This window comes from Selaginella moellendorffii, unplaced genomic scaffold, assembly GCF_000143415.4.
Source record: "Selaginella moellendorffii unplaced genomic scaffold, v1.0 SELMOscaffold_19, whole genome shotgun sequence".
Classification (NCBI taxonomy): Eukaryota; Viridiplantae; Streptophyta; class Lycopodiopsida; order Selaginellales; family Selaginellaceae; genus Selaginella; species Selaginella moellendorffii.
This window is the reverse complement of record NW_003314280.1, coordinates 2,167,571-2,232,619: the sequence shown is the minus strand read 5'-3', so window position 1 is coordinate 2,232,619 and position 65,049 is coordinate 2,167,571. Positions and strand designations below refer to the sequence as shown.

General features: G+C 46.5%; 16 protein-coding genes, 1 long non-coding RNA gene and 1 pseudogene across 20 annotated transcripts; 6 read left to right on the top strand and 12 right to left on the bottom strand.

The window, feature by feature from the left end:
• Positions 1-1,636: 1,636 nt before the first annotated feature.
• On the bottom strand, positions 1,637-2,598 carry LOC112347078. 3 transcript variants are annotated; one of them, XR_002992660.1, is made up of 3 exons: positions 1,995-2,598; positions 1,769-1,903; positions 1,637-1,717 (listed from the first exon to the last, which is right to left on the bottom strand). It is a non-coding gene; the product is annotated as an uncharacterized LOC112347078 (long non-coding RNA). The 3 variants fall into 3 exon arrangements; XR_002992659.1 differs by having other exon boundaries at positions 1,769-2,148; positions 2,198-2,598; XR_002992658.1 differs by having other exon boundaries at positions 1,769-2,598.
• A 2,671-nt stretch (positions 2,599-5,269) lies between these two features.
• On the bottom strand, positions 5,270-6,525 carry LOC9651709 (peroxidase P7). Its single transcript, XM_002972357.3, has 3 exons — positions 6,190-6,525; positions 5,969-6,139; positions 5,270-5,919 (listed from the first exon to the last, which is right to left on the bottom strand). The coding sequence occupies exons 1-3, from the start codon at positions 6,442-6,444 to the stop codon at positions 5,377-5,379; spliced, it is 969 nt and encodes a 322-aa protein (XP_002972403.2). The 5' UTR covers positions 6,445-6,525; the 3' UTR covers positions 5,270-5,376.
• Positions 6,526-11,352: 4,827 nt separating this feature from the next.
• Positions 11,353-12,913, top strand: LOC9651014 (peroxidase 15). The gene is made up of 3 exons (XM_002972584.2): positions 11,353-12,049; positions 12,100-12,258; positions 12,319-12,913. Exons 1-3 carry the CDS (start codon positions 11,900-11,902, stop codon positions 12,859-12,861), a joined length of 852 nt encoding a protein of 283 aa, XP_002972630.1. The 5' UTR covers positions 11,353-11,899; the 3' UTR covers positions 12,862-12,913.
• Positions 12,914-14,302: 1,389 nt separating this feature from the next.
• On the bottom strand, positions 14,303-15,642 carry LOC9651013 (annotated as a pseudogene).
• Positions 15,643-17,018: 1,376 nt separating this feature from the next.
• Positions 17,019-20,856, bottom strand: LOC9651011 (pentatricopeptide repeat-containing protein At4g02750). Its single transcript, XM_002972354.2, has 2 exons — positions 20,619-20,856; positions 17,019-20,549 (listed from the first exon to the last, which is right to left on the bottom strand). The coding sequence occupies exon 2, from the start codon at positions 20,233-20,235 to the stop codon at positions 18,745-18,747; it is 1,491 nt and encodes a 496-aa protein (XP_002972400.2). The 5' UTR covers positions 20,236-20,549; positions 20,619-20,856; the 3' UTR covers positions 17,019-18,744.
• LOC112340411 (protein LHCP TRANSLOCATION DEFECT-like) lies at positions 20,289-20,846 on the bottom strand. Its single transcript, XM_024677167.1, has one exon. It carries the CDS (start codon positions 20,844-20,846, stop codon positions 20,289-20,291), a length of 558 nt encoding a protein of 185 aa, XP_024532935.1.
• A 173-nt stretch (positions 20,857-21,029) lies between the features above and the next one.
• On the bottom strand, positions 21,030-22,157 carry LOC9651708 (probable protein phosphatase 2C 60). The gene has a single exon (XM_002972353.2). The coding sequence runs from the start codon at positions 22,140-22,142 to the stop codon at positions 21,081-21,083; it is 1,062 nt and encodes a 353-aa protein (XP_002972399.2). The 5' UTR covers positions 22,143-22,157; the 3' UTR covers positions 21,030-21,080.
• A 9,797-nt stretch (positions 22,158-31,954) lies between these two features.
• LOC9651706 lies at positions 31,955-34,145 on the bottom strand. Of its 2 annotated transcripts, none has more exons than XM_024677557.1 (13): positions 33,828-34,145; positions 33,626-33,728; positions 33,469-33,556; positions 33,261-33,410; positions 33,072-33,203; positions 32,896-33,025; positions 32,803-32,841; positions 32,683-32,757; positions 32,565-32,624; positions 32,447-32,511; positions 32,302-32,392; positions 32,193-32,244; positions 31,955-32,143 (listed from the first exon to the last, which is right to left on the bottom strand). In XM_024677557.1, exons 1-13 carry the CDS (start codon positions 33,891-33,893, stop codon positions 32,136-32,138), a joined length of 1,059 nt encoding a protein of 352 aa, XP_024533325.1. In that variant the 5' UTR covers positions 33,894-34,145; the 3' UTR covers positions 31,955-32,135. The 2 variants fall into 2 exon arrangements, with proteins under 2 accessions (XP_024533325.1, XP_024533326.1); XM_024677558.1 differs by having other exon boundaries at positions 33,626-33,722.
• Positions 34,146-39,698: 5,553 nt separating this feature from the next.
• LOC9651705 ((E)-2-epi-beta-caryophyllene synthase-like) lies at positions 39,699-41,027 on the top strand. Its single transcript, XM_024677166.1, has 2 exons — positions 39,699-40,698; positions 40,942-41,027. Exons 1-2 carry the CDS (start codon positions 39,699-39,701, stop codon positions 41,025-41,027), a joined length of 1,086 nt encoding a protein of 361 aa, XP_024532934.1.
• Positions 41,028-44,470: 3,443 nt separating this feature from the next.
• LOC9651704 (riboflavin synthase) lies at positions 44,471-45,446 on the top strand. The gene has a single exon (XM_002972580.2). It carries the CDS (start codon positions 44,509-44,511, stop codon positions 45,370-45,372), a length of 864 nt encoding a protein of 287 aa, XP_002972626.2. The 5' UTR covers positions 44,471-44,508; the 3' UTR covers positions 45,373-45,446.
• Positions 45,447-45,479: 33 nt separating this feature from the next.
• On the top strand, positions 45,480-48,032 carry LOC9651009 (ubiquitin carboxyl-terminal hydrolase 25). Its single transcript, XM_002972579.2, has 8 exons — positions 45,480-45,989; positions 46,061-46,496; positions 46,554-46,629; positions 46,682-46,774; positions 46,823-46,909; positions 46,959-47,590; positions 47,642-47,740; positions 47,794-48,032. The coding sequence occupies exons 1-8, from the start codon at positions 45,815-45,817 to the stop codon at positions 47,906-47,908; spliced, it is 1,713 nt and encodes a 570-aa protein (XP_002972625.2). The 5' UTR covers positions 45,480-45,814; the 3' UTR covers positions 47,909-48,032.
• A 38-nt stretch (positions 48,033-48,070) lies between these two features.
• LOC9651008 lies at positions 48,071-48,916 on the bottom strand. Its single transcript, XM_002972351.2, has one exon. It carries the CDS (start codon positions 48,914-48,916, stop codon positions 48,071-48,073), a length of 846 nt encoding a protein of 281 aa, XP_002972397.2.
• Positions 48,917-49,096: 180 nt separating this feature from the next.
• Positions 49,097-49,633, bottom strand: LOC9651007. Its single transcript, XM_002972350.2, has one exon. It carries the CDS (start codon positions 49,605-49,607, stop codon positions 49,167-49,169), a length of 441 nt encoding a protein of 146 aa, XP_002972396.2. The 5' UTR covers positions 49,608-49,633; the 3' UTR covers positions 49,097-49,166.
• A 15-nt stretch (positions 49,634-49,648) lies between these two features.
• On the bottom strand, positions 49,649-50,484 carry LOC9651703 (40S ribosomal protein S17). Its single transcript, XM_002972349.2, has 5 exons — positions 50,389-50,484; positions 50,172-50,333; positions 49,985-50,110; positions 49,867-49,932; positions 49,649-49,793 (listed from the first exon to the last, which is right to left on the bottom strand). The coding sequence occupies exons 1-5, from the start codon at positions 50,389-50,391 to the stop codon at positions 49,710-49,712; spliced, it is 441 nt and encodes a 146-aa protein (XP_002972395.1). The 5' UTR covers positions 50,392-50,484; the 3' UTR covers positions 49,649-49,709.
• LOC9651006 (photosystem II core complex proteins psbY, chloroplastic) lies at positions 50,477-51,688 on the top strand. Its single transcript, XM_002972578.2, has 2 exons — positions 50,477-50,618; positions 50,738-51,688. The coding sequence occupies exon 2, from the start codon at positions 50,743-50,745 to the stop codon at positions 51,565-51,567; it is 825 nt and encodes a 274-aa protein (XP_002972624.2). The 5' UTR covers positions 50,477-50,618; positions 50,738-50,742; the 3' UTR covers positions 51,568-51,688.
• Positions 51,689-52,874: 1,186 nt separating this feature from the next.
• LOC9651702 lies at positions 52,875-56,451 on the bottom strand. The gene is made up of 6 exons (XM_024677406.1): positions 56,104-56,451; positions 55,942-56,011; positions 55,754-55,875; positions 54,700-55,675; positions 53,850-54,186; positions 52,875-53,164 (listed from the first exon to the last, which is right to left on the bottom strand). Exons 1-6 carry the CDS (start codon positions 56,348-56,350, stop codon positions 52,988-52,990), a joined length of 1,929 nt encoding a protein of 642 aa, XP_024533174.1. The 5' UTR covers positions 56,351-56,451; the 3' UTR covers positions 52,875-52,987.
• A 602-nt stretch (positions 56,452-57,053) lies between these two features.
• LOC9651701 (pentatricopeptide repeat-containing protein At4g02750) lies at positions 57,054-59,121 on the top strand. The gene is made up of 2 exons (XM_002972577.2): positions 57,054-57,216; positions 57,277-59,121. The coding sequence occupies exon 2, from the start codon at positions 57,474-57,476 to the stop codon at positions 59,031-59,033; it is 1,560 nt and encodes a 519-aa protein (XP_002972623.2). The 5' UTR covers positions 57,054-57,216; positions 57,277-57,473; the 3' UTR covers positions 59,034-59,121.
• LOC9651700 (pentatricopeptide repeat-containing protein At2g35030, mitochondrial) lies at positions 59,037-60,677 on the bottom strand. Its single transcript, XM_024677165.1, has one exon. It carries the CDS (start codon positions 60,675-60,677, stop codon positions 59,037-59,039), a length of 1,641 nt encoding a protein of 546 aa, XP_024532933.1.
• Positions 60,678-65,049: the final 4,372 nt, after the last annotated feature.

The window sequence follows — 65,049 nt, the reverse complement described above, 5'->3', positions numbered from 1 at the left end:
AGTCCCAGAGGATTGTGGGACTTAGTGGTCGGGCCTATGAGCCTCGATTCAGTGGTAGTGTTGGTGAACACGGCCATGGACAATAAAGGGACTTGGTGGGGACCAGAAAAAGGACATTGGGGGAAGGCTATTCCCCATGTCTGTCGACATCCTAAGGATGCTAAGGAGTGGATCTGGGATGATCACTCATGGATGGATGGCCCAGTCTTGGAGAGACGGGATTGCAATGCAGGTGGTGTGAGACCACCGATGTGACCAAGGTGAATGAGCGTGGCCTAGCGTAACAGGCTCATATATCAGTGGTACTTTAGGGTGTCGGTCATGGGATCGGACACGTGGAGCACTTGGACCAAGTGCAAAGGTTGAGTGGCATGGATGCCATTCTCGAGGCTAGCAAGTCCTAAGTCCTGAATGGGACTTATGGAGGTTGTGAATGAGACTCCTCCAAGTGGTCGGAGGTGTGGTTAAGTGACTAAAGTAGAATGGAAAAATTAGTCGCTTACACCAACCTCTGTCACCAAAAGGAAATATTAATGAGTAAACTATTGGATCACAATTATAATCAAGTGTTGAGATAGATTTAGAATTGCTTACTGTTGGATATATACAAATTTCACGACTATGTGGCGGTTCTCCATTATCACTAACAAACATGACAGCAACATCATTTGTCTGTGGAGCATTATAGCGTCGTGGATCAGTTCCTTCAGTTTTTAATAACATGTAAACACCACGTATAGGATAACATAAAAGTGTAGCAGAACGAATTTCTTCTTATTCCATTTCATACATCATTTTAAAAGCTTGAGCATATGGGTTAACATAACGAAGGAGAGCATCAAGATGTTTAAGTAAGTTTGTCTCATAGCTTGAATTAAAAGGGTTTTGCTTTCTTATATTTGTAGCTTCTAGAGTATCAAGCATATAAAGTTGTCCATAAGTTTGATATTGACCTTCAGAAGGATGTGCTGAAACAATATTATGATATATTTGACCATGGATTTTAAAGCAATAAGGACCATGACCTTTTACAATATCAATATTAGAAGACATAAATGCAAAATCAAGAGCACTATTATAGTGTCTAATATTTGTTTTAAAATTAGAGTTCTTATTTTGCTTGTAAAGTGAAAGTAAATCAAATGGTAAAAGTGAAATTGGAGGTAATAACACTTGGTTATTCTGGCAACACATTGAAGAGTTTTCATCTTTAAAATGCAATGCATTACAAAAAGTACAAACAAATGATAAACTACCAATATTAAAATTTATTATGTTAAAGTCATTATAAATGCTATGGCTTGCTAGTGTGGTATTCATGGGTGGGAGTGGTGGATTTAATATTGCTTGATATATGTAATTGTCATAATGACATGCATGTAAGGTTCTAGATGCTTCTGAGTGTCCAACTGATTGCTGTATATAATCATTATCATGATTAATATTTTGGTGTATAGAATCATTATCATGATTATTTTGAACAGCTATAGTATGTGTATCATGATCAATCATAGTTTCAGAGGCATCTAAATCTCCATTAGATTGTTTACTATGTCGTATGGTTCTCAAAAGATGGCGGAGGTGAGGCATTTTCAGTCACTTCGATTATAGGTTTGATTATATATTTTTTTTTTAATTGAGTTTGTATAGAAGTTTATGCAGAATAGAAATGCAGACTACAGTTGGATATATATAAATTTCACAACTATGTAATGATCTGAAAGAAAAATATTCAAGAACAACAAAATAACTCCAATGTTGTGTTTACCAATCTCTGCCTCATAATCCACAGCTTTGCAATTTTGAGCTGTAGCCCCAAGTGCTGCTCCTACGCCAGCATCAGGCTACCTAGCACAGCATCCCAGCACAGCATTGTTGAAACCGGCCCTCAAACTCTCGGAAACTGGAACTAAATTTTAGATTCGATGGAAGCAGTATCAGACAGAAAAAAAATCTCATCATAGAATACAAAGATATTCAAACTTACGACTTACCTCAATCTAAAAACGAAGCTAAACCAGGCGATGCTTGCGGTGGCACCTGCTGCTTCTCCTTCTCTTTCAAGGAGAAGGATTTCCAAAACTTCAGGAGCAGTGTTGGCTGGCGCAGCCACTCGACAGCCCTACGTCAACTCGAAACACCTGGTTCCTACAAATGGAGTTGATCCCAAGCATGTGCTGAAACAAAAATCCCTCACCAGGCCCAGCAGCAAGGGATTCCTCGAGAGAATCCGGGGATAAAGAGGGAGTGTCCTTGATAATTGCTTTCCTGTAGGCCAAAGAGCTCGTGAGGCAGTGGCGAACAGGGATCAAAGCTTTGCTAAGTTGGAGATGAGCCAATTTGCCTCTCACAGTCCTGAGTTGATCCCGAGAAGAGCCTGGATTGTGTGCCCAACTACCATTCTACTTGCCCCTGTTACTTACCACGCACAGGCTCTCACGGGAATGCCCACACAACCGTGTCCGACCAGAGCAGCCATGGAGCCCTAGGAGTGCATGGCATAACACCTGTCACCACGCCCTCTTCCCTTCCCGGCCACGCGTGCATCCCGCCCATTGGCCGCCACAACATTGAGCCGATATTTCCGCTAACCATGGCCACCGGCCCTGGCCCGAGCCTGGGCTGGCCTCCCCTTGCCGAGAACCATAGCTTCCGAGGCTGCCCCGGGCCTGGGATTGGACAGCTGTGGGGGTGTGGGTTCTTCGTTCTTATTATTATAGATACTTCTTTTCCCTCTCCATTGGGACATAAGGAGCCTCGGAGCGAGCAATCGTCATGTAAGGAATGAGCTCCCCAGTGAGAGGCCATCCCATGCTTCTCAGGGGGAGCCTCTCCAGCTTCCGAAACCTCCATGATCGCCAGTAACGAGCCAGATCCCTGCTACCTAAATTCTCGAATCACCATAGCACTTTGCGGCTCGATCGAGAGAAAGAAAGAGGTCCTTGGCATCTGCACGCCGAGACTATCCTAAAACATGATTCTTAATGGTGTCGTGGTTCTGGTTGCAACCAAGGTCCCCGCGGATCCCAAGGTTCTGCAATCAAGGTACGGAGTATGAGATCACCATCTCCGAGCGTTTTTGGAGCGTTCCATCTAGAGTCCAAACCTTTGTGGGGCCGCTTCCTCCTGGCCACCGTCCTGGCACCGAGTGTTCCAAAGGGACGCCGGATCGGTGAGCTCTGGCTCACCAGTGATTCATTGACCAGTTTTACGAATCTTCTTGGGGAGGTTCTAGCGGATCAAGCGCCCAAATTTGGTTGCAAGGATTTCTCGTCTCTACGCTCTCTTTTAAAAAAACAGAGAAAGGGCCCTTTGTTTATCCTATTATCCTGACTTAGTGCCTAATAATCCTCCCTTGGTCAGGGAATGATCGTTTACGATCATATTTAGGCCACCCTCATAGTTCTTCTCTTAGGGTTTACCAAGCTTTAATTTTCCTTATATGTTAAATATTTCTTTAGAATATTTTTGCCCCAATATGAGAATCGAAGTGAGCTCCAATACCAATATTACAATCCTATCCCTTACACCCTAATTCAACTGGCTAAAAGGGTGATCACTCCTTTCTTTATCCTATTATCCTGACTGGACGATGGAGTGGTTTTATGGAGCATCCAGCCCCAACGTCTTGGGACTCACCTTTTGCTGCATTCTGTCGCTGTTCATGTGCTTGAATTTGGCGGGATATTGGCGAATAACTTCCAAAGCTTTTATTTTGCGAGAAGATCTTGCGAAGATCACGTTAGTGAAAGCCTTTCTTTCTTTCTCTCTTTACGTTTCCTCTCTCTCTCTCTCTCTCTCTCTCTCTCTCTCTCCATCGAGCCGCAAAGTGCTATGGTGGATTCCAGAATTTAGGTAGCAGGGATCGCCAGAGCTCTCTGGCTCGTTACTGGCGATCGGAAGCTGGAGAGGCTCCCCCCAGGAAGCATGGGATGGCCTCTCATTGGGGAGCTCATTCCTTACGTGACGATTGCTCGCTCCGAGGCTCCTTAGGTCTTCCCAAAGGAGAGGGAAAAGAAGTATCTATACAATGATCTTGTTGCTGGATTGTGACTTTAGTATGATCAAAGGTATGGGACGGTGTTCAAGACAAGCTTGCTCACGGGTCACGGACGTGGAGGGCAAAAGTGGTCACACTGCTTGCTCACTCGCTTGCTCTAATTGAAGGATGTGAGGAGTCACAAGCTTTTGTATGAAGTCAACGTGCTCCGACTCTCCTTGTAAGTTCTCCCACTGCATCAAAACACACATTTTTCTCCACTACAACAAAGAAAAAAAATTTCACCTCAGCATAGGAAGCAGAGATAATCTTCCATCCAGAAGCCTCCAGCAACCTATGCTTCAAAACAGTGTGTTCCAGAAGATCTCCTATAACAAACACACAAAACGAATCACAAAAATGGCACTTTAATGAAATGGCACTTTAATGAAACGAGTGCTTGAAACGAAAAGATCAAGTCCGAGGTACGTGAAAGTATGGCAGATGAGATCCTATTCTTTATTCTAGGAACGAAAAGGTGATGAACGAGAGGACACACGACAAAAAAACCATGCAGTTCTTCCAAGAAAAGATGGAAAAGATTTTGTATGGAAACTCGTCGTTGTCAAACTGGGACTTCCCCTGGGCATTCCAAGGATCGTGGAATCCATCGAATGATCGCGGTGATGTAGCGGTCAACTAAAAAATCGCCCATTCTTTCTGTTTGATTAGCGAGAAAATCTTCTCGTGTTAGATGTGTTACTCAGCCCTAAGTGCTCGCCATGGAGCTCTTACATTCCTCGGCGCTGTGCGTAGCGCGCTTCCATCGCTGCTCTGGCGGCAGGGGCCGGGATTTTGGATTCTTCCAGCAGCGGCAGCGATCGCAGGTGAGGCGATTTCCCTGGTTGGGTGCGAATGCCGCGGCGCCATCGCGTCCGGCGCCAGTGAAGCCGGATTTCTTTGACGACGATGATTCGGAGGAGGAGGATGACGAAGATCAGAGGCAGCGGCGCAAGGCGGGCGAGCTGGATTGGGCGACTAGAGCTCGGGAGCTTGCGATTCAGGATATGAGTTTCCGGAACTTCACCGACGAGGATTTCCAGGTCCTACTGCCCCCGCATTTGCGAATCTCTAAGAAGAAAGAAGAAGAAGACCAGGGCCAAGCAGGAAGGTGCCGAGGCTGCATTGCAGGTGGAGGAATCCAAAATCCCGGCCCCTGCCGCCAGAGCAGCGATGGAAGCGCGCTACGCACAGCGCCGAGGAATGTAGGAGCTGTTTGTTACAGGAGATCTTCTAGGACACACTGGTTTGAAGCATAGATTGCGGATGGAACTGAGGTGAAGTTTTATTTTCTTTGTTGTAATGGAGTATAGTGAAAAAGGATAGACGTATAAGAACTAGCACGAGGCTCGAATTTCACCATGTCCTCCCGTGAGAGGCGAGAGCTTACCAATTTTGATCATGGCATTGGCGAAGGCGATAAAAAATGCCTTCTGGTTGTCCGCAAACTCCTTGACAAAGCCCGCCAGGTCACTCTGCAACAGCTGCTGGTCTGAGAAGAGGAGCGACTGATTGGCTTGGACAGCTCGAAAGTACAAGTTGTCGAACGTGGTGGGGGAGGGATCCAAATTGTTCAATCTGTTTGGGGCTGTTGGAGGGCAAGTCTTCTCGAGTCGGGACTTGAGGGCCGGATCGATGCTATCCCCTGCGGTTCCGTTGAAGAGGCGGGCGCTGAATGTGGAGCACTGGGCCTGGCCGATGGAATGGCCTCCCGAGAGCGCTACGAGATCACGCTTGGAAAGGCCCCGCTTTTGGAAGCTCTCAATCAGCTGCGTTGCGGTGAGATTTGGGCTGGGAATGGCGTCCACCGCGGCAGCGACGCTCGTGGAGCTGGGATTGTCCCGTCGACCAAATTCAACTGTCCATGACGGGCCACCAAGCTGCAAGAAGAAAGCATTTGTAACTCAAATCAATGGAGACCTCACTTACGGCTATGACGGATTCCCGGGCGCTCAGAGCAAGAATGTCGGCGCATGATACAGTTTCCGGGCATGAAGTCTCCACGGCGCGCTTGATATTGTTGATGATTTTGAGTCCCTTGGTGGAGCGTCCATCTCCTTGCTCCTTCCCGACCTGGGGGAGCAGCGATCCGTCACAGCCCTGAGCGACAGCCAAATAAATGAGTAACGGGGACTTATTGGAGTACTTACTTGAGCAAAGCAATCACGGAAGTGGAGCTTGAGGATGGATGCAGAGGATCGGCTGTCATTGGCAACTTCAGAGCGAATCACGCTTCTAGCGATCTTGGGGAAGTCGGGACAAGTATTAGCATAGAAAGAAGTGGAGAGCTCCGAGGGCGTCGTTGGTGATTCCTTGTGAATTGCATAGTGCCGTAGCAACGTTAACAGTAACACGAGCAGTAACGCTGCCGAGGTGAGTGGAGTTAGAAATTTGACTCGCTGCATTGTGATCTTTCTTTCACGTGGGCGTGAATTTGAGGGAAGTGTGAAGAGAAGCTTGGCTTAGCACTCTAAAGAAAGAGAACACGGGATGGCTGTAAAGAAACAGCAAGAAAACTACTACTGGACGAGCGTATTTATAGGCACATGGAAGGTTCGTGGAAGCCTTTCCAATGGGAGGCTTCGTGGAAGGTTCGGTACCTATTCGTACTGTTCTTTTCTTTGTACATATCCGGCGAGTGAGCATTTTGCAGCGCACTTAAGACCGAAAAGAAAAAAGACGACCATGATGCGAGCAGACAGGTACCTTCAGAGTGCCGAGTTGGAGCTCTCGCGGCGCAACACGTGGATGGATGCCCCACACGACTTAGCTGAAGATCCACAGAAAGAGAAATTTGAGGGAAGAGAAATTTACCTCTATCATCACCGACTTTGTGGAGGACTACTCGCCATGCGGGAAGTTCCCGGGATCTTGTGGGGAGTATGACGTGTGTACAGCTCTCTCTTTCTCTTTTTTGTACAAAAAAGAGAAAGGGATCTTTTTTGTACCTCACACCAAGTCACACCAAGTTGAGGCCCGGGCATACTTGCATGTGAACATTCGAACGCAACCAGATTCGAACGGGTATCGAACGTTTAATACTCATTTAATTTATATAATTAAAAAATAATTAACTGTTACTAAACAAAGTTTAACATAATATAATATAAGTTTAATCTAATCTTCAAACATCGCTACAAGGCCTTGAAGATGAGCTCGAGTGGTCGGGATTTAAGGGATTCTCCAACGCGCTTTAACTCAAATTCGCGCCACGTGTTCTCTTCCGCACATCGTAGTGAAAGCATTAGAATCTCTGGCGGCCAATTGTTGGCCAAGAGCAAACATCAGCGCGATTTGACTTGTCACATCAAATCCTTTTTACTACTTTTTACTTCCAAACAGAAACCTCTCAAAGCCTTGGTAGGGTCAAAGAAAAGTTATCTCTCAAGCCCACTATCAAGAAGCAGAGATATGTGGAAGAGCATATTAAAAAAAACATCGCTACAAGGTCCTCATCATGTTGTTTCAGTTGTAATCTTTGGGTTGTAATCTTTCAGTTGTAAGATCGACGGCCCTCATCATGTAGAGCCCAGGGTCTTAAGATCGACGGCGCTCACGACCCTACGACCACGGTGGTCACAAAGAAAAGGTACGTACGAGTCGGAGCTTCCACGAACCTACAACCCTTGGAGAATAGCATGCTACGTGGTTTGATAAGAGGCCATGTCGATTTTGTCACTTTCACCACCTTAGCATGAGAATTTTAACCATGACGAGAGTTATTTTAACATCACACAACACAAATTCAACCCGAACAAATAAGGACAATGAGCCCACGGGATTCGAACCTGGGACCTCCTAATCGCATCTCGGGAAGATTCCATTTATAGGTGCTTGCCCTCTCTCTCAATGAATGAAAGGCAATGAATGAAAGAGAGAGAGAGAGGGCACGCACCACTTCATTCATTACCGCCTCCCGTTAAACACCATCCTGATTCACTCTCTCTCCGCTTACCTGGCAATGATGTGGCATCAGGCCTTCGTTTTGTTTTATCTCCAGCGCACTCCCTCTCCCGTCCGTCGCCGCTGCGCACTCCCGCCCGCCCGCTCGCCCTCACGGCTCCCGCCCACTCGCCCTCACGGCTCAACACTTATGCCAAATTTCAATCAGCGCGCGCGTCTTTCTACGTGCTTTATGTGGCCAATGAGTGTCATGGATGACCATTAGGAGTGGTATACTTATGAAATCTTCTCACTAATTTAAATATATGCAATGTAAGTATATAAAGAGTTTGTTTTTTTATTTATTCTTTGCTAAAATTGAGTTTTTCGTTTAAAGAGCTTTTCTTTCTTGTCTTCCTCTGGTTAGTAAAAGGAGTTGCTTCTAAACTACTAGAAGCTTTTCTTTTACCTGTAATTCTTTCCACCAAAGGTTTTGCTTGCTTCAAGGATGTACCATAACTATCAACACGCTGTTGAAATTCTGCTGCAGGATGAATAAGATTGTTTGGCCTAGCTTTAAAAGTTGCAACCTTCTGCTGTATCATTTCTAAATCGTTGTCAACCATTAATAAAAAAGCTTCTTCATCAGGAAAATCTTGTAAGATATCCATCATTTTCTGCTGTAATGTCGCTTTTGTAACTTTTGATGGAGTGATATCTTCCTGCTCAAAGTTCATATCAATATTTAAAATTTACTTAGTGTAAATTACCTCTATAGTAGTCCTTAGCTAAATTTCTTGTTGATGTTGTATATTTTGATGGATATCTTCCTGCTCAATATTCATATATATTAGTATATAAAATATGCTAGTTTACCCCTAATATAGTCTCCAATTGAATTTCTTGCTCATGATAAACATTTTGATGGATGTTTTCCTGCTCAAATTTTTATAAGTATTTCAAAATTTTAATTAATAAGTGAATTACCTCTGTCATAGCTTCCAAGTCAAGTGCTTCAAAATCTTGATGACGATAAAATAAGTCATCTGACCCAGGTTCTAAGATTGCATGCGATTGTGATGGTTGAACCTCATAACTAGTTGTAGTCCAATCGGTTTTTTCTCCTTGTTTTAATATAATAATTTTTGCTTGATGCTTGCAAAAGTTTCCTTTGGTTGCCCACGGACAATTACACCAAGTCGAAAAAGCCCAATCACTGTGTCCTTCAACTCCAACAACAAGACACAATATAGCTGGATCTAAAGAGGATTGTACATAGGATTTATAAATATTGTCCTTATCGAATTTTACTTGAGAGTCATTAATATTTCTTGCTTTAACAATCGCACCATCGATTAGTTTTTCATATGCATGGTTTCGGATAAAACCATGATCTTTGCAATAACTAGTAAACCAGTACCTCGCATAAACTTTAGTAGTAAGTTGATGAATTGCCCAATCCATCCTTCAATTGCGAGCATATTTTTTTTCGGACGAGAGTATAGCTTTCATATTTGCATGGAATGCCTCAATCGAACTATTTGTCTCCTTGTTAGCATGAGGGAAATTTCAAGTTGCAACAACCCACATATCTATCAAATATAGATTAAAATAAATTATAAAAATTAAAATATTGATTCACTTACCAACTTTGTCTTTCCATTCGTCTTGAAAATACTTGATAAAGGCTACTTCATTTTGAAAATCCACCTCAAAATGTTCAATAAGTTATTTAATCTCAGCTCGCATAATATTATCATCATGAAAAGCTGTATGAATTAAATGATACATAATATCTCTGAGACATTTCCATATTTCCATCCTAATATCCCAAGATTTCACCTTACAAATAATATGTTTGAGCTAATTCCTCCTTACATGCCAAATACATAATAGAATTTGACAATCAAATGTAGCTCTATATAGAAGAAAACAATTAAATTATTTCATATCAAATTAATTACCTTATAGCATTAATCTATGCTTCAGCATCATCAATCATTATCACCCATGGTTTATAATTTGGTATGTGTTCTAAAACTCATTTTTTAAGAGCTATCGTGTTCTCCTTTCTCACTAGAAGTTAAAACCCATGCAATTGGAATACCATTTCCATGATAATCAAAAGCAAGCATGGTGTATAATGGAAACTGTAAATTATTAGATATTATTCACTTAAAAATGAATGAAAATTTTACCTTGTAGCGATTAGTTCCAAAAGTTGCATCAAGACTCAATAAATTATTATTTGAAAAGTCCACCATCTTTTGAAGTTGCCAAGTTGTTTGAATCCCAATAGTAAAACAATCTTTACCTCGATCACCTTCCTGATAGAAAAATACTTTCTCGGGATTTGTGTTCTTCCAAATACGTACACTCTGTGCATCATTCTCATGTAATCAATAAGTTGAAAGTGAATACTTCCTATGCAGATTGTTAATATCCTGCATAGTTAGAAAATCATCTCAATGAAGAGGTTCACTAGCTGATTTGTTCCTTCCCACAATCTGTATATGCTCATTATAAATCTGATTTGATGTGAAATCTTGTTGAATCATATGAATCACCCAATGTCAAATATCTGCTGAAAGCTTCTAAGGAAATAATGACTTTCCCCCAGTTGGATCAAGTTGACCATGACAAGGAATCCCATTCTTATCACAATGCTCTCTATGATAATATGTAATTTGCACATAATTAGGCCATTTGTAAAACTGTTTGACCAAAAAATTGCAAAGGCAACCACGCTTATTTGAACTTCAACTTGGTCTACTTCCAAGTCCTGACTTTGGTGTAGATTCAGCAATCATAATAAAGGATGTTTCACAAGCATCTTGTTTTCCATATTCACACCAATACCTGTATCAAGAAGTTAGTAATTATATTTTGTTAAAAAGATATACCTAATTAATGATAAAAAGCTTGTGTTTTTGGGTCGTTTCAAATCTCTAAGATCATAATTTTTGTTAGAAAATCGCCAAAAATCCACTCGATCACCCCTTCTCCTCTCACCATCTAAAAACTTGTTTACATCCTTCTGTAATATATACACAATAGGAGCTATAGTTTCATTTGATTTAGACAAATTCCAATCTAAATCATCTGCACAAAAATAATCCTTTTCATGGAATTCTTGCACCTCATCAAGCCATGAGGGATTTTAAATGATTTTCTTGAATCAATATGAAGTTGAATTGATTGCTTACCTCTGGAAATTGATGTGCTGCTGCCATGCTTGATCATAAAAGAAACAGAAACGTTTTTAGGTCAATTGTGGGGCAACAATCGTGAACAGGGTGCGCTGATTGAAATTTGGCTAAGTGTTGGGACTGTGGCCACGTGGAAGTAATTTTAGGGCGCACGCTGGGCGCGGGGGCGGGTGGGAGTGCGGGCGGGCGGGCGGGAGCCGCGGGCGGGAGTGCGCAGCGGCGACGGACGGACGGGAGAGGGAGTGCGCTGGAGATAAAACGGCCTGATGCCACGTCATCGCCAGGTAAGCGGAGAGAGAGTGAATCAGGATGGTGTTTAACGGGAGGCTCATTCTCTCCTTGGCTCTGTCGAGTACATCGTCACTGGCGGTAATCAAGCCCACTATCAAGAAGCAGAGATATGTGGAAGAGCATATTAAAAACAACATCGCTACAAGGTCCTCATCATGTTGTTTCGGTTGTAATCTTTGGGTTGTAATCTTTCGATTGTAAGATCGACGGCCCTCATCATGTAGAGCCCAGGGTCTTAAGATCGACAGCGCTCACGACCCTACGACCAACGTACGGAGCTTCCACGAACCTACAACCCTACTACATATGCTAGTCCAGTAGTAGTTTTCTTTGAAAGCCATCCCGTGTTCTCTTTCTTTAGAGTGCTAAGCCAAGCTTCTCTTCACACTTCCCTACGTGAAAGAATGCAGCGATTTAAATATCTACTCCTCACGTTAACTCTGCTGCGGCGCTAGTAATTCACCAGGAATTACCACTGATGCCCTCAGAGCTGTCCACTTCTTTCTACGCTAATACTTGTCCCGACTTCCCCCAGATAGCTAGAAGCGTGATTCGCTCTGAGTTTGCCAATGACAGCCGATCCTCTGCATCCATCCTCAAGCTCCACTTCCGTGATTGCTTTGCTCAAGTAAGTACTCCAATAAGTCCCCGTTACTCATTTATTTGGCTGTCGCTCAGGGCTGTGACGGATCGCTGCTCCCCCAGGTAGGAGATGGACGCTCCACCAAGGGACTCAAAATCATCAACAATATCAAGCGCGCCGTGGAGACTTCATGCCCGGAAACTGTATCATGCGCCGACATTCTTGCTCTGAGCGCCCGGGAATCCGTCATAGCCGTAAGTGAGGTCTCCATTGATTTGAGTTACAAATGCTTTCTTCTCTTTCGAATTTTGCAGCTTGGTGGCCCGTCATGGACAGTAGAGTTTGGCCGACGGGACAATCCCAGCTCCACGAGCGTCGCTGCCGCGGTGGACGCCATTCCCAGCCCAAATCTCACCGCAACGCAGCTCAATGAGAGATTCCAAAAGCGGGGCCTTTCCAAGCGTGATCTCGTAGCGCTCTCAGGAGGCCATTCCATCGGCCAGGCCCAGTGCTTCACATTTAGCGCCCGCCTCTTCAACGGAACCACAGGGGATAGCATCGATCCGGCCCTCAAGTCCCGACTCGAGAAGAATTGCCCTCCAACAGCCCCAAACAGATTGAACAATTTGGATCCCTCCCCCACCACGTTCGACAACTTGTACTTTCGAGCTGTCCAAGCGAATCAGTCGCTCCTCTTCTCAGACCAGCAGCTGTTGCAGAGTGATCTGGCGGGCTTTGTCAAGGAGTTTGCGGACAATCAGAAGGCATTTTGTACTGCCTTCGCCAATGGCATGATCAAAATGGGTAGGCTCTCGCCTCTCACGGGAGGACATGGTGAAATTCGAGCCTCGTGCTAGTTTTGTTTCCTATACATCTATTATTTATAATTCGACATCTCGTTTCACCTCTTCCTTTGAATCATTTGGCCAGAGAGATTGTAGAGCAGCTCTTCCCTTGCAACCGGCATCGTCGTGCTCGTGTCGTGCTCGTAAGGACCGGAGCGGAAATTGGTTGCAGTTTCGCGTACATGGCCACGAGAGCGCTGGCGATGTCTTGGAGGCCGCACGATGGATCTCCCGACCCCGTGCTACGCAGCCGCTAGCAGCGAGTGCAGGGGAACCAAATACAGCCAAGAGCATCAAGAGCCGATACAAACTAATCGCCATCATTATTTCCCGGCGTAGACCCAAAATCGTCATTTGTTTCCCTATTACAAGGAATCTTCTGGAGGCGGCAGGCGCTAGCAACAGCATCACGACCGATCGAAATGCCACCGAGTTTGTGGGTCAACCGACCTGGGTAAATAAGTCTCGCACATAGCGACACGAAAGTTCTTCCAACTAATGTCCTCTCTCTCTCTCTCTCTCTCTCTCTCTCTCTCTCTCTCTCTCTCTCTCTCTCCGCGCAGGTAGCAAGGATCGCCGGAGCTCTCTGGCTCGTGGCACTTGCTTACTGGCGACCATGGAGGTTCCGGAATCTGGACAGGCTCAGCATGGGATGGCCTCTCACTGGGGAGCTCATTCCTTACGTGACGATTGCTCGCTCCAAGGCTCCTTACGTCTTGGGAAAGAAGTACCTATACAATGATCTTGTTGCTGGATTGTGAATGCTGATATGATCTTTATTATGATCTTTTTGTGGAGAGGTATGGGACGGTGTTCAAGACGAGCTTGCTCACGGGTCACGGACGTGGAGGGCGTCAAGTTTGTGCTCCACAACGAGGGGGTGCTGTTTGAGTCTGGCCACCCTCGATCGCTCAAGGACGTGCTGGGAGAGCACGCAATGGTCTTCCACCACGGCGAGCTCTACAAGAGAATGCACGCCATGCTCAAGAGGTCTGTGAGCTCCACGCAGTACCTCACTCGCCAGATGGACCTCCTGACCAAGTAAGGGATGAGTACGTGGAGCAGGAGCACCAAGACCTTGCTCCCAGAGGGTAAATTATTCTCCAGCATAAATATTCTATGATCCTGATATTGTGATCATGAAACACAACTTTCAAGGATCACCTGGGAGTGGTGGCAGCCGCAGTTGTTTTCTCACTCTCCTTGCCTAGTTCGTCTAACTCGGCGCTGGAAATCGATCGGGTGTCTCTAGCCAATCAAGCAGAGGTAGGACGGGATTTAGTGGCAGGCGCCAGCAACAACATTACGAGCCGATACTACAAGACCAAGTTTCTCAAAGGTCACATCAGCATCAAGAACTTTCATGATAGGAAACTAAACCTGGTCCCAGTAATTCCCCATGGAATTCCGGTCCAGGCTTTCTTAGCTTTTCTGGTGTGGGAAATTTCCTGGTTTATAAATCACGAGTTACTTCTGGTTCGAAACTGGTAGGTGAAAGTGGTCACACTGCTCGCTCACTCACTTGCTCTATTTGACGGATGTGAGGAGCCAGAAGCTTGTGTAGGAAGTCAACGTGCTCCGACTCTCCTTGTAAGTTCTCCCACTGTATCAAAACACACATTTTTCTCCACTACAACAAAGAAAAAAAAAAATTCATAGGAAGCAGAGATAATCTTCCATCCAGCAGCCTCCAGCAATCTATGCTTCAAAACAGTGTGTCCCAGAAGTTCTCCTATCACAAAAAGAAAAAACATCCTAATGGCCCGTTGACCTAGATCGCAACTTTACCGCCCTTCATGGCAAAATCCAGAGAATAATCCGCATCAACGTACTCGGGGATCCGGGGAAGAATTTTGAAATCTTCAGCACGGAGAATGCGACTGCCTTCCAGTGCACACCAAGAACCTCTCAATATCCTTTTAAGTGGACTTGCGAGAGCTTCTCTCCTTTTCCCAGGCACCCGGAGCCCGCTTCTCTATCCTGCCAAGCTGCAAATCCTTCCCTTCCCTCTTCAGGGCCAGCACAACCTGGTATAGCTGTGTCAGCTGCAACATATGCTTGTGCTGTCCCAGCTGCTCAAACGCGCGTATCTCCTTGCAAACGTGAGCGAAGAATGGACCCTGGAGTTGGCCGAGAACAGCATAAGACCACACGATGCTCCAGAGCTGCTCGATCGATAGCTTCACGGGGAAAGATTCTCTTGGAACTGTTCTTCACCGAGCTCTGGAGAACCTTGTTCTTGCTGAAAAGCCGATGAGTCCAGGAAAGAATCCAGAGGCCGAGCCATGCACCCGAACGACCAAAGAAGCTGGGCCAGTTCCTGTGCTCGAAACTCCTTGGAAACTCTGCTCGCAGCGTCCATGAGCTTCTCAAAGAGTGCGGGCGAGCTGTGCTGCATGGAAGCAAAAGCTCCGGCAATGTTCTGGGATTGAACTCGTCAACCTTCGCCAGTGCTGCTCGAGCGATTATCTCCATCTCTCCGCGGTAAAGAAGGTGGCCTCCAATCTTGGAGATAGGCAATGTTGGAGACGCCCTGTGCGTTGCATTCCAAGCAACGAGCTCGGCCACGTCACACTGCCTGGCGTACTTGAGCCTTCTCGTCTCGGACATGGACAGCGTCACCATATGCTTGGCGATCCTGTGAAGAGCAGTGGCGACGTTGATGGAGCTCAATCGAAACCTTCCTTTCACTCTCTCGATCGTCTCCAAAACTTCTTCCACGTCCCTCGAGTCGACCAAGTCCTGGTTGAGACGAATTTCCAGCAGCCTTGGATCTTTCAAGGCCGCTCGCCATCATCTGACTCTTCACCACCTCCTTCCTCTCGACGCTCCCCATAAACCACTGTCAACTCGGTCGTGAGCTCCTCCTCGCCCTCGTCACCTTCGCTGTCGCTGTAGCTTTGCTCGATGTTCATGTAGCGCTCCCTGTGAGCGTTAAATCTCTTAGCCAGCGCTTTGAGCTTCTTTGGATCGACCGGAGTGGAGCCTGGAGATTGCTGCTCGCATCATCGTCCTTGTCTTTCTTCTTTTTGGTCTTAATCGCGCTGCGCGATTCCTCCAGCTGCAATGCAGCCTCGGCACCTTCCTCCTTGGCCCTGGTCTTCTTCTTCTTCTTCTTCTTGGCCTTCTTCTTGGAGATTCGCAAATGCGGGGGCAGTAGGCCCTGGAAATCCTCGTCGGTGAACTTCCGGAAGCTCATATCCTGAATCACAAGCTCCCGAGCTCTAGTCGCCCAATCCAGCTCGCCCGCCTTGCGCCGCTGCCTCTGATCCTCCTCCTCCTCCTCCTCGTCATCGTCGTCAAAGAAATCCGGCTTCACTGGCGCCGGACGCGATGGCGCCGCGGCATTCGCACCCAACCAGGGAAATCGCCTCACCTGCGATCGCTGCCCTGCCGCCAGAGCAGCGATGAGCGCGCTGCGAGCACTTAGGGCTGGGTAACACATCTAACACGAGAAGATTTTTTCGCTAGATAAACGAGCCAATCAATCAGAAAGAATGGGCGATTTTTTATTTGAGCACTACATCACCGCGATCATTCGATCCACCGGTGGATTCCTCGCAATCAATCATCCAAAGAGAAGAATCAATGTCCAGTGTACATGCGGGCAGAGGGCCAGCGCCCCGACGAGGCCATACGCGGAGCACCAGATCATGCCCTCGAGCAACAGGCTGACGAGCGCGCTGATCATCTCAGACGATCGACGAACGAAATCACTACCCTAAAACCATCTGACGGCCCATTCCTTTTCCTGGCAAGTGTCTCACTGACAGGCGATTTAGGGCTGGAAAGGGTAAAGTAAACCTGGCCGCGTCCGTACGTGGTCAGCGGCACAGAGACCGTACCGATCTATGTCAACGGTCAGCTTTGGTCCAGGGCAAACTTTTTGACCATTTGCTGTGGCGAAAAGAGGATGCTTCCAACTTCCAGGCGCAGACAAATCAAGGGCGAGCTACATACTAGCTGCATCGCAAAGTCCTCTGGATCTTGGGAATTTTAGTCGATTCAAATGGAAGGATGTGACCCCGCGAAAGACGACGTGATCCTCCGCGCTGGAAAGAAAGAACGGATCATCCAATCCAACCGTGCTCCTCTTTTTTTTGTATGTGTTTGAGTGTGTGAGAGAGATGAGATTGGCGAGACGAGACAGACACCAACGAACGATTTGATTCGATAAACATTATTTTGCATATATTTATTTGTGCTCCTCCCTCTCTTTTTTTCATGGTACATGTACATCTGTTCTCTTGTGTGGTTATTCCAATTTTGCAGAGGCCCACTTTGATAATATAGAGGACATTGATTGAGGACATGATAATCGGTACCACCACCACCGCCACAAAAAAAGGAGTTTTGCAAGGCTGCCATCGACCGTGGATCATTTTCCTCTACTAAGTGGAAGAGATAAAAATCGTTTTTTTCGGTGGCTTGAGCTCGATCAGCAGCAGTTTGTGGAATCCTCTTGACGAATCGATCGCATGAATCAATGAGATGGAGCTAGAGACGATAGAGATCACAAAGAACCTTTAAGCAGCGCCGACGGCGATCGGTGTGAGGTGATCGCCTACCATCCTCCTCTGCCAAATGGGAGGAGCCGCCAGGAGTCTATCCTGGAGCGGCTTCTCCTCCCACAGGATCGGGGTGGAAGAACTCGTGGGATGCAGCGTCGCCGCCGCGTAGCTTGGCGGAGCCGCAAGGCTCGGATTCCTGTCCGGAGCGCCGAACTCGTCGCTCCAAAACTCCCGCCCCCGATCGAAGTTCCTCTCGTAGCTATCGGTGCTGCAATAGTTGAGCGGCTGCTGCTGGGGGTGGAAGCACAAGCCCTCGCGGACCTTCCTCGATCTCGCCCTCACTCGCCGCAAGAACTGCTTCCAACGCGGCGGCCTCACGTAGCACTCCGCCCCCCGCCCCGGAGCGCCACCGCTGCCACCGCTGCTCTTGAGAGGATTACCTGGGGACACGACCTGCGAATACTCCGATGCGTTGAGATTCCAGCCGCAGAGCAGCCATTTCTTCACGAAATCCACCACTCTCTGGGATCGCGCGGCGCTGCTGCCGCTGCTGCCGTTACCCGGCGATCCCCCCTGCTTCGCGGCTGTCGTCTCCCAGGAGAGAGGAGAAAGAACCTTGTAGCTATTCCCAAATCCCATCGCTCGCGCGCTCGTCCTAGCTATAGCAACGGATGATCGCCCGCCCGGACGATCGCCCAGCGCCTCTAGGGCAACGATCCTCCCCTCTCTTCCTATCTATGCAAGAGAGCGAGCAAAAATATGAAGCCAAGCTGTTTTATTATATATGCCAGTTAGCTAAAGCGTGTACGACGGCTTCACACTGTGGCCCAAACTATTTGTGGCCCACAGCCCGACGGACGAGAAGACGAGTGACAGCCACCGCCACGCTGGTGCGTACGGCACCAGACTGTTGTTGCTGCAAAGCTTCGCGTCTATCCACATGTGCGTTGGTAGACAGTCACCACGGGTGTTGCGCCAAGTGGCAGGGCGGCATTGGCAGGGGGTCTCGCGCCAAAGTTTTTAAAATTTCAAACACCAGCTAGGGTTTGCTCCTCGTCCACTTCGTCGCATTTGGCAGCTGCATGATGGAAGAAAAACTGAAGGTTTGGGAACAGGAGCGTTGAAAAAAGATTTGGCGTGCGTTGTCCAAGAACAATAAAAAAAACTTCTCCCCAATTTGTTGACACTTTGTGACCATATGCTTCCCATGACCTTGGAGAAACCCTCTGTGATTCAAGGAGAAACCCGTCTGGGTTGCTAAGATTGACCTGCCCAAGTCTTTGAATGGCACCCGAAACAAGAAAACGCGTTGTGATGTTCACAGTGTTCACGAACTTCTTCCGTCTCATGAAACTTCCCAGATGGATCGATCTCAACAAATCCTTTACGGCGCTAGCATGGAATTCGAGAGCACTACGTAGGGACCGGATCGGCCAGGCCGGAGATCCATGAGCCTCGGTCCAGCGGGAGCTCCGCTCACCGTGAGCGTCAGCCACTCCACGTCGTCGGGAAAGAAAGGCATCGTCTCGATGAGATCTTGGGCGAGGAGGAGCTGTCCCGTGCGGGCCAGGAGATCGACCATGCACGAGTAGTGGACGCGCTCGGGCGTGGATCCGTGATCCGAGCTCATCGCCGCGAAGCAGTCGCGCCCGGCGTGGATTGATCCAACCCGGCTGCAAGCGATGAGCACGCAGAGATGCGAGATGTCGTTTGGGAGGAATCCCTCGAGCAACATCGATTGAAAGAGCTGGATCGCGCTGCCGCGCCCGTCTTGATCGCGCTGGGAGAGCATGGCGAGGACGACGTTCCAAGAGACCACGTCCTTCTCGGGCATGGTTGCGAAGATCTCCATAGCGCGACCCGGGCGGGAATTTAGCGCGTAGGCCGCGAGGAGAGCATTCCAGGCGTAGACGCTGTGCTCTGGCATCGCATCAAACACAGCCTTGGCAGAGTCCACGTCTCCATTCTGCGCAAATGCGGTCACCATAGCCGTCCCAGCAAGATCATCACGATCCGGCATAGAATCAAAGATTTTCTTCGCTTGTTCTAGTTGACAGAGCTGCCCGTTTGCCACCACCATTGCCGTCCAGCACACGATCCCCACCGCCGGCATCAGATCAAGCAGCTTCTTTGCTTTTACCAAATCCCCTGTTTGGGCAAGTGTTGAGATTGCGATGTTCCAGGAAATCACGTCGCGCTGTGGCATCGATTCAAAGAACTCGCTTGCGCGATCGATTTGCTGCCCTTGCGCGTAAGCTGTAAGCATAGAGTTCCAGGAAACGATGCTGTGGCAGGGCATTCGAAGGAAAGCTCCTTTGCTAGGCTCAAGTTGTTCTTGCTGCGCATATGCTCCAACGAAGACGTTCCAGGACACTACATTCCTTTCCGGCATGGAATCAAACAACTGTTTTGGACAAAAGAGATCTCCCCTCTCGGCAAATGACGCCATCATAGCCGTCCATGTCACAACGTCGCGCTCCGGCATCTTATCAAAGACGCTCTTCGCGTTCTCAAGATGCCTGTTCTGGGCATTTGCCGCCATGACTATGTTCCAGGAGAAGGAGTTCCTTGCAAGAATGCCATCGAACGTCTGGCGTGCGATCTCCGGGCAGCCACATCGTCCGTACAGCTGGACGAGGAGATTCGCGGTGAAGGTGTCGGATCGAAGAGCGGTAGCGAGGATCCGGGCGTGGAGCCGCCGCGCGGTGGCCAGATCTCGGCATGCCTGGAGCTGTGAGGCGAATTGGGCCTGGAGGCGCTGCTGATCGCTGCCCAGAGGGAAAGAAAACCGCCCACCAAGCAGCGAGGACGAATGGATCGAGCGCCGCCCATAACTCGAGGACGAAGAAGATCGCCATTGTGTGACCCATCGCATCCAACAAAACCTTGGAGGGAAACTTGGATTGATCCTATACGATGGACAGATTTTCACGGGGAAGGGACGGTCTGGAAGTTCTGGATGAGATCTCTGATCTCGTCGTCTTTAGCCCTGTCCAATGCTGTTCTTCCCTCGCCGTCTTTCACCGTGTAGCTAGCTCCAGCGCGAAGAAGCTCCTCGATTTTGGGCTTATCTCCCTCGGAAGAAGCCATGAGCAAAAGAATGTCCACCGGATGGAGACCCTCGTTGAGCAGCGCGTCCATCTTATCGTAGGATCCCTCGGTCGCCAGCATTCCCATGTAGTTGAAGTACTGTGGATCAAAACCAAAAGAAAAACGAGAAAGAACCATGAGAACAAACATTCCAGGAAAATCTCTGACCTGTTCGACGTCGTCCTTGTTGAAATCGTCCCTCTTCTGGCTGCCATAGATTCCAGCTCCTTGCGAATCCAATCCCCGGTTCCCGAATTTAAACCACGCCGAGACCCGGGAGCCGGATGGATTGGCGAGAACCAGGCGCTGTTGCCGCCTCCATGACACCTGCGACGTACCCAGAAACGCAGATGGAAGCGTTGCTCTAATTGCCAACGCTTGGATGCACGCCGCCATGGCCTCAGCTCCAAAAGCTTTAGACTATCCTAAAACATGATTCTTACCAGCTAAAGATCCATGCAAGTTAAAACATATATTGCCTCATAGTGAAAGTTGAAAATCTAGAACCTTGCTATTCTGGAAGTCTAGATGTCTAAGGTTCTAGACTTTCAAGTTTCACCAAACATAGATTCCAGGATATATGTTAAAATTTCTTATAGATTGCAACAGCTCATAACAGCTCTAGAATTCTCAAGCCAGGGGCTTGAAGCGCTTGAGGTGGACGAGAACCACAGTCTTGTTGTCAACCTCCAAGCTCATGCTCTGCATCCTGTCGCAAAAAAAGGCGAGCTCCATGCTCCCCTGCTGGTACTGGAACGCTCCACCACCTCCATGCCTCTCCCGGTGCTCCTCCTCCTCGAGCAGCCAGTCATGCACGCTGGGACAGATGCTCTCCACGCACTCCCGCGGCACCCCGTCCGACGCCAGCACCAGGAACTCGCATCCACCATCGCGGAGATCAATCTCCACAACCTCGGGAACAGCCACCACGGCCTGCTCCTCGGGCTCCAGCTCCGCGTTGCTCTTCCACATGAAATCACCCAAGGCCCGCGTCATCTGCAGCCCAAACTGGCCCTTCTCGCCACGAGAGTTCACGCTGCCAATCTCGAGCCACTTGTTCTTCACCACCGTCGCCCCGGCCCTGACCGCCCTCTCGCAGTCCCCGGGCATCGTCTCGGGCTTGTGATCCCTCGTCACCGCCACGGCCTCGTTTCCCCGCCACAGCGTGCAGTGGCTGTCCCCGACATGCGCCACGAAGAGCCTGTCGTCCAGGATCAAAACGGCAGCCGCGGTAGTGCCGCAATTGCCAGCGCCCGCCACCTCCTTGTTGTCCTCCGCGAGCTTGCGGAGCTCCTCCGCGCCGGCCGGGCTCTGCATGGCCCTGTCCATCTTCGCGAACACCTCCCGGAGGCCGCGGGCAAACTCGCGCTTCTTGTAGTGTGGGTCGGAGACGAGGCGCCGGTGGAGGTGCTCGGCGCAGTAGCGCGCTGCCGCGCAGCCGCCGTGGCCGTCGTAGAGGGCGACGAAGGAGGAGGAGGCGTCCAGGTCGGGGACGCAGGCGTAGGCGTCCTCCATTTTGGGCCTGGGACCTTGAGTCGCCACTGCTCCCACCCTGATCCTAGAGTTCTCCATGACTACCTTGTGGACGCGATCGCTCTTCCAGTCCTTGAACATGTCCAGCGGGCTGGGCGATGGTGCCGCTGCTGCTGGACAAGGTGCCGGTGCCTTCTTGCCCTTCTGCGTCTTCTTCATCGCTACTTGATACCCTAAAACGTTTCACTGTGATTGAATTTTAAAAGGCAAGAGCGCCATGTGCGTTTATAACCTTAACATGTATTGGTCGCAGCCGTCCGTTTCGACGGCAGAGATGATGATTAATATAAAGTAGCGTAAAGGTAAAACTACAGATTTTCTAATAAAGAATATAATGCAAGGTAATCGCAGCCGTCCGTTTCGACGGCAGAGATGTTGATCCCGTATAAAGCTCCCATCCAGGGGTCAAGAGCCGCACGCCAAGGTGGAGCGGCCGATCGCGATCCTAGCGGCGGCAACTGGCGGCGGCAAGGATCGCGGCAAGCACGGCGGAGGAAACCTAGTGGAACGCCGGCAAGCCGGAGCGGGGACGAGCGCGGCCAAGCAGGAACTGGCAACGAGTTGGGATGGAGGACTGCAGGGGCTGGTGATATGCGAGGGAGAGATCGCCATCAAAGTTGCCAAGCGGAAAGACATCCCGTACGACGCGATCAAGATGGAGGTGGAGGCGCAGAGGGCTGTTGCCAGGAGATCGGTTCATCGCCGGAGGTGATCGCCTTCGCCCCAAAACAGGCACTGCTCCAGCGCGTGGACGAAGAGATAAGGCCTCTCGTGCTCAAGCATCTCAAGCGCATTAACGCTCCCGTCATTGTCATGCAGAGGTTGCCACCCATCGAGGAGGAGGCTGTGGAGTCCCTCTTCCAGAGGACCTACAAGATCCCATTCTCGCAGGCAAAGCAGGACAGTGACGATCTTGGAGACCGGGCTTGGCTCTACACGTTCACGGAGCATGAGCGCGACAAACTCCAGGTGATAAACGAACCGGTTGTGTGTGCTTGTGATGTGCAGGAGGTTTTCCCTCACCTGGAAGCCAGCAGCGTCGCTCGGAGCGTCGGGGAGCTCTTTGCTCGCGGCGTGTTTGGAGAGGGCTGGAGATTCCGCGACGTCCAGCTGCATCTCTCCGGGAGGAGCATATGGATCCTGGATTTCGGGCTCTGCTCTCCTTTGGACATGGATCTTGGAGATGCTGGCGCGTTCAAGGCGATTGTGCCCGCCCAGGCGATAGCAGCGGACCTCCAATATCTCCAAAACCGAGGTAAGGAATCTCTAGGAAAAGAATGGCTAAAAAAACGTTTGAGTGTAGAGGAGCGAGAAATATGGAGGGAGTTTGAGACAGCAGTCAAGGAGGCGGCTGGACGCTACGACAAGGACGCGGGCGCTTCATCTTTAAGAGTACCGCTTTGTTGGATAGTTTCTAGGTCGCGGAAGGGCTACGGAGAGCTCAGGTATCATTCTTTCTTGGCGCCATTTGTAACCTTCTTCCCCCGCTGTCGCGTCCGAATGCTGCGTGCTTTGAAGAGAGAGAGAGGATCGAATGCGAGATCTATACTCTAGAAGATTGGTCTTTGTGGACAGCTGGTTTGTTCTCTGTTTGCTCCTTTGGTTTAGTTTCTTATAAACAGGCCACAGCTTCGAAGCTTTCGGCCCTTTGGTATACGCTTATATGAAACTCTTTAATTGTCAACCAAACTGCAGTCGACCACTTTCCGCTTCCTTTCAGCGGAAGTGTGCTTACACACTCTTTTCCTGTTAAGTCATCGGCAATTGTAACCTTCCAAGTGTAGTCTTCGTAGACAATTCCAGCTGCTATTCATCGCTCTCATCCCAAGGGAGCCAGGATTGACCACAGGATGATCCAGGCTATCGCTCTCATTCTTTTCCTTTGTCCTGTTTGTTCTTAACACTTCGTTTCCAGCTCGTCCTGCATCTTGGATGAGATTTATAGCAGGAATGAAAATTTCTCAATCCAGAAAGCTGCTAGGCTCAAGCTTCTTGGTTTCTCGGTATGCGTCCTTTCATTTTTCTGTTTTTATTCTGTACGTCCTTCCTGAGCTCCATGTTCTTCGAGTGGCGCTTTCTTAGCGTTTTGTTTCTTTCGACCACAGCTTTGAAGAACCTTTTGGCGGCAGTAAAGTACTTCCTTGGCTACTCTTGGGTGGATCTCCGCTTTGGTGGAGGGTCGGGGAGCTCGTCCTAGAGCAAGTTTTCTACTGGAAGTAACATCAGAATTGCTTAGCAATGTTTATGGTTTATTTACACAAAAACATTCCTAAAGCATGGAATCGAGTTTTGTTTCTTGCGGAGATATTACGTCTGCTCATAGTAGCACTTCCTCTCATTTTGATGTAGTCGCTTGCAAACAACCTTTCACCTTAAGTAAATATAAAGGACACACAAGTGCAGAATCAATTATTGGCTTGAAAGTGAGTTGCTTTTGTCCACGTTTGAAATCAGAAGGCACTACACAAGTCTAAGCCAAATGGTAAGTCTAAACTAAACTTTACAATATTTAAGATTCCAATGCATGAGGGCAATGGTTCTGGAAGTGGTACCATTTGCCATGAACCCTGTTGACTGAGGTTATAAGTCACTAGCATCGCTTGCTTAACATGAGAAATGCAATAAATAATATTGTTGTCGATGTTTGCAGACTTTATGAAGGGGAATCTTGCAGAAATGCTTTCTGGTGCCCAGCTAATCAGAACTACATTCTCACCTCTTATTTCAAAGAGTCCAAATAAGTGAGTGCCATTTTTTCCAAGCAAATAGAGCTTGCCATCCCAACCAAAGAGCCTAAAACACCCTTCAAGTACTTCAGACCCCAGCTTCAAGTAACGGAGTGAAAGAACCTCACCATTGTCTGCACAATAACTCAGTAGCGCCACCTTGCTTTTGGATCCAATGGAATGGATGATGTTGTCACAAACAGTGGAGGAGGATGTGACAAACTCCGCAAAATCCTTCTTGAGATCCTCCTCAAGGTGGTTACAGAGCAGCCATTCTGACTTCCAGGAGCAGAGGACTGCCGTTTGAACGAATCTCCGCACCCGAAATACTACTCGATAGCCCTGTTCATGATCCACTAGAGTTGCAATCTCTGGATCAAACTTTGCATATGGCAGTTCTAATCCATGTGCTTTCCACTTATTGAAGAATGGGTTCCCCACCCAAAAGCCTCTGCCTTCCCGGACCAGCACCAGCCCAGACTGGGAGACCGCCTGGATAAATTTGGATGGAAATTCACTTACCCAGACCCAAGTGGCATATGTTACAGAAAGGCCAGCCCTCTTCTTTTGATGATGGCAATAAGATGTAAGGCGATGGATCCCTGTAGCGGACTGAAAACCATGGAGAGTCAATTATTTGTTTCCAAGCCTTGCAAACACGCTCTCAACAGACTCGGCCCAGGAAGCCTCAAAAGGATATCTACATGCTCCATCACCGATCAAGAGGAACCTTTTGTTTGTTTGCCTTTTAAACTCAAGGCACAGAAGGACTGGAAGAGCGATCCCGTAGTCATGAAGAACTCTGGATCACGGTGGGAGCCAGGCCCAAAACGGAGGACGCTCATCTGCGGATCGCCCTCCGGGAGGTCATGCATGTCTCGGGGCCACGAGAGAGATCACATGCCCGGGGACTGCGAGGGGGCGCACAAGCCCGAGACGATGCCCGGGGACTGCGAGAGGGCGGTCAGGGCCGGGGCGACGGCGGTGAGGAACTAGGGGCTCGAGATTGCCAGCGCGAGCGTTCGGGGCGAGAAGAGCCAGTTTGGGCTGCAAGTGAGGTGGCCTTGGGCGATGTCATGTGGAAGTCCGAAGAGCAATGCCGGTCTGGGGCCCGCGGAGCAGGCCGTGGTGGCTGTTCCCGAGGTTGTGGAGATCTAGATTGATCTTCGCGATGGTGGATGCGAGTTTCTGGTGCTAGCGTCGGGAGAGCATAATTCCCAGCGTGCATGACTGGCTGCTCGAGGACCTGAGTAGTGGGAGAGGCACAGCTTACCGGGGGCATGGAGCTCGGCTTTTCTTGCGACAGGATGCAAATGAGCTTGGAGGTTGACAACACCTGTGGTTCTCAAGCGCTTCAAGCCCCTTAGCTGTGAAAGAACATGACATCTAGCGCTAAGTTTTCATCAGGAATTGGGGTTCTAGATTTGTAATGTGCTCTGCTTCTAAATTATTCTTCACCGGTGTTTGCATAGCAAGTATGATCATTTCATATCATTTTTATCTTTGGGTAGTAGAATTCTAGTAAACTGTATTTTGAAAGTGATAATAGCAAATGTTATATCAGTTCTATCTATATGCTGTTCTGGTGCTCAATAAGAATTTTTGTTTGATATTTTCATTTTATAATCCTTTCAGGATGTTCACTCCATCTAGTTGACGATTTCCTTTGCGGGATCTTTTGCTGGTCTCTTGCGCTCAAAGCGCAGGTGAGCAAACTTTGCACCCTCCTTACCCAGGCCCCATTACATCTGAGATGTGGATTGGAAAGTGGAAAAAATATTAAACAATTTAAACACTTTAAAGGTAAAATGAATTTCATGTAACAAAAATAAAAGTCACAAATTACATTTTCTTAGGTTAGGGTTGGTGATGGAGCATGTAGATATCCTTTTGAGGCTTCCTGGGCCGAGTCTATTGAGAGCGAGAGCTGTTTGCAAGGCTTGGAAACAAATAATTGATTCTCCATGGTTTTTAAGGCGCTACGAGGATCCGTCGCCCTGCATCATATTTCAAAAGAAGAGGGTGAGTCTTTGTTGTGTAACATTTGCCACTTGGGTCTGGGTCAGTGGTTCGAGTTAGAATTTCCATCTACCTATATCCAGTCGGTCTCTCAGTCCGGGCTGGTGCTGGTCCGGGAAGGTAGAGACTTTTGGGTGGGGAACCCATTCTTCAATAAGTGGAAAGGGCACAGATTACTGCCATTTTCAGATGATTTTGAGATTGCAACTCTAATAGATCATGAGCAGGGCTATCGAATTGTATTTCGGTTACATGAGTGTATGCAAATAGCAGTCCTTCACTCCTGGAAGTCGGAGTGGTTGATCAGAGAGCACCGGAATGGGGATATCAGCAGGAAGGATTTTATGGAGTTTATCACGTCCTCTTCCACCGTTTGTGACAATCATCCATTCCATTGGATCCACAAGCAAGGTGGCACTGCTGAGTTATCGTGCGGACAATGGTGAGCGTCTTTCACACCGCTACTTGAAGCTGGGGTCTGAAGTACTTGAAGGGAGTTTTACGCTCTTCAGTTGGGATGGCAAGCTTTACTTGCTTGGAGAAAGAGGCATTCATTTATTTGGACTCTTTGAAGTAAGAGGTGAGAATGTAGTTCTGATAAGCCAGGCCCCAGAGAGCATTTCTGCAAGATTTCATGTCATAAAGTCTGCAAACATCTACAACAGTATTATGTACTGCATTTCTCTTAATCGAGCAATGCTAGTGACTTACAACCTCAGTAAACAAGATTCATGGGAAGTGGTACCACTTCCAAAACCATTGCCTCCGTACATGTGAAATTTACTTTAGACTTACCATTAGCTTAGACTTGGAGTTTCTTTTGATTTAGAAATATGCAATACATGAGGTGTTCTACCTTTTCAGTTCACCGTGCTATCACCATACCTCTACATCTCTTTGATATATTTAAGGTGAAAGTATTTATGCTATGAGTGGTTCTTTTCTAGGATTAATTTTTACCTCGATTTTCCAGATCTTCATCTGAAAAAGAAAAGAAAAGGCATTCCAAATCTCGACAAAGGTCAATTCATGCAGCTTGGTTGAGGCATGCTCAAAGACGATTTTAATAGTTTCATATGTAAAGAGTAAGAGCCAGCTACCTTTGCTTGTCCATGCCTATACCAAAGCTTCGATGCTGCTCCGTTCACAAAAACTGTATCAACTTTTTCTTTGAATTAACCTTCCTTATAGAAACCCATCCTGGTAAGAGTTCCTACTTCTTGTTGCTTTTTTTGTTCTCACTAATCTCTAGGAGCAACTCATTTTACCTAGACATGTATTGTGAGTAGCACATGAGCAATAGACTAACCAGACTAGACCAGCATGAGCTAAGCAAGTATCTAGCACCAGCTAAGTAGCATAGATGAGCAAGTAGTGATCCAACTCTATATAGAAACACAGTGGTGTAGCAATCCAGCTCTGGCAAGTAACAATCTAACTCCATCTAGCAATGTAGCAGTGTAGCCAAAAGCAAGTAGTGATTCAAGTCCACTTGTAGTTATAAGCATAAAAGTGCATATTTCAATTAAAGATCTTGTTGTGGTATTGAGATGGATGATCTCTTTAGAAGTTTGAATTTCCATTTAAAGTTTTATATTTGACTCTATTAATTGGTTAAGGGTTTTGTATCACATGTTGAGTTGATATTTCCAAACAACATTTTAACATGAGGGGTAGAATGTTAAAAGAGTGGGGCTTTCAGGAAGTTGTAATATGAATTTGCAAAGAAATATGATGAATTATAAATAACTAAAGTGAATAATTTAAAATTTGAATTAAAAATGGTTTAAGAGAGTTGAAAATCTGACTTCAAGAGCTTATAATAGTTTTATAATTACAATCACTAATTCAACAACTACAACCAATTTAACTCTAGTTATGAAGATTGTAAACAACCAAAGGAAATAACTTGAAAAATGATCCATGGGGTTCAAATGTAAAGGGAAAAGGCCTGTGAATAAAAGTGGAGTAACGAGATTTTAATACAATCGAAGTGCTTTATAAATTGAGTGATAGTTTAGATTTAAATTTAATTAATGATCCAACTTTTTTATAAATATTTATTAGTGTTATGTGGCAATTCTGGAACCACATAGAAATTAAATGTGGCAATGTTAATAAACTGTTATGACATAGTAAATAAATTTAAAAAATTATATATTGTGAAAAATAGTGATACAAAAGGTTATAAATCTAAATTTAGTTATAATTAGATCTTATATAAATTTAGAATTTTATTTCTCTCTTATTCACTCTTTTTTTTCAACATTTAATGAATCATGACTAAAAATCTAAAATAAATGAATTATCTATAATGAAGCTTGCTAAAAAAACTAAAGAATGATAATTCAAGTGATTATTATAGTAAAAGTGATACCCTAAAATTACCTTAGCCTTTTTATACAAAAATATTTAACTATTTTTGAACTATGTTTAAATCACAATAAAACTAGCTATAGAATTTTTATAAATAAACTTTAAAAAGTTTTGATCACTTTACTAATTGTTTTACTTCAGCTTCCAACTATCTCTATAAACAGGTCCCTAAACCAATCATAGCTGCTTTAAAGTAATTTCAGAGAACTTTTATAGTACCTCTTGGCATAGAACAGATCCTCGCTTCCATCCATAAGTTCCCACCAGATGTATCTACGTTTTGGAGTGTCTACATTTCAGCCAGCGGAATAAAATATAAATTTGCCACAAGAGCAGAAGCTCTAAACGTTTTACATGGGCCCAATCAGCATTATGAATGGTGATGTTTCTCGCAGCGGCCCCAGCAAGTAGCTGCAAAACAAAGTAAACATTTCCTAACTTTATGAGAAGCTCTGGTGAGTTACCTGTCTTGAGGTTTATAGCAACTAGCTGACCACCCTATAGGTTAAGAACATTACCAGGAAATCGATTACAGTAGCTTCTTTAGATGGCAAGTTGGTGCTTCCATCAGCACTTTTTCAGAAAGCTCCTTCACCATCTGAAGACATATGAGCGAAGTTTAAGAGCCGTCCGCAAGATTTTTGTGCCATGACTGGGGGTTCAGCGTCCATCATCAATCTTCAGAGGCTTCTTGGTTTATTGCCACTTCACCGCTCCCTGAAACTTGGAAGAACTCAAGATGTGGTGGAATATCATATCTATTTCTTGCCCCCATTCCCCCCCCCCCCCCCCCCCACCCGAAACAAGGCAAGTCAGACAAGCAATCATCCTATACCCGGATCTCTGTAGGGAGAATCACGCTCTTCGCTCTCAACAGAGACGGCCATCACCAACCCTAACCATCTGGTTGCTATCCTGGAAGTCGGGAAGAGGCATGATTTTCCGCATTGCCTCTTCCGTCCTTCGTGACGATATCATCCATGCAAAAGCCAGGTAATAGTACTGAGTTAACGTGCAGACAATGGCAAGCTCCTTTCACTCCGCTACTTGTTATGAGCTCTTGAGTTGGGATCGCAAGCAACGCATTTGCAGTTTTAATAAGCATGGCACCAAAAAGCATTTCAGGTCTGCAAACATCTACAACAATATTATTTATCGTGTTACGCAAGCGATGGTATTGACTTACATCGGATTCATGGCCAGTGGTACCGCTCCCAGAACCATTACCTCCGTTCATTGGAATCTGAAGTATTCTAAAGTTTAGTTTAGACTTACCATTTGGATTGTAGTTCCTTTAGATTTTCTTTTTTTTTTATCTCTCTGCGTTGACAGTCCTCAATCACAGCACTGAATAATCTTGTATTTACCGCAAGAAACAAAAGCTTCGATTGAGGAAATTTTGCGTAAGTCATAAAATCTTCAGAATAGACATGCTCAATCAAAGTGGGAACAAAGGATCTAGGCCACTATAGTAGAAGAAAGAAAGCGCCATTCTCTAGCCAACGGAAGAAGAATATGGAGCTCAGGAATGACACAAGAAAGATATAACAGAAAAATCTTAGAAAGGAAGCAGAGAAGGACGATTGACCTCGCCTGTGAAATGCGACAGCTTTCGGGATTGAGAAATTCTCGTTCCCACAATAAATCAGATTGCAAGTGAGGAGCACGGGGACTGACGAAGATGCGGCCGACATTGCAAAGATAATCCAAATTGCATGCTTGCATCCATCAATCTCATGTTGACCGCGGGACTATTAAAATATCATATAAATAGAATGATCCGCTATATTCCAATCGGTCACATTCTTTTCATTTATCCTGTTTGTTCTTAACACTTTGTTTTTGGATGACTTCTTGGCAATGAGAACGATGAATAGCAGCTGGGAGACAGCTGCAGTGAAAGAAAAAAGAAGAAATTAAAAAATAAAAAGAAGAAAAGAAAGAAAAAGAAAAAAAATACATATAGCAAGCATAGTATCAGCCAATCGCGTTCAAATAAATTCTTCCTCTCATGAATCTGAGGTCACTGAACGCAGAACTGCCACTACAACAAACCATGCCATCGAGAAGAACGTTGTTTGGAATAAGCCTGAACTTTGAGTTGTTTATCCTTGTTTTGCTCATTAGTTATCACACGTAAAATCGCCATTTGGGTCTGGGCAGTTGAAGCTCCGGGAAGGCAGAGCCTTTTGGGTGGGAAACCCACTTCCACCATCCAGAGTTCTTGCCCCGCTGTGGAGAAAAGGTCAAGCAGTAGTGGGAACGGCACATCTTAAGGCTGCCATTTACAACGCTTGAGAGTCCAGAAGGTTGCAACTAGTGGATCATCGAGTAGTATTTCCGTTGCGTAGTTTCATGGAGGCGGCAGTCCTCAGCTCCTGGAAGTCTGAGTGGCTGGTCACAGAGCACGACCATCATGAGGATATCAACGAGGATTTCGCGGAGTTTGTCACAACCTCTTCCCTGGTCTGTGACAACATCATCCATTCTTTGGATGGGAGAGAAAGGCGAGGTTACTAAGCTATCGCGCGGACAATGGGGAGTTCCTTTCACTCCACCACGTCAATGAAGTACTTTAAGGGAACTTTAAGCTCATGGGTTGGGAAGGCAAGCTGAACTTGCTTGGACAGAGCAGCACCGGCGTGTTTGAGCTCTTCGACTAAGAGGGGAGGACGCAGTTATGATAAGCCGGGCACCAGAGGACATCTCTCCAGAACGTTTCTTCACAGCTTCCATAAATATTCACAAGAATGTAATCTACTGGATTCCTGATGCTTGCCAAGCAATGCTGTGACATATGACCTCAATAAACAGGACTCATGGCACTCCCAGATCCATTGCAGACTCCTATACATTAATAGAATTTAGCTTATTAGACTCACTCCAAGAGTACCATATAGAAAAAATCACCACGAGAACTTCACAACGTCTCTACTTCAGTAACAAGAACAAGGAATAAAAAAACGCATTCAAGTTATACAAGCTTCCAACTATCTCTGTACACCGGCAGCTCAGAGAGGTTCCTCCATCTTTAATCACCTGGGAAATCGATAGCAGCTCAAGTACTTTCAGAGAACTTTTAGAGTACCTTGACATAGAAGGGATCCTCGCTTCCATCCATAAGTTCTCGTCAGACGTATCTAAGTTCCAGTGTATCTGCATTTAGCAAGCTCTATCAAGTTAAGAAACGTATTTACCTGCGCTAGAGCATAGATTGCCCGGACCACACGAAGGTAATCCGGTCCCAGAGCGGTCACTACAACATCAGCTATAAACGTTCCCCATAGACTGCAAAAACATAGATTTCACATGAGAATGGAAGCGCTAAACATCTCATCTTACATGGGGCCAAGCAGCATCATAGTGCTACGAATGGTGATGTATCTCGCAGCGGCCCCAGCAAGTAACTGCAAAACAATGTAAACACTTCCTAGCTTTGTTAGAAGCTGTGGTGAGTTACCTGTCTTGCTGCAAGCATTGTCACGCGAGACTCGAGTTTTGTAGCAACCAGCTGACCACCCTACAAGAGCTGCGACTATTTAAGAACACTACCACGAAATCATGGTCGATTACAGTGCCTTTTTTAGAGCTTCTCTAGCAAGTTGGTAACGAGCAGCTTCCACCAGCATTTTTCCAGAAAGCTCCTTCGCCATCTGAAGACAGGCTAATTTATATCCGAAAACATCACAGGATCGTACCAATCGTTGGAGCGTGGACATTGTGAGAGCGCTTCCACCCTGTCGCGTTGGCGTAAGGTTAGACAGATAATCCAAGGAAGGAAAAACACAAACTTTAAAAACGGCGGACACGAGCTCACGGCCTCCAAGTTTGAGAGCTGCCGCGAGATTTTTGCGCCATGACCCAGACTGGGAAGTTTCAGCGTCACTCGGATCATCGTCAATCCTCAGAGGCTCCGATGGACTGAAAAAAAAAAGTCAAGAGCGGCAAGAATAGCATGATTGCTTGCCTTGGAGATTGTTGGAGGAGGAAAAGAAATATCTCGGCTTCTAAGTCCTCCGTAGGAAGTTTTAGGGAGCACGGGATTTTGAGTTTCTGTCGAACTTGTAAAAGAACGTCCCTGTATCTGGGCCTCCGACCACTAAACGGTAGTACAACAATTAAAAAAGAAACACTTGCTCCAAAGCAATGCACTTACGTCACAGTAGATTTGGCATCCGCGGCTAGAAACAAAAGCCTCGATTCCAACCGTTCCAGTAAATCATCTCGTTTTTCTTCCCCGTCCTCGGAATGCCGAGGACTAGAGCCATCGCCCTGTGCTACGGACTTATAGACAGGACTAAAGAAGCTGTGATTTTTTTCGAGCTAGTCAGCCCTCTCCGAAAAGAGCGTTTCTAGATTCGTACCTCTTGCCATAGAGAATGCTCGAGAGCTCAGAAAGCTCCACATCGCTAGCTAACTCAAGAACAGTATGGAGCTCAGGATCCACAGCAGCTGCCAGGGACGAAAATGTAAGAAACTCATACACAAATGAAATGTTTTCTACGAAGAAGGCATGCATACCGAGAACCTGGAGCCTGTGCTGTTGGTGTCCCAATCGAGGAAGTCTCGTCCTCGTAGACCTCACGTCCAGGAAGTGATGGAAGAACTGACGAGAGCTCTGGAGCTAGAAAGGCTAAACTAATGAGGACAAGCAACAAACTACAGGCGTGGAAGAACGAACAAAAGGAATGCGCGCGCAAGGAAGAATGCGAGGAGTGAGTACCTCGATGTATGGGCTCCTGCTCCGGTGGAATCTCGGCAGCGGCGAAGCCAATCCACATAGCGCCATGGCTCACCACTGCATTTTTAGGGTTCTTCGTCTAGGGCTGCTGGTGACCAATTCATCCGCATTGCGATCTCAGCTCGCGTCCAACAGCAACAGCAGCAGTGTAGAATCTATTGCCAGGGCGTCAATCCACACCAGCAGCCCCGGCGGCGGCAATCCGCGGCGTTGGACAGGCATAGGGCTCGCGCGATCACGGAAACTAGATTGTAAAACTTGACTCATAAATTTTAATAAAATAACATATATTCAAGTGTATGTTAGGCTCATACCCTTTAGTGCAAGATTTTCTCCAAAAAGAAGATCAGTGTGATTTTCTCCATTAGTGTGCTTTCATGCTAATGAGTACTCTATTAGAATAAAAAGTTATATAATTGTTTCTTCTTACATATATATATATATATATATAGTTGAAAAGTTATAAGAAAAACATTTTATGCAGCAATGCTTAGTTTGCTTAATAGTAATGTTATTCCTATCTAATAATTTAATATATTAAAAATTATAAGCATTTTTATAATTTATAAAAACAAGATTAATATTTTTGAATATGGTAAAATAAACTAGTGATTATAAATATAGAATTAATCTAAAATACTAAATGGTAGAATATCCTTGAATATTCAAGCATTCTAGGTATATCTATTACTTACAGGTCTGCTTAAAGCAAACCAAAAATTTGGAGTTAACTAAATTAGTGTTTATTATATACTTTTGGTTTTCTTTGGAAAACTTGTAGAGTATAAAGAATATACCTGAAGTATCCAAGTATGTTCTAAAATATTCCTTAATCCAATGGCTGTGATCTTTTGCCTTTAAACTCGTTTATACAAAATTTAATATTAGTATCTAAAATTCTATTAAGAAAGCTATTGAGAGGGATTGTTTGCATGCTATCACTAAATTTATGATCCGTCAAAAAATGCAATTACAAAGACACCGGTGTTTAAATCAAAACCATGAGTTAATAAGGAATAAAAAAATATAAAGGGAAGTAGGGATGAGTATTAATGTAGCCCAAAGCCATAATTTGCTACAATCTAGTTGTTATAGTTTCAAGATTAAGTAAACATTATAGAAATTAATCTTTAATAAATGTTTTATATGAGATATTTTTTAGCATTTTTTCCTTCCCAATTTCTTTTGAATTTTTTATTTTGCACTATATATATATATATATATATATATATATATATATATATATATTTCTGTGTGTGTGTATTGCCTCTTGAATTGCTATAAACTTCAAGAGATCTAATAACTTCACTATTTTTAATTTCTTGTCGAAAGTGATTGAAAACATGATGCACTCAATTTATACTTCAGGTCTTCCTATGGACCAAACAAATCTCTCTCCAATTATAATCAGCAGATCCTAGTGTAAATCTCCATCACAACTTGGATTATGACATGCATAATATTTATATATTTTTTGTATTTTTAATTAGAATAATTGTTATTTTGCTCTTGTTTTTCTAAAATATTGGTTTTTAATAACTGTATTGATTTTATATTTAAATTTAAATTAATCTAGACAAAAGAAATGCATTTGAAGAATTACTTTCTATATTCATTTACATAAAAAGAAAGAAAAAAAACCAAGCATTGCTGCATGGCATATCAAGTTATTAAAATATAGGATAAATAAATTTTACTATTAACTTTAGGTTTTTTTTGAAATGTATAACATTTGTAGAAAATTACAATTGAAGATTGAGCTCAGCTTGTGAGCTCAACTATTGAGTTTGCAAATTTAATATTGCTATAACATTTGATAAAATGTATATTCCCCCAATAAGAACTAAATACTACATATAAAACTCTCTTTGTGAATGCATGGAATTTAGTCTTCACATCTTGAATATAAAACACCCCATAATCCTTTTAATGTGACTAAAATTCATTCTAAGCAGTTTTTTATCAATTGTCTTCTTTGAAATTAAATTATGATGACTTTTCTACTTTATACATGACCTTCCTCCAATGTGAGCTATTAAAGCATCTTACTCATGAAGATGCATTAGATTCCTTTAATATTCCTTATCTTTGAAAAAACTTTTTTATAAATATGAAAAAGTGGTATAATATTTTGTTGCATTACATGTAACAACACTTCGTTTGCATAATAATAATATTTATTATTTATTAATCCAATTAATGAATTGGACTCAACAGAATGATCAAAGGGTTTCCTTTATCAAACTAACCACGTTTAATTGGTTAACTATGATTATGATAAAACCTGAAGAAGTCTTATGATGGAAACTTCAACTGGAAATATGTTGCAAATGGGCAAGCCCTCTTTGTCAGTAAGATGCAGGGCGATGGATCCCTGTAGCGGCATGAAAACCACGAAGAATCAATAATCTGTTTCCAAGCCTTGCAAACAGCTCTCGCTCTTGGATCACGAGCAGAGCTTTCGAGTAGTATTTCGGTTGCGTAGATTCTTTCAAACGGCAGTTCTCAGCTCCTGGAAGTCTGAGTGGCTGGTCACAGAGCAGAACCAAAATGAGGATATCAAGAGTTAGGATTTCGCGAAGTTTCTCACGTCCTCTTCCGCTGTTTGTGGGAACATCATCCATTCTATTTGGATCCGAGAAAAAGGTGAAGCTACTAAGCTATCGCACAGACAATGGCAAGCTCGTTTCACTCCACCACGTCAAGCTCGGGAGTGAAGAACTCGAAGGTGGGGAGGCAAGCTCTATTTGCTTGGAAAGAGCACTGGTGTGTTTGGGCAAGAGGGGAGGACGCAGTTATGATAAGCCGGGCACCGGAGAGCATCTCTCCCAAACATTTCTACAAAACTTCCATAAACATTCACAGGAATGTAATCTACTGGATTCCTGATGGTTGGCAAGCGACGCTAGTGACATACGACCTTAATAGACAGGATTCATGGCAAGTGCTACCACTCCCAATTAAATTGTATAACTACATCGGACTCTTACACATTTTAGAGTTTAGCTTATTAGGCTGACTCCAAGAGAATGAAGCGTACCATATGCAGAAAATCACCACGCAACGTCCATAAGTCTCTACTTCAACAAGAACAAGGAATATAAAAACGCATTCAATACAAGCTTCCAACTATCTTATACACCGACTCACAGAGAGGTTTCTCCATCTTCAATCGCCTGGGAAATCTAGAGCATAGATTGCCCAGGCAACACGAAGGTAATCCGGTCCCAAAGTGGTCACTACAACATCAGCTATAAACGTTCCCCATAGATTGCAGAAACATAGATTTCGCATAAGAATGGAAGCGCTAAACATCTCAACATGGGCATCATAGTTCTGCGATGTATGTCGCAGCGGCCACAGCAAAAACGAAGTAAACACTTCCTAGCTTTGTTAGAAGCTGTGGTGAGTTACGTGTCTTGCTGCGTGAGACTCGAGTTTTGTAGCAGCCAGCTGACCACCCTACAAGAGCTGCGACTGTCTAAGAACAATACCACGAAATCATGGTCGATTACAGTAACTTTTTTAGAGCCTCTCTATGTCCACACTGCAAAGATTGGTACATTCCTGTGATGTTTTCGGATATAATTAACCTGTGTTCAGATGGCGAAGGAGCTTTCTGGAAAAATGCTGGTGGAAGCTGCTCGTTACCAATCCCAGGATGGGTCATGGCGCAAAAACCTCGCAAGCTTGGAGGGTGTGAGCTCATGTCGGCTGTGTTTAATGTTTGTGCTTTTCCTTCCTTGGATTATCTGTCCTCACCTTACGCCAACGACAGGGTGGAAGCTCTCTCACAAGGGTTTCAACGTCACTCGGATCATCATCAATCTTCAGAGGACTGAAAAAAGAGTGAAAAAAAGTCAAGAGCGGCAAGAATAGGATCCTTGAAGATCTCGGCTTCTATAGAAAGTTTCAGGGAGTACGGGAGTTTGAGTTTCTGCCGAACTTGTAAAAGAAAGTCCCTGTATCTGAGCCTCCGACCACTAAGACGTAGTATAATACTTAGAAGAAAAGAAAGAAAGATCACTTAGTGCACTTATATCCGCGGCTAGAAACAAAAGCCTCGATTCCAACGGTTCCAGTAAATCATCTCGTTGTTCATCCCCGTCCTCGGAATGCCGAGGACTAGAGCCATCCCCCTGTGCTACGGATTTAAAGACACGACTGAAGAAGCTGTGATTTTTTTCAAGCTAGTCAGTCCCCGCGGAAAAGCGCTCTTCTAGAATAATACCTCTTGCCATAGAGAATGCTCGAGAGCTCAGAAAGCTCCTCGTCGCTAAGAACTGTATGGAGCTCAGGATCCACAGGGACGAAAATGTAAGAAACCCGTACACATGTTTTCTACGAAGAAGGCGTGCTGTTGGTGTCCCAATAGAGTAAGTTTCGTCCTCACGTCCGGGCTAGATCGGCCACTGTCTTGTTTGTATTGAGAGAACATTCGTGATTCCCTCTTATGTCAAGTTGACCAGTCGTGTCTGTTCAATTCTTATTAGTCAATAAGAGAGATGCCCGGGCGTAGCGCCAGTCGCGAATAAAATCTTCCCGAATAAAATCTTCCTCCAACTGCTCAACGTTGTCACAGAAAAAGAAGGTACCAGTTGCTTCCATGCAAGCTGACGTTTTATATGCTTTTCTTGAAAGTCTCCTGGAATCTCGATCAAGAGTATCGCATCACAATGCTGTTTGTCTTCGTTGAAAGACTAGTATAATATGGCGATGGCATGTAGATGCAGACCAGCGAATCGATGGACTTGGTGTGGCCTTGTTCGTCCTCGGCATTGGCTTGATCACACTGTTACTCATTGGGAGAGTTCAATCGTCGCAGCAGCGGCCATTTCTGTCGCAAAAAAATTTATATTAGTAAATGCCAAACTGAGAGAAGGTTATAAACTATAAGAATTAGTGCACATAACACTATTTAAAGACATTTCACAGCTATTTCAAGTAAATTAGGAAGGGTGTATCTCTTTAAGAGTGTTGTTGCAATTCAAATGCTTCTTGGGGAGTTCCTTATGCAATGTGAGAACTTTAATAATATATTGTGATTGGGAATCTGATAAATGAAAATGCTGGGTAAATAAAAATTCTTTATTTTAATTGGGAATATACTTAGAACACTAAAGATTATATTACTAACCAGACCTAATTATTTAAAGTGTCCCCATTTTTTGCTTTGACGCAACTCTAATTTACCATTAATAAATCGGCACAATTACCACCCATGCCTACCAGCAATTTACTAATGCCTCACGAGATTGAATTCCAGGTCTCACTGCTGGAATGTAACAATCACCGGGGTGGAATCCTCGCCCCCATTGACATTTCCCACGCATATGGGCACCAAGTAATTCCCCGCCCCAATCTCCCACACAAATCCCCGATCATCGGCAGGCTCTCCGAATTGATCCGGTAGCAGAGGTAGAGCGCCCCAAATCGAGGCTCACGTTGGAGGCGATTGCGCAGGGCTTTGTCTGGCATGGCAGTGTAGCGACGATCTAGCACTATCCTCACAGACCTGGTTATAGGTTAATTAAATTAATATTCCATTACATTGATAAAAATGAAAGGCAATTTTGATTGGTTTAGAAGAGTGTTTGGAGTGTGTTTTTTCTTTAAATTTATTTTTTGCATTGTCTAGATTTCTTTTAACTTTTCATTTCTTCTCTTTTGCTCTATATTTTCTTTTTATTTATCTTCATGGTAAAATAGCATATTTCTCCTTTGACTCTGATGCTATAATTAAGTGTGATTAAATTAGTATATATTATGCTATTGAATTAATGCAATGCTCTAGGAATCTCTATGCATTCCTTGTTAAATTAGAGACGCTGATGGTACTGTTTTCATATTAGTATGGAGGCTATTGTTTCATCGAGCAAAATCCATGTAGTAGAGCATTTGCTGAGCCTCAAGAGCTACTCTCTCCCTCAAATCCTCCTTGCCCATCCCGTCAAGTGTCACCCCGACTACACCTCGATCTGCAAGGAATCGGACGAATGGATCTTCAGCTACCTCGGCGTCACAAGCCCGGAACACAAGAAGCGCCAAGCGCAGTGGAGGGTCCCAAGCTTCGCCGCCTTCCTGACGCCCCCCAGCAGCCCCAAGAGGCGCACGCTTTTGGGCGGCAAATTTACGTGGCTGACCACTGCGCTGGATGATCAGCTGGACGAGAGCAAGATCTCCCAAGGTGGGCGGAGCTCCCAGTACAGGGATGCCATCTTGAGCATTTTCTCCGGCAGAAGCGATTACCCGGCCATACTCCCGGCGGAGGTTCCTCTTCTCAGAGCCTGCGAGGAGCTCATGCCGGAAATCCGCTCCTTCATGCTTCCGCCCACTCTCAATCGCTTCCTTGCTTACACCAAGCAGTGGTCGCAGACTTTCGATGTTGCCTATGAGAGCACACAAGTGTTCAAGGAGCTAAGGAGGGACAACGTTTGGATCACCCCATACTTCCCGATGATCGAGATGTTCCTGGGATTGGGTCTTGGGGACGATGTGGCCGGGTCCAAGGATTTCCTCGCCGCTCAGGACGCAATATCGGACCATGCCTGGATGGTGAACGACCTCTTCTCTTTCGCCAAAGAGTTCCGGGACGAGAAAAAGCTCAGTAACATTCTGTCCGTGAGCTTGCTCATGGATTCGTGCGTGCACACCATCCAGGACGCCATTGATCTTGTGTGTACCGAGTTGCAAGCAAAGGAGGAGGAGTTTCTCTACTACCACGGGATCCTTGTCAAGCGAGCCCAAGCAGGGAACAACCAAGATCTCTTAAGGTACCTAGAGGCAATCCTTGCCGTGATCCCAGGTAAATTTCCATCTCTCCATCAATCGATCACCCTTCTCATTCTCTCAGGTAATTTACACTTTCACTACATAACGGTGCGTTACCACGGATACAATAATCCATGTGTAAATGGAGAAGCATGGCATGGTAAAGTTATATTGCAACCAAATACTCTCGGGCCACCACCAAAACCACATCCATACCTCTATGACATATAAAATGAATTGTATGCGTTTTCGTAAAAAACAAAAATAAGTCGAGTATACTCAAGGATCGTATTTAGGACTCATTTGCTCTGGGTCTGTGGCACAGAAGGCTGGCGAAGTTTCCACCTCCTCTGCAGACTCGAGAAAATGGGTGTTTTGGCTGAGAAAGAGGGAGAAATTCCTGAAACTTAAGAAATAATTGCTGTTTTGTGCTCTCACCTGGTGCTCGATCAAGGCTCCACAGGATTGGACCATATAACAAAGGAATCACAATTTAATTCAGTTTGATCCTTGTTCCTAAAGAAAGGCCATGTTCAAAACCATGAAACTCATTCTTCCAGAGCAAGAAGTTTAAACTTTTTTGTTCTGAGAAGCAAAGTTTATGCCAAAAAAATCCTGGAACTAGAAGAGGGCTTGTGAAACATTCGCGCCAGCTGCGCCATGCCCAGAGCGAAACAAGCCATTCATTCAAATGTGAAAATAACAAACACGTTAACAAGCTATTAGTGTAAAATTTGGACGGGATGGCAAGGTCACAGGTTCGAGTCCACAGCCAGAGACCCAATTAAACTTTTTTTTAAAGGTAGGTGATCTTTGTAGGAATTTCTCCCTTTCTGGTCGATCTAGCTAATAGGAGAGGAGCTGGAAGTTGCACCCCTTGCGTGACTTGATGCAGCCTTATTACGATCGCAGAGAGTGCTGCAGACTGCCAAGGAAGAACAGCATAGGCTGCAACATCAGAGGTACCACAAGCAAGTCGCCATATGGAAGTTCTCATCTACTGCTGGAACGCGAGCTATTGAGCGGAGCAGAGATACCGACACTTAGGACACGAACTTGGACATCGGTTTACCGATAGCCAAGATTTTCGGCGACCTTCAATGGCTGTGCGTCATGATCTCCAGCCGAGAGGACAGGTCCCAACTAGTCATCTCCCTCACCGCCGCTTTACGATGCCCCTCTGGTGACCATGCCATCGCCGAGATTTTCTTCTGCCACTGGGGATCATCGCCAAGAACTGGACAGACGAGTGGAACCAGGGCGTTGAGACTGGCATCGCAGCCTGATCAAGCTCCAATTATACGTTTGCAACCTCTGGCCAGCTCCAGGATCGCGAGGAGATTAGACAGTAGGGGTACATCGCCTCATCCGGGACATGGCTTTCAATCCTCCAAAGGCCGTGGTTGATGTGTCCATACTTACGCTCCAGCAGTAGTCTTTCAACCAGGCCTGGAGAGGTCTTCTGCCCGGTGTTTCTCACCACCGTCCAGGTGATTGGGGTGTGCGTCTCGTAAAACGAGAACGCTTACCCGCCTTGGATAGAAGAATCCCGCTACTGTTGGCAAACACAGGCTCCCCTAGGCGTCAGCTTTTAATAGCTCCATCAGTAGAGCTATAATCATCGGTGATCGGCACAGTCGACAATGGTTGGGCGGGCTTGATCCCTTTGCAGGGATTCACAGTAGTCCGTAGGAGTTGAGCAGCGCTATGCCAATGGATGTGGAGCTATCCAGGCCAGTTTTGAGCAGCGGTATGCTGATGGACGTGGAGCTATCCAGGCCAGCAGCGTAGTGCACGGATCTCCACCGCATCGCCATTGATAGCTGCAAGAATTCATTTGACGAATGAGGGCGAGAAATTCTTGCATTTGCCTGTTATGGGCAAATGCAACGATTGCAATACTCTGAAGCCGTGTACTGCATGCCCACACTTCCCATACATCTCCATACATTTCCATGACAAGATTCATGAGGAATCTATGACAATTGAAGCCAATGGAGACGATTAGGTCAGTAAATCAGAATCAATTGGACAAAATATTTTTTGAACCTGTCGGAGTTTTTGAACATTATATTTTTGCTATAAAGGTAATTTAGTGAGTTTTATATTCTTGCTATATCTAAAAACACTGCAAACATTGTAATCCAACAGTCCACTAAGGAAACAACAAAGAGTACAACTACTAATTCTAAATATATTTACCTTTTGATGTTTGAGTTGAAACTTGTGTTAATATTGTTAGAGCTCTTCCAACCACTCCAACCAAATTGTTTAGGCTTCTAGTGTTGTTTTTAATGAACTTCTTTCTTGTGCATCAATTAGAACAAATAAAGAAAGAATTTATTGTCATGAAAATTAAAATTTATATACCTAAAGTCATTTCGAGGTATATAAATTTTAATTTTCATGACAATAAATTCTTTCTTTATTTTTTCTAATTGATAATGACTTCTAAAGAATTATAAAGTCAATCTCAAGAACTGTGAAAACATGGACCATAAACCAAGTGTGGACTTTTACAAATATATGCATATGAGGAGGAAGAATTGTGTGTATTATAATTGTATATAGATGGGTCTATATATATATATATATATATATATAGAAACTTACTCAGCTTAGGTAGCTAATGAGAAAAGCATATGAAAAAGTATGATTTCAATTTTGTCACTAGTATTGTGGACTTATGAATTGCTAGACCCCACTTCATTAGGCATTTGAATCTCCATAAAAATCCTTAATTGTTAGAAATTCTTATAAAAAACTACTATGCAATGTTCTTGAATCTTGACCCAATTTTTGAAATGGGTTACTGAAATCTTTCAATCTCCCACTTGCTTTATACTTTGCTTGCTGTTGCTTATTCCTCAACGCCTCTACACAACTAAATGCCTTGATGGAACACCTCAAACATCCAACACATTTAATGTCTCATTCTTTATAGTTTTGAAAACTTGTCTCAGTGGCTGAACTCAAACCAAGAATTATACCTGTAAATCACGCATCAGACCATCAGAAGCATTGCTATTGTAATTTAAGGCGGTATGTATGGTTCTTGACTCTTGTCCAGATCGCTCAAAATGCACAAGAGATTGTCTAGAGATACTGTCTCCATCATTCCTCATCTTCGCCACCTTTTAATTTTCACCGAGCGATGTGCTGAGTGCATTGCGTTCTCGTAAGCTTGTGGGTGTGACTAGGCTAGTGGAGTCACGCTTAAAAGCTTCTCCTTGTCCCTTACCACGCTCGCAGTGGCTTAACGTAACCAGGAGCTGTTCAGTGACTTCTTCGAACCTCACAGATCTTTGTGTTGTATCATCCCATTGGCTTCTTCTTTTATCAGCCATCAGCTATCTAAACCTGGCAAGCAATCTAGGAATAGGATAAGCTCTTCTAAAACCTGAGAAATTGTTGCCTTTTTCTGCTCTCAACTGATGCTCGATCAAGGCTCTCGCAACATAGACTACAGTGAATAACAATCGAACCACTAATGCAACAAGCTTCAGGTTCTGAGTCTAAGTTTGGATGAGACATTAGGTGTAGGGGTTGGCTAGATGCTATTGGGAAGGTGTATATGAAAAATACAAGAGTAACTTCTTTCTCAAGAACTCGAGTGTGCCAAATCAGTTTATTGCGTTAAGGAAGTGATGGAAGAACTGACGAGAGCTCTAGAGCTAGAATAATGAGAGCAACAAAATACACGCGTGGAAGAACGAACAAAAAGAATGCAAGGAAGAATGCGAGGGGTGATGTATCGGCACCTGCTGCGGTTAGCGGGCTGAGAAATCTCACAACTGGATTTTTAGGCCCCTTAGCTGAATTTTAGTTTCGTGAAATTAGGGCTCTTCGTCTAGGGCTGGCAATGGGTGGTGAATAGGAGGAGATCTCAGCGATGTCGATCGCGTCGCCCGCCGCAGCGAATTCATCCGCTTTGCGATCTCAGCTAGCATTGGCGCCAGCACCGCGTCCAGTAGCAGTAGCAGCAGCAACAGCAGCAGTGTGGAATCTATCAGCAGCTTGCGCCAGGGCAGCAATCCACAGTAGCCTCGGCGGCGGCAATCCCTGGCGATCGGCGGCCTTGGGGAGGAGCGCAAGAAAGCAGCAGCACAGGCCTAGGGCTCGCGCCATCACGGCCATGTTCACGGGCATTGTGGAGGAGATGGGCCGGGTGCGCGGCGTGAGCGTGGGCGACGATGGCGGCTGCGAGATGACCGTGGAGGCGAGCATCGTCCTGGACGACGTGAAGCTGGGCGACAGCATCGCCGTGAATGGCACCTGCCTCACCGTCACGGCCTTCGACGCGGCCGCCTTCACGGTCGGCCTGTCGCCCGAGACGCTGCGAAGAACATCGCTGGGCGAGGTCTCCACGGGATCGCAGGTGAATCTGGAGCGATCGCTGCAGCCCAGCTCGCGGATGGGCGGGCATTTCGTCCAGGGGCACGTCGATGGCACCGGCACCATCGTTTCCATGGAACCGGAGGGGAATTCGCTGTGGATCAAGGTGAGGGCGAGCCCGGATCTCCTCAAGTACATCGTCCCCAAGGGATACATCGCGGTGGACGGGACGAGCCTCACGGTGGTGGATGTGATCGACGAGGAGAGCTCCTTCACTTTCATGCTGGTGGGATTCACGCAGCAGAAGGTGGTGATCCCGGGCAAGGCCGTGGGCAACAGGGTGAATTTGGAGGTGGACATCTTGGGCAAGTACGTGGAGAGGATGCTCCAGGGATACGCGGTCCCGGCCGCCAGAAGCTAGAGCGCTGGAAGAACTCGCCCAAGAACTAGGAGTTTGCTTATGGAATAATAAAGAGGTCGGTGGTTCGATTCGTTTCCCCGGTGTGTTTAGATTAGGGTTTGTGGTGGTCCGGCAGCGGGAGAGAGCACAGCTCGACGACGCGAGGCGCCACGCCCGCTAGGTCCTCCAGGTGAATGTCCAGTGACTAGAATCGCAGCGTAGAATCGCGTAATGTAGGTTAAGAGGGAGGGAGAGAGAGCGAGCAAGCGAAGAGACGAAGACGACCCTAGTCTCGAATCAGACAGTAGCGGCTTTATTTTTTCCAGAGCTTACGGTCTAGAAATCAAGACTGCAACGGGAGGAGGTGGAAGGAATTTTTGTTCTGGGTTTTTTTGGTTCTTCCTGTTCGGAGAAATGGAAACGGCATAGGAAAGGTTTTATTTTTTGGTCTTGGAGAGTTTAGATGGCTGTCATTCCGTCACTGGACATCAGCTGGCAGGGAAATCACAAGCGCAAGTGCAAGCCGCTCGGGTTTAAGAATCTCGGCAACACTTGCTACTTGAACAGCGTACTTCAGTGCCTGACTTACACTCCACCGCTCGCGAACTATTGTCTTCGGGGCCAACATTCCAAGCAATGTGAGTTTTTGACTCTGGGTGGTAACTTGTCCTTTCTTTCTCATCGATTCTTTCTTTTTCTCTTCTTGTAGGTGATGGAGCCAACTCTGCCTGCCCGTTTTGCATGCTGGAGAACAGGATTTCTCGGTCGTTCGATATTGAGGTGCCGGTCGATGCCCCGCAACGGATATACAAATACCTCCAGACGTTTGCGAAACATTTTCGGGCTGGACGGCAGGAAGACGCTCACGAGCTTTTGAGATACGCCATAGATGCATGCGACAGCGCCTGTGCGCGGCTCCAGAAACGCGGTTCGAAGAGCTCCGACCAGACCGTGATGAAGGAGATTTTTGGAGGATTTTTGCAGAGCCAAATCTGGTGTTTGTCGTGCAACGCAGTGTCTAGCAAGCTGGACAGCGTCATGGACCTCAGCCTGGACATCGTACGAACTAAGACCTTGAAGGAAGCCATCTGCAATTTCTTCCAGCCGGAGGTTTTGGACGGCAACAATAAATATCAGTGTGAGAAGTGAGTATTTTTCTTACATTATGATTTTCCTCAGCGTCTCTTATTTTTTCCTTCCAGGTGTAAAAAGCTTTCAGTCGCAAGGAAGCAGCTGTCGATATATCAGTCTCCTAATGTTCTCGTCATCCAGTTGAAGGTATTGTCCCAGCAACCATTTCTCTACCAAATGCTAACGCTTGCTTCTTCAGAGGTTTGAGAATTTTCTGGGGGGCAAAATTGATGCTCACGTAGAGTTTGAAGAAGAGCTGAAGCTTCGAAGCCACATGTCAAAAAATAGTCCGGTAAGCTCTTTGATTTCTAATCATTTATCGTGATATAGTTCTTTCCAGGATGTGCATCCCGATTATTCTCTGTATGCTGTTGTAGTCCATTCTGGATTCTCGCAATATGGTGGGCATTATTATGCTTATGTCAAGGTATTTGTGTTTTCCTACGTCATAAAGTAGTGTTTTATACGCTTTCCAGGACCCTCGAGGACAATGGTATTGCTGTAACGATTCTTTCGTTTCAGCCGCCTCCAGCGCGACTGTATTGTCGGAGAGAGTCTATATACTTTTCTACGTCCGGGATTCTTCCAAAATTTCGAAAGACGGTCTTTCTTCCGCCTCCTCTACGCCTTCACCACCTCCAACGCCTGATCCCGTCGTGCTCAGCCCCAATGCTTCTTGCTCATCGGCGAAGAATGGCCAGCAGAAAGTTACATTTTCATTTGCGAAGCGAGAGAAGTCTACTGCCCTCAAGCCGATATCCGTAGCAGAGGAAGTATTGAAGCTGATTGACCCCAAAACTCCTGTAGACAAGCCAGAGAGCAAGCCGCCTGCGGCGATATCGTCGGCCACAATGTCGGTTTCAAAGTCAACTCCTCTCGAAAACTCTGTAAAGTCGGCAAAAGCTAAGGACACCAAGTCATCCGAAAACGGTGTTAGCGAGGAGATCCAACCGGCAGTCCCTCCATCACCGCCAAGGGAAAATGATGCAGCACGTGCAAGCGAGTCTGCAGGTTCCAAAGTTTCTGTGCCACAGAAAAGACAAAGGGAACTTGAAGCTCGTTTGCACGATTTTAAGGCCTCCGCAGATTTCGAAGCGCTAAAACTAAGGTAACTATGAAACGTGCTTCTTTTCTAACTCCCAGGTTTGTTTACTCTCAGGCTGGAGAATGAAGGCCGGGAAATTTTGAAACAGTCGGGCTGGTGTGATGAGGTTAGACGGTCCACAAAGCGATGCCGCAGAGATGACCCCGAGGCAAGGTGAGCAAAACTATTGATAGTAACAAAACAGTGCTAACTTTTGGTACGTGCAGGGACAAAATGCGTGAAGAGCTGCGCCGTCAACTCCCTGAGTCGGTGAAGGAGCATCTCGTGAGCCTTCTACAAAGTTTTTACATGACTAAGAATTTCATAGGTGGGAGTTTTTGAAAGTCTTGGTGCTATCCTACCAAGCTATTAAGTTTTGTAGGGGATATAAATAGAGATCAGGACTGGGAATGTGAGCCGAGTTATGGAACGGTATCTTCTTTTGAAGCTCTTTCTCTTACTTACATCCTCTCGGGGGTCTTGAACAACATTTACAGACAGGGTCTATCTATCTGAAAGTTCCAAGTTAAACAAAACAAGAAGACAGATACTAGAAACATTCGCAACCACGGCACTGGAGAGTACACCTCCGATGACGAAGGAATCTACAGGAGAAGGATGTGGAGCCATGGACCATTCATGCCACAACTTCTCAACGCTCAAGCCAAGTATTTGCCAGGTAAAGCTCTCATCCCACCCGTCTGCCATTTTCCTGTTGATCAAAGCTACGAAGTCGGACTGAAACGAGTCTTCCAGGTACACGAGGAAGTGTGCCGTGGCATACGAGCCAACGTCCCAGGGGCCTTTGGTGCTGGTCACGAACTCATCCGGCTCGAACTGGTTGTCCGGTGGGAGGCCGGCTTTCAGGCGCACGAACTTTGCGATGCCCGTCAAGAGTCCCGAAGGAGCGGCACCAATACCGTTGATCCAAGCATTGGTCATCTGCTCGTAGATGAGCCCCTCGATCTCTCGGGTAACGTCTCCCTGAAACTCCCCCAGGTGCTGCTGGCTGATCTCAATGACTGACATGTTGTCGATGGTGGTGGTGCTCGCAGTCTCCCCCTCGGGCAGCGTGCTAATAACCAGAACAATCTTTCTCCTGCCCGAGGAGCTCACTTGGAGCAGTCTGGTGGTGAATCTCAGTGCCTGCTTGAGCACACTCTTGGCCCCGGCGTCGCCCATGTTCTCGACAAAGCTCCGGTTCCCGCGACTGCTCCCGGCCTCATTCAGAACCTCGAGCTCCGGAGCGTGAGACTTCGACTTCACGGGACTTACTTGGATCCAGAGCATCAATCCCAGCACGAGAACCAAGTAAGAAGCTCTGTCGTTTGGATGCTGCTCGCTGCGCATAGCAGACCTTTCGCTGCTTCTGGATCCAAGAAAAGCCAGACAGACAGAGAGAGAGAGAGAGAGAGAGAGAGAGAGGGCCAGCGTTGTTGATGTATCGCTGTCTAAGCTACAGTGGAGCATTCCTTGCGTACATAGTAGACAAGAAAAGCTTCTTTGACTTCACTGGAAATAAAGCAACACTTTTTTAAACTTAAACACTAGACGGCGGGAGTTAAGATTAGGGCTCTTGAAAGATTACAGCGAATATCCGTCAGTCCAGCTCGTTGTCGCCATAGGCCACGAACCGGTAGCGCTGCTCGTAATCCCCCCGGAAGAAGAGCTGCGCGTCAAACCACTTGGGAAACCTCACCAGATCGCCCGCGAAGTACTCGCCGCTGAGATCGCTGTTGACGGGGTGGACGAGCAGGCTGCCGCTCACAATGTAGACCCACTCGTCCACGATCCAATCCCAGAGATAGCCGCACTCGCCCGATTTCCAGCGCGACCAATCCGCCACGCCCAGCTCCTCGAGCCGCCGCTCGCTCACACCGCGCTCCACCCGAATCGCGTAGATCTGCTCCATGGGCTTGCGGCGGAAGATGGTCCGGGAGAGCTCCTTGGCGCTCAGCTTCCTCTTGGGCGCCGCGAATGTGGAGGGGCCGCCCTTGGCCATCGCGGTGGTGGGCGGAGCGGCGATCGCCATGGCCGCCATGGATGGATGATTTCTAAAGCCCTAGATAAACCCCAAGCTGCGAACACTCGAAAATGGTGTTGGTCCCCAAAATTCTTTCTTGCGAGGTTTCACATGAGATTTTCAAGCTCGCTTGTTTCCCTGGTTCTGTTGGTAGTAGAATCCTCCCGGAGCGGCGGTAGCGCCCGCGCCGCCGGTGGTGGCAGCCTACGAATGAATCGATCGTTTGAGAAAACCAAGAGATCGAAGAAAAAACGCAGAGATCGAAGGAAAAGCTTACTTGGACAACTCCAGGGAGCGTTCCCATGCCCAGAGAGTGGAGAAGATCTTGCGTCTCCTTGTCAACCTGAGAGAGAGGAGAGTTAGAAGCTAGAATCGATGGAAATGCAACCTTATACCTCGATCACGTCGGTCTTGATTTCCGACTCCTCGGGCACGAAATCCATACGGCGCTCGCGCTCCTCCTCCTGGAGCTTGAGCGAGATGCCGCGCACTGGCCCCTTTTGGATCCTCCTCATCAAATGCTGCGAAGCAAGCAAGAGAAGAAACGATAAGAAGCTTTAGATCTTTGTGAGGATTTCTTACAGTGGCGAACCCAGCGATCTTGTTGCGCAGGCGCTTGGACGGGATGATCGCTACTTCCTCGGCGATCTTCTTGTTGGTCTGGAAATCCAGGGTCATCCGAGAGTAGTACCTCTCGATGATGACCCTCGATGCCTTCTTCACAGTCTTGGTTCTAACGCGCCCCTGGACAACATTTCGCACAGTCACGCCACAAATCTCCCAGCAACCAGACACTCACCATGCTTGCTCTTGCGAGATCAGCGAGAGCGCGCGCGCCGCAGTAGTAGCTTCTCCAAGAACCCTAACCCTAGCCACCAAAACCCTAGAGACGAGCAAGGAGAATATCCCAAGGAACAAGGATACGCACAAGCCACGTGTACATTTTCGATTGGTTGGAAGCCTTTGCGTCATCCATTCGAGAGGAGGAAGATCAAGGCGCTCGACGCAGCGGCGAGGGTTGGATCAAAGGTCTGTGGCTCGAAATCCTTGCCTCTGGATCGCAATGTATGCTAGATTGTGGCTCTAGAGCTCGTAATCTAGGTGTTCTTGGCGACATTTCATCCACTGACGCTGTGCGTGTGCTCCAGAATCTATGGCAATGGCGACCGCCGTGACTGGCACCTCCACCGCAGTGCTCCAGAGACAATTCCTCGGATCAGGCCTCCGGATTCGTCCACAGCACGCGCGCGCGGCGCTCCACACCACAGCCATAATCTCGTCCAAGCTCGCCAAGGAGGAGCTGGGGAGTGGAATTGGCTACAATGCGCTCGCGGGGGCGGTGTTCGCGGCGCTGGCCAGCGTAGAGTCCGCGAGCGCGGCACAGCAAGCGGTGGCGGAGCTCGCGGCCGGGGCGGACAGCGATTCCAGGGGATTGGCGCTGCTCGTCCCTCTCGTCCCGGCGGTGGGATGGGTGCTCTTCAACATCCTCCGCCCGGGGCTCAACCAATTCGAGAGGATGAAGAACGCCAAGGGGGTGGCGATTGGATTGGGTGGCCTGGGCGCCATGGCAGCACTAGCAGCGTCCACTCCGCCTCACGCTGCCGCCGCCGCCGCCGCCAGGGAGATCGCCGAGCTCGCGGAGAGCGATTCCCGGGGCCTGGCCGTGCTGGGCGTTCTCGTCCCAGCGATCGGATGGGTGCTCTACAACATCCTCCGGCCGGCATTGAATCAGTTTGATCGGATGAAGGCGTCCAAGGGGGTGATCGGGGCGATTGGCATTGGAGCGGCGGCGGCGGCGGCGGGGCTGGGTGGCGCGCCCGAGGCGGAGGCCGCGGCGGCGCAGGAGATCGCGAGCATCGCCGAGAGCGACAACCGGGGACTGCTGCTGCTGCTGGTGATTCTTCCCGCGATTGGATGGGTGCTCTTCAACATCTTGAAGCCGGCACTGAACCAGCTCAACAACATGAAATCCAAGTGATCGATCGAGGCGAAACGAAAGAGATTTCTTCGAGAGCGTTCGCTTTAAAAATATAGATATAAACATGTATAAAATAGGGCATATGTAACAAAGGCCTGATTGATATGGCTGTTTAGATCAACTTTGTCCGTGTGGAGTGAAACAGCCTATTTGCAATGGAGGAGACTACGATGACTTTGAGAAACGCCTCCAAGCGCAAGAGTGGAGTTTCCGCGAGCAGAAGCCATTGCATTGTGCTTGTCTCCGTCTCAGCTCTTTCAGATCTCCGTAAATGCAATGCCTCGGAGCTTTGGAAGTGGCTGAAAGATTCAAAACCTAGAACTCGAGGATTATGTCAAAAAATTGTTCGAGCTCGAGTTGACAAATTGTGATTTTTAAATCACAAAGACAAGAATTGGTCACAACCATGAGTCTTGTTATAAAACCGTGGCGAAACGAACGAGACTTCTTCGAGAGATTTCCGGCTTTGGAATCAGAAGTGACGATTCTTTGGATTTGAGTTGAAAGATGACGGACAGATGCAATCTTGCCATTTGGAGGCATTTGCTGTAACCGGAAAAGACAAGGATTCTCCGAGGTGGGCGTGATTTTCTGCTCTTGATTGCAAACCGTAGCGTCCAACAGCACAAGCCAAGGAATCCTCGACGGAGTTTTGAGCTATTAAGATCGTGATACTGAGCCTTATGGAACATGATAGACAAAGAGCGTACGAGAAGATGAAACGAAAGAGATTTCTTCGAGAGCGTCCGCTTTAAATACAAACCCTGTGAATCTCGAAATCCCCTGCGCTTGATTCATCGAGTGTCACAGGTAAATCCAAGATAAATTGTTCTTTGCTTCCAGGACTGTTTTGTAGATAATCTTTGCGGAGTGCAGCAGCCCGCCTTCGATGTGAGACCACAACCTGTTTGAGAGACGCGTCCAAGCGTGGCTCATGTTTCTTGGGCTGTGGGATGTGGTGGGCGGAGAAAATGCCCCGATGTGGAACGCGGCCGAGGCGTGAGAGCGCGAGCATAGAGCACGCGGAGCCATTACATTGTGCTTGCCTCCGTCTCTGCTCTATGCAACCCCGGATCTCGGTACACACACGGCCTCGGAGCTTTGGAAGTGGCTAGGCTTATTTCTGCCGGCACTGTCCGGTTAAACTTGCCCTTTAGGGGCATTTGCTGCAAACGGCAAATAAAAAGATTGTTAGACTGCTCACTGCGTAAACTGTCATGTATGAGTACTAATAAAGCTCTTATCATCGTTAATGGCGAAGCAATCGTTTGTCAGAAACGGCGTCCAACGGCACAAGCCAAAGAATGTACGATGGAGTTCGTGATAGTGCACACAACACAACCATGAGTCTTATATAACATGATAAACAAAGAAGTACGTGGTACTGTCAGAGATCAACCGCGGGCCTGCCGGGCGAAAGCTAGCAGCCAAGAGCGCGAGTCCGTGATCTTCTCCATTTCCCAGCCCAGAAATGTTTACTAGTACCACTTATCTGCCGCCGCTGCTGCTGCTGCTGCTGCTGCTTTCGTTGCTTGTCCCGTGGCCATGTCCGTGTTCTGGTCAGCACAGCCTTGGCCTGAACACTCTCAAACATCGCCTGCCACAGGCGAGGCACACAAGATAAGAAAATGCTTAAATGGGGTGACCTTCTCAAAAAGAAAGGACTTCTATAACTCATGATCTAGCGGCCCAGCTACGATTAAGAAAAGCAGTGACTGGAATGAGAGAAGACTTGACTTGTTGGGAGGAAGCATAGCATCATCAGCATGTAGTACAGGCACAGCTATAGTCAAACTCCCCTACTCATGGTACTTAAAACCATTTTAGAGCAACCTGAAACTTTGATTGTCAACCAAAGTTTTTCAAAGAATTGGTCCTTTTAGCAGGCAGGCAGGCAGGGCTACCAGGACCTGGGACACAATGCATTAACTTAACAGCACCAGCACACCAGGGAGGGGGCTCACTCATTCATTCACTCATTCACTGGCGACCTGGACCCAGCAGAGAGAAAGCAATGCACAGAGCATGGAAACACCATCTAGAACGAGCATGGCCGCTGTGCTGTGCAAGATATATAAACAAGCAATAAAAGACACACCAGAAAGTGACCACTCCTACAACCCAAAAATTCTTCTCGCTGCTCCAGAGAGCAACTAGTAATTCTCCCTCTCCCCACACAGCACCACAGCCAGACACAGTCACTCCAAAAGCGAGAAGGCAGGAAAGCACCATAAAAGATGAAGAGTAAAGAAAGGCACAGAGTAAAAGGAGAAGCTACTTACTTGCCACCAGTGTCGGAAGAATCTCCTCTTGGAAAGCCTTAGGTTCCTGTTCCAAGGACGTAGATTTGCTGCTGCTGCTGCTGTCACTTGTGGTGCACCTCGGTCGTACCCAGCACTGCTACATCTTGACCACAGCCATTCCTTCTCAACCTCTGGCGGAGCACCACCACCACCACTTCGCAAAAGGTTGCCACCAGCAGCACTTCCAGCAGCAGCACGAGGACGACGACGACGAGCACAAGGCTCCTTCTCCACATCCGCCTTGGGATCGCCTTCGCCACCACACTCTTCATCTGTTGCTTCCTCTTGGAGCACCACCACGTCTTCATCCGAGTTGCTGAAATCTGGAAATATCAGACAGTATTTTATGCTTTTCAGGCAATCAGCAAAAGAGGAAGCAGAGCAAGCAGCCATGCACAAATCCCTGTCTGTCACGCTGCAGAAGCCAAACACGGGTCCAGCAGACACCAACCAAGCCAAGCCCACTCCAGCCAAAATCCCAGCCAGCTAACACACTGAACACAAGCACAGCAGTAGCAGCAGCAGCGAGGCAGCAATTGCGTCTCACAAGAAGAAGAGAAAAAAATCAGCCAGCCTCCACCCTCTCACTCACCCAACGCCCCACTTAAAAAACAAACCGAGACAATGCCAAAGAATGCCCGCCTTGCAACTCGTAAACAATCAAGCATGTGCACACCGATCAATCCCCCATACGAAGGACCGAGTCGTCGCGAGCAGCAGCTCTCTTCTAGGTGGACCTTTAGCTCAAACAACAAACTTGTCAAATGTTAGTGAACTCCATTACAAGAAAAAAAGAATGCTGTGCTACTTGCTAGAAAAAGAAGAGCACCTGCTGGCGGCTTTCGATGACTTCGCCTGGAGCGGCGATGATTGGAGCGGGCTCACTGTTTCCTTGACGTCAAAGTACTCCGAGCTGTAAGGGATCAAAGGACCGCTCCTGTTGTTGTCCATCCCTTGGTATGGGAGCTGATGATGGTGGTGGTGATGACCCCCATGGAGCTCCATCGAGTACTGCTGCGGGGACCTGTTCTGGCTCGTCATCACCATCTTGTTCTCGGCCCTGCATATACCACCGTCAAATGAGTACTCGGAGGACGTGATCTCCGTGGGAGCCCTGCTCTGCATCTTGGTGTCCACCCCTCCGCAGTAGGAGAGGATGTGGAGGAACACGCAAGACGCCGCGCTGTGCTTCATCTTGACTTTGGGACTGGCCCCTTTCCCCTCGGCCTGCTGCCTTCCAAACCGTCTCTTCAATTTCCCACCCTCGTGCTTGGAGGGACCTTTGCCAACCGGAGCAACGCTGGGAACGAGTTGCTCGGGATGCCGTCTCTCGTTCCCAAAGCACGTCGGAGTGGAGCTCCCCGACGACTTATAGTCGGGTGGGCAGTAAACGTAGCCATTCTCCTCCGTCTGTGTGGCGACGGTGCAAGCATGGTCGATGGACGGTGCCCCGGTATGCGGCCTTGAGACCTCACACACCTTGATGTCGTGCATTCCGGAGTCTTCGTGTGAGAAACCACCACCGCCATTTGCTCTTTTTGTGCTGCTACACTCGTCCGAGCCGGAGGATGCCTCGGGGGCGTGGCGTTTCCCATTATGATGATCCAAACCGAGACTCCCCAGCTGGCTGGTCACTGCTTGGACGCTCACGCTGCTGCAATTCTCCGGCATTTTCTCTGGGATGCTTCCAGCGGCAGCATACTCCTTTGGGCTCAATGAACCCGACGAGGCCTTGAGCCATGTCTCGGCCCCTCGGAATTTTCTCTGGAGAACTTCCTGGCCGGTTCCGAATTTCAGTGGTTTTTCTGTGACCGCCAAAACGACAATAAAACAGTAAGATCCACGAAGAAAGTGGAGACAAGGGAGAGATTTCGGTGATGGACCTTGGTTGTTGTTGCTTTCCATGAAATATTCGGATCCCTTGAGGACGTATTCTCCTCCCGATGCTGGAGTCAAGGAGTCATCGTCGCAAACATCCTGCCATATGTAAGTGCTCTTGTACATTCTGGCCAGAAGAACAGCACACAAGAATCATGAGCGGATGTATTCACATACATTGATTTCTCGATACCTCTTACACGACCAGGAGAACATGTTTGGCATGCCGCCGCCGCGCAATATCGTCAACCGGTGCTTCACATCTGAAAGATCACGAATCAAGCCAGATACCGAAGGAATCATGGGAAATTTCTCTGGTTCCTGGCAAAGATTTCCATGAAACAAGAGCGATTACCTCGAAGGCGAAGGCCGTCGTGCGAATGCGGCACCTCGATCATGTGTGGCGGCTCGATCTTGCCGCCGCGACAGAGGTAATACACAACCTGCGCCTTGCTCATCATCGGCGGTGATAGCGCCCCTGCCGCCGCCGCTGCCGCCGCATGATTCTTGATCGATGAAGATTTCTGCTCGGCGCTGTGCTGCGCCGCTCGATCCGACCTCGCCATCGTCATCTCCCCCATCTGTGGCATCGCGCGTCGCATAAACTACACGAGAGTGGAGGTGGAGGAGGCGATCCGAGGAAGGCGCCGATCATCTGGACAAACAAAGCTCTGAGAGAATAGAGAAAGGGGACAAAGAAGGGGTTTTAGGACAGTAGGGCTTAACCCGATCAAGCTTAAGCGCCTACCGTTAAACTAGCCATATCTGGGACGGCGATCGTGCCACGTGCAACGCAACTCCGGCACGCACCGATCCAACGGCAATCCCACCGTCCACGGACGTATGCCCACATTCTATGCGCATTTACTTGTATATTTATATGGTTTTGGGTCACATGGCCCGCTCAATCACACACAATCTAGCAATCTCCATGGTTTGAACGGGAATATTTTTCTTACCACCTTGGTAGTTTTCAACGAATCTCGTTATCTCCGCTCCATGGGGAGGCCGCCATTAAAAATAATTTACCCGATGCGTGGTGTTTACAGTTCATTCCCGCCTGTCAATCAAAACGTTTGATCACATGGAAAGATCAAAGGCAGAGGAAGGGGGGAGGAATAAAAGTATCATTCACGGTGATCGCTAAGTAGTAAAGAATGCTTGTGGTACTTTGGGGTCATGGCTCGTGAGCCACGAACGTGTAGCTTGTCACTTTATACGTACGTACTCTGTACAGTTGTCAGTCGTTAGTTCGAAAGCACATGCCCCCTTTCTTCTTCGCGTATTTATCCTATACTACTACGTTAAACCTTTTTACCATACCCTTTGATTTACAGAGTTAGGTTTATCGAGCTAGGGCGAAATTAGAGCGGAGCTATGGTGTCGACGCCGACGGTAGCGGGCGCCGTGCTGGGCCTGGCGATTCAGCTCTACTGCAACGGCATGCGAAAGCTTCCACTGATGCGCCGTAAGCCCTAGCCAACAGCGATCGATTCTAGGCGGTGATGGTTTTCTCTCGTGCTCGCAGATCCATGGGAGCACGTCCTGTTCATGGGGATCGGCGCCTACGCGATAAACGAGCTCGTGGCGTGGGAGTATCGCACGGAGGCCGCTCTGGAGAAGAAGAAGGCGGAGCTTCTCCGGATCAACAAGAACAGGCCAGTCGAGTCCCTTCCCAGGATTTTCTAGAGCTGTGAGCCTCGAGTTCTTGTAAGAAATGTTGACATGGCAGTGGGATCCTGCTGCTCGTTTCGCCCAGTCGATGTTGCCGCGAGGGTAAAGGATCGCGAGTTTTCCTGGAAGAACAGCGTCGGTACAAGGCCGCGGGGCGAGGAGAATCGGGAGTTCTTCGCGGCTCTCCTCAGAAAATGCGGGAATTCGAGGGATTTGGCGCGTGGGTGGAGAGCCCACGCCCGGATTCTCGCCAGCGAGCACCTCCGCCGGAGCCTCTACCTCAGCAATCTCGCGATCGAGATGTTTGGCAGGTGTGGAGAGATCGATCAAGCTCTGGCGGTGTTCCGCGCCTTGGACAGGCCGAATGTCTTCTCCTGGAACATCACGCTCGCCGCGCTCTCGCAAAACGGGCACTTGGACTTGGCCAGGGCACTCTTCGCGGCGATGCCCGAGAAGGATGTGGTCTCGTGGAACACGATGCTGGCAGCCTTGGCAGAGAATCCATCGAGGCTCGGCGAGGCCAGGGAGTTATTTGCGCGGATGGAGGAGCTCGGATCCACAAGCGCGACGTCTTGGGTCGTGATGATCGCAGCATTTACCCGCACTGGCGATGTTTCCAGCAGTAGAGATCTCTTCGAAAGGATAGAATCGAAAAACACGGTCGTGTGGACGTCAATTGTCTCGTGCTACGCACAGAATGGCTTGCTTGATCAGGCGAGTGATCTGTTTGAGAGAATGCCGGAAAGGAACTTGGTGTCTTGGAACGTGATGATCGCAGCAAATGCCCAGAATGGGCAAATGCTTAAAGCAAAGGAGCTGTTTGATAGGATGCCCGAGCGCGACGTGGTGGCATGGACGACGATGGTTACCGGGCATTGCCAGAACGGAGAGAGCAAGAAGGCGATGGCTGCGTTCACGGCGATGGATCTCGAGGGCGTGGAGGCCAACGAGATGACATTCGTGAGCTTCCTGGACGCGTGCGCTGCCACCACCGCCATCGCCCAGGGCCGAGCGCTCCACGGCGATCTCCTCCTCCGCCCCGCTGTGTGGAGCAACGTGATCGTCAAGAACGCGGTAGTGAATCTCTATGGGCGGTGTGGAGAGATCGAGAGCGCGCGCGAGGTTTTCGAGGGGATGAGCTCCTGGTCGAGGACGATCGTCTCCTGGACGGCCATGGCGACGGCCTACGCGCATAATGGATTTGGCAGGAAGGCGGTGGATATCTTTCGCGCGATGGTGCTCGAGGGCGTGGCGCCGGATGGAGTGAGCATTGTTGGGATGCTCTACGCTTGCAACCACGCCGGGATGATCGAGGATGGGTGGCAGTGCCTCGCCGGGATCGAGCAGGACTACTCGCTGGCCCCGGCGATCGCGCACTACGTGTGCGCGATCGACCTCCTGGGACGGACTGGGAGGCTTCGCGAGGCCGAGGAGGTGATCGATGTGATGCCGTTCGAGCCAGATTTTCTGGCCTGGAACACGCTGCTCGCGGCGTGTAGAGTTCATGGTGATTTCGATCGAGCCGAGCGCGCGGCCGAGCGCGTGCTTGAGCTGGATCCCGGCGCGGTCGGGAGCTACATTCTTTTAGATTCTTCACGATACCCCTCATGAACCCTAGAATTTTTGGCTCCGAGGAGCAAAGACGTTGCTTAATCGGACGTGCCCAGCGGCACTCCCAGGATCCAGCTCCAGCAGCCGCTTCGCCGCGGCAGCGCCTCGCTCCAGATCGCTGTGGATCAAGCACGACCCCAGCAGGCAGCCCCAGGCGGCATTGTCGGCATCGAACGGCATCTCCTGGATGAGCCGCTCGGCGATTCCGATCTGCCCAATTCTCCCCGCGGCGTCGGCCATCGCACAGTAGTGATCGACGCTGCGATTCACGCCGAAATCGTCCTCCATCGCCGCCAAGATCCTCCAGCCCTCCCGCAATCTCCCAATGTGGCTACACGCGAGAAGCACGCCCAGCAGGGTGATCTCGTTTGGATGGATCCCGAGAAGCCCCATCTTCCGGAAGAGATCGATCGCGTTCTTCCCATTGCCCGAGTGGGCATAGCTCACGATCATCGTGTTCCACGAGACCACATCCCACACAGGGATCCGTACGAAGAATCTCCCCGCCTCATGCACGCCCGTACCGTAGGCAAGTGCGTGCAAGACAGCGTTCCACGACGTAACGTTTGCGTACGGCATCGCATAGAAGGTGGCCAGGGCAGCGTGCACGTCACCGTGCATACCATATGCCGCCACCATGGCGTTGCCGGCGGCGGTGCTTGGCCCTGGCGCACGGTCGTACACTGCCCTCGCGTCTGCCAGATGCCCGGAGCTGGCAAATGCATGAAGCATATTCGATGAAGCGATGCTATCGTGCTCGGGCATGGAATCAAACGCCCATGCTGCTGCTTCTACGTCACCGGCCAAGGAATAAGCCTGGAGCAGCGCTGTCCATGATACTACGTCCTTTTCGGGCATATCCAGAAAGATTTGCTTACATCTCTCCAGATTCCCCTCAGCGGCATATGCAGTTAGGGTCACGTTCCATGCAACGCAGTCTTTTTCAGGGATAAGATTCAGCAGTGCCTTTGCCTGCTCGAGTTTCCCGGAGGCGGAATACGCCGACGCCATGGCGGTACATGTGATGGTATCCACACGAGGCATGGATTCGAACACTGCCTCTGCATAAGAATAATGCCCACTTTGGGCATATGCAGATAGAATAGTGTTGCCGGAGACAGTGTTGTGCTCGGGCATAGAGTCAAACAGAACTTTTGCTTGATCGAGCTTGGAGTGCTGCGCAAGAGCTTGGAGAATTGTGTTGAAGGAAACTATATCACACTCACGCATTCTTTCAAAGACAGGGAGTGCGCCCTCAAGATGCCCGTTATTGGCAAATGCAGCGATCAAGATTGCAGAGGAGAATACATTGGGATCCTTGATCTGATCGAAGACACGGCACGCGGCTGCAATATCACCACATTTGCCATACATTTGGAGCAGTGTGTTAAGCAGGAAACGATCATGCTGGAGCTCGAACGAGGTGAGAATCAACGAATGGAGACGTTTTCCCTCAACCAGATCCTTTGTTGCAGCGCAGTGGCAGAGCTGATTTACAAGTCTGCTGCGAAGAGCATCAGCTTCCAATGGAATTGATGGTTGCTCAGTCCGTTTTGCAAGAATGTTGTTGGCAAAGTTCCCTGAGGTGGATTTTTTCATGTTCTTGGCCATCCACTGAAGATATCTATCTGGTAAATTATCCATTAGGGTTTTAGAACTAGTTTCTGAAGGTTTTTTACTTTTGTAAAATTCATTGTATACCTTCTAAAATTATTATTAGTACTAAATGAAAAACCATTGCACAAAAGAATTTAGTGTCTTAACTATTTGGTTTGCTTAAGTAATGTTTGGGATATTTTATTATATAAGTTATTAAGACTAATCTATTATTTTTAATTTATAAACATGTTTATAATTTATAAACTTTCCTAAACACTTTTCAGTATATTTTAGTTTATTCTACCATCTAATTGGTCAATATGCATTAAGAATAAATTTATGTTTATAAATTATAAACATGTTCATACTTAAAATTAAATTTGATCAATTAGATTAAAAATAGGAATAACATTACTGTTCATTACTGTTAAGCAAACCAAGTGTTGTTGTGCAACAAATTTTATTAATAAATTATATTTAATGATAATTATTAAATTAAATTAAATTTAGAAGGTCTATATATATATATATGTGTGTGTATATATATATATATATATATATATATATATATATATATGTGAGTGCTTTATGTTGTTAAACATGCTTGTGTTTGACTAATAAAAATGTATTATACCTCTAAATAAGTATCAAAACCTTGGATTTTTTAATAAAAATAAAACTTTAAAAAACTTGACATGTGTTCAATGACTAAAAAATATTAGTTTTTTGGTGATAGAACTAATAAAAGTTATGAATAGTAGAATGTTTGAAATTAATAAGTTTCCTAAGTATAAATAGTAATATTTTTTATATAAATGAATATTTATAATTTAATTTTAAGATATTAAATTATTATGAAAAAAATTAATTACAAAATTTATGTCATTTCAATTTTAGTTCTTATATCCTTTAATGTAATTATTGCTCCAAAATACTCACCATAAATTGGAAGAGTAAGTGTTTTTAATCCACAAGATATGGCTAAAATTATTGGAGCATTTTATGAATTATTATGGAAAATTGACCAAAGTAAAAATTCTTTATATACAACTACTTATGGAGATGATATTGAAGTTAACACTTCTGAAGGAATTGTTTCTGTATTTATAAAGCGAAAAAATAAATGTTCAATTGAAAGCTCAACTTCAACTATTAATGGTCATACATTATTTCAAGGTTTTATGAATGTATTATATCCAGTTATAGACACAATAAATTTTTATTCTTCAGATTCTTTTGAAAAAGAAACTAATACATATTTATTTAAATATAAATTAAAAGAAGATGATTCTACATCTTTATTAAAATATTCAAATAACAAAAGTCTCACTAATGACAACTCATTTTATTGCAATATCAAAATTAGTATTCTATATTTTAACACTGCACTTCATAGTGATAGTTTTTTAGTTTCTCCAAATGGAAAGAATATACTGATTTTAAATATCAATTGTGATCTTATTTTATATTCAAAAGAAAATAAAATTTGGGATATGTCATTTTCCTTTATAAAAGTATTTAATTGTTATTTAAAGCTTCTTAATAATGGAAATCTAGTTTTAGGATATAAAAATGAGGTATTATGGAATTCTAATAATTATTTGAGTGATAAAAATAATTTGTTTTTACCAGCATATTTCACGGTTCAAAATGACTGTAATTTAGTTATCTATAGAGCAAAATTTCCAAATATTGCTTTATGGAACTCTAATACAAATAATCATAATTTATGTAGTTTATAAGAAAATAGTTAATATTATATATTAATTTTTGTTTATTTTATTTTAAGTGGTTGAGCTTTATATTTATTTATATATTGGTATTGATTTACTCACTAATAGTTTAGTCAAAACGCATTATTATTAATGATTTTATTTTTGACTAATTTGGATGATTCAAATTTGATTTTAGGTTGAAGGTTCATATTTTTTCCCTAAAATTTTTACTTTTAAAGTAAGATTTATTTAAATCAATCTCAGTAATTATTACATCTTTCAAATATGATAAATAAGATTCATCTAAAAGAAGATAAAATTGGCATTAGAAATGGACTCTAGACACTTAAGGAATTGATGTTCAAATATTGCAATGGTGTGAATAAGAAAGAAAATAGAGCATGGTTAATAAATAATGATGGAAATACACAAATATAGATAATAGGTAGCTTTGTCTGTGTCTAAGATTTCTCAGAAGTAAGAATGGATAAAATAGAGAAAGTTCTCACCGTACAAAATTTCCACTCACCCACTAAAAGAAAAATATACACATGTCACAATATTAATGATTTTGATTAACATGGGGAATTCATGAATCTATCTCATTCAAAGTTGTAGCACACGTGGTTTTCACTCTTTATCCTATAGTGATTTATCATAAGATAACCACGAAATGAAACCTAAACTCTGTGAGACACAAATCCCTAAACCCCAAAGTGGAGTCGAAAGGGCACCACATGGTAGTGGCCGAAGCGAAAGCTAAATGAGCGTAACATGTTAAGACTGAAAGTTTCAACTTGAAAGGTCGAGAGCGGGAGTGGAACTCCCAATGAAGTGCTCGAGGAACAAGCACAAAGTGAGTGATAAGTGAGTCTCAAGAAAAGGGACACAAGAGGACTATCGTGAATGTGACTTCGAGTATCGAAAGTTACCTGTCGGCTAGTCTTTACAGACACTCTTACCTTACTGCCACGATGGCAGAAGGTTGGTATTGCTGGTTTGCTTTATCAGCCCCTCTTGTTCAAGTGTTAATTTATTGGGTTTAGCATCTGTCCTTAGTCAGACGGACATAAGGTAGGAACTATGTGTTTCTAGCTGAGCATACTCGGCTTGGCTCTTAGTTCTTTTTTGCTCTGTCTTGCACTAGCTTGACAAGAACCCTCACGTATTGAGATTGGTTCCTCAATATCGCTACATGATAGCTTACCGTGTCTGCCAAACACCTTTGTTATCATGCCCTTTGTGTTAGTCTCATTTCGGTCCTAAATGCTATTTATGGAAAGTGTCTAGATTTGCTCATTTGGCATGTTTACGGAATGTAAAGGTTGTCCTGAACACAATGGTGTTCATCCTATGTCCAAATTCGCAATCTAATGCCATTCCATATTTAGTAAGTTTCAAGTTTGTCCCAAAGACTAACTCTAACTCTTGATACTAAGGGAGGCTTGGGGTGAAAGCCCAAAGCGTGTGTTCCTCAAAGGGGGGGGGGGGTTGTGGGGGGTTCCAAATGTATAGTAGGGATAGTGGGTAGGTCGGGCATGGCCGACCAACCTGAGGCATAGTTTAGCTCCCGTTTGTGTGCCTGTCCTTGTTCTACATCCGGCTTAGGTCTAAGCCCAAGTTCCACACCATGCTAGCTGGTGGAGTACCCATGTCCTTGCGTTAGGCCATCGGTATGCCGAAATAGCACTAGACTCCGTTTGGTTCCGTTTTATATGCTGGTCCTGGCATTAGGATACTAGTTACTCTAGGATTGTTCCAAGTCGCTTCGGGCTCCTATCCCTATGCTCCGTGGGCTTTATGCTCGGGAGTTGCTCTATGGTTCGGTTCCATCACTCCTTGGCTCCATGTTTGGGAGTTTGGCACTGTTCCTTTGTTCAGTGGCCCAAGGCTCTGAACCTTGAGTTTTGCACCATGTTCCTTTGGACACGTGGCACAAAGAGGGTTTAGGTTCCGCTTTGTGGTGTTATCCTATGGTAAATCACCATAGGATAAAGGGTCAAAACCACGTGCGTTACATTTGGGTCTCGGCAAGTACTATCCAATGAGATTGGGGAACTAGTCTCGTTGCATACACAAAGATAAATATGATGATCCGAGTGGGTACACGTTTGGGTGCAAAGGCTTCGCAATCGTCCCTTGGGTATGGTTTTTGTTACCTTTTTGTACCGTGATAATGTGAGCTTGCTCTTGGGCTCATAAGAAGGATTAAGTTATTCTGTTTACACGAGTTTACGCTTGGGCTCGTGAGTGAGGCACATTAGCAACTTGAGGTTACACTTTGAGTTGGCAGGATTAATGTTAGCTTATCGGTGGTTCTATGAGTTGTTCTATGTACCATGGGTGAAAGTAAACTTTCCCTAGGTTTGCTATGAGTGGCAAATAGGTTGGTCCGTAGCTGTTTAGCACAACATTAGTGGATCCTTCCTAGGCATGATTATAAGTGAATCAATCAAAACTATAAGGATGAGTCTATTGATTCAAGTAATCATTGCCATGCTCTCTCATAAACTTTTCTTGGATTGGACTGAAGGCAGTGCAAACGCAAGCTTGAGGTTTAGTCAAGGATGAGGCCGAAAAAAAAGTTCATAGGGACGAAGGATCATGCACGTAAATCATCTTCTCTTTTGGAGAGATGATTTGCAACAAGGTGTGACTCATTGCTCATGTTCATGATATGCAATCAAGAGTCCCTATCTTGG

Coding starts and splice junctions, on each gene's coding strand:
- LOC9651709 (XM_002972357.3), bottom strand. CDS start 6,444: ATGCAGCGAGTCAAATTTCTAACTCCACTCACCTCGGCAGCGTTACTG. Junction 6,140..6,189: donor TCCGTGATTGCTTTGCTCAA/GTAAGTACTCCA, acceptor GCTGTCGCTCAG/GGCTGTGACGGATCGCTGCT. Junction 5,920..5,968: donor CCCGGGAATCCGTCATAGCC/GTAAGTGAGGTC, acceptor TTCTTCTTGCAG/CTTGGTGGCCCGTCATGGAC.
- LOC9651014 (XM_002972584.2), top strand. CDS start 11,900: ATGCCCTCAGAGCTGTCCACTTCTTTCTACGCTAATACTTGTCCCGAC. Junction 12,050..12,099: donor TCCGTGATTGCTTTGCTCAA/GTAAGTACTCCA, acceptor GCTGTCGCTCAG/GGCTGTGACGGATCGCTGCT. Junction 12,259..12,318: donor CCCGGGAATCCGTCATAGCC/GTAAGTGAGGTC, acceptor CGAATTTTGCAG/CTTGGTGGCCCGTCATGGAC.
- LOC9651011 (XM_002972354.2), bottom strand. CDS start 20,235: ATGCGATGGGTCACACAATGGCGATCTTCTTCGTCCTCGAGTTATGGG.
- LOC112340411 (XM_024677167.1), bottom strand. CDS start 20,846: ATGGCGGCGTGCATCCAAGCGTTGGCAATTAGAGCAACGCTTCCATCT.
- LOC9651708 (XM_002972353.2), bottom strand. CDS start 22,142: ATGAAGAAGACGCAGAAGGGCAAGAAGGCACCGGCACCTTGTCCAGCA.
- LOC9651706 (XM_024677557.1), bottom strand. CDS start 33,893: ATGGCGCTATGTGGATTGGCTTCGCCGCTGCCGAGATTCCACCGGAGC. Junction 33,026..33,071: donor CTCCTCCAACAATCTCCAAG/GCAAGCAATCAT, acceptor TTTTTTTTTCAG/TCCATCGGAGCCTCTGAGGA. Junction 32,512..32,564: donor CAATGCTTGCAGCAAGACAG/GTAACTCACCAC, acceptor ATTGTTTTGCAG/TTACTTGCTGGGGCCGCTGC.
- LOC9651705 (XM_024677166.1), top strand. CDS start 39,699: ATGGAGGCTATTGTTTCATCGAGCAAAATCCATGTAGTAGAGCATTTG. Junction 40,699..40,941: donor CACCCTTCTCATTCTCTCAG/GTAATTTACACT, acceptor TCTGTGGCACAG/AAGGCTGGCGAAGTTTCCAC.
- LOC9651704 (XM_002972580.2), top strand. CDS start 44,509: ATGTCGATCGCGTCGCCCGCCGCAGCGAATTCATCCGCTTTGCGATCT.
- LOC9651009 (XM_002972579.2), top strand. CDS start 45,815: ATGGCTGTCATTCCGTCACTGGACATCAGCTGGCAGGGAAATCACAAG. Junction 46,910..46,958: donor ATTATTATGCTTATGTCAAG/GTATTTGTGTTT, acceptor TACGCTTTCCAG/GACCCTCGAGGACAATGGTA. Junction 47,741..47,793: donor AGAGATGACCCCGAGGCAAG/GTGAGCAAAACT, acceptor TGGTACGTGCAG/GGACAAAATGCGTGAAGAGC.
- LOC9651008 (XM_002972351.2), bottom strand. CDS start 48,916: ATGCGCAGCGAGCAGCATCCAAACGACAGAGCTTCTTACTTGGTTCTC.
- LOC9651007 (XM_002972350.2), bottom strand. CDS start 49,607: ATGGCGGCCATGGCGATCGCCGCTCCGCCCACCACCGCGATGGCCAAG.
- LOC9651703 (XM_002972349.2), bottom strand. Junction 49,933..49,984: donor TCAAGACCGACGTGATCGAG/GTATAAGGTTGC, acceptor CCTCTCTCTCAG/GTTGACAAGGAGACGCAAGA. Junction 49,794..49,866: donor CGCTCCCTGGAGTTGTCCAA/GTAAGCTTTTCC, acceptor ATTCATTCGTAG/GCTGCCACCACCGGCGGCGC.
- LOC9651006 (XM_002972578.2), top strand. CDS start 50,743: ATGGCAATGGCGACCGCCGTGACTGGCACCTCCACCGCAGTGCTCCAG.
- LOC9651702 (XM_024677406.1), bottom strand. CDS start 56,350: ATGCGACGCGCGATGCCACAGATGGGGGAGATGACGATGGCGAGGTCG. Junction 54,187..54,699: donor TCATCGAAAGCCGCCAGCAG/GTGCTCTTCTTT, acceptor TCCAGATTTCAG/CAACTCGGATGAAGACGTGG. Junction 53,165..53,849: donor TCTTCCGACACTGGTGGCAA/GTAAGTAGCTTC, acceptor CGCCTGTGGCAG/GCGATGTTTGAGAGTGTTCA.
- LOC9651701 (XM_002972577.2), top strand. CDS start 57,474: ATGGCAGTGGGATCCTGCTGCTCGTTTCGCCCAGTCGATGTTGCCGCG.
- LOC9651700 (XM_024677165.1), bottom strand. CDS start 60,677: ATGGATAATTTACCAGATAGATATCTTCAGTGGATGGCCAAGAACATG.